At 39.8% G+C, this 68,899-nt stretch overlaps 9 protein-coding genes, 1 long non-coding RNA gene and 1 pseudogene across 16 annotated transcripts; 4 read left to right on the top strand and 7 right to left on the bottom strand.

Annotated features, from left to right (window-relative positions):
- Window positions 1-1,661: 1,661 nt before the first annotated feature.
- LOC115694278 (uncharacterized) lies at window positions 1,662-6,168 on the bottom strand. The gene is made up of 4 exons (XR_008818265.1): window positions 5,763-6,168; window positions 4,798-5,649; window positions 4,246-4,310; window positions 1,662-1,869 (listed from the first exon to the last, which is right to left on the bottom strand). It is a non-coding gene; the product is annotated as an uncharacterized LOC115694278 (long non-coding RNA).
- Window positions 6,169-6,419: 251 nt separating this feature from the next.
- Window positions 6,420-8,528, bottom strand: LOC115694283 (putative disease resistance protein At3g14460; annotated as a pseudogene).
- A 98-nt stretch (window positions 8,529-8,626) lies between these two features.
- Window positions 8,627-11,978, bottom strand: LOC130140276 (putative disease resistance RPP13-like protein 1). The gene is made up of 5 exons (XM_056319288.1): window positions 11,967-11,978; window positions 9,831-10,430; window positions 9,357-9,708; window positions 8,797-8,939; window positions 8,627-8,653 (listed from the first exon to the last, which is right to left on the bottom strand). Exons 1-5 carry the CDS (start codon window positions 11,976-11,978, stop codon window positions 8,627-8,629), a joined length of 1,134 nt encoding a protein of 377 aa, XP_056175263.1.
- A 9,372-nt stretch (window positions 11,979-21,350) lies between these two features.
- LOC115694285 (serine/threonine-protein kinase STY13-like) lies at window positions 21,351-25,139 on the top strand. 4 transcript variants are annotated; one of them, XM_056319359.1, is made up of 7 exons: window positions 21,351-21,713; window positions 22,336-22,770; window positions 23,372-23,493; window positions 23,692-23,900; window positions 24,062-24,236; window positions 24,344-24,478; window positions 24,697-25,139. In XM_056319359.1, exons 2-7 carry the CDS (start codon window positions 22,461-22,463, stop codon window positions 24,904-24,906), a joined length of 1,161 nt encoding a protein of 386 aa, XP_056175334.1. In that variant the 5' UTR covers window positions 21,351-21,713; window positions 22,336-22,460; the 3' UTR covers window positions 24,907-25,139. The 4 variants fall into 4 exon arrangements, with proteins under 4 accessions (XP_056175334.1, XP_056175335.1, XP_030477269.1 ...); XM_056319360.1 differs by having other exon boundaries at window positions 22,119-22,770; XM_030621409.2 differs by lacking the exon at window positions 21,351-21,713 and adding an exon at window positions 21,745-21,880.
- A 4,259-nt stretch (window positions 25,140-29,398) lies between these two features.
- On the top strand, window positions 29,399-32,980 carry LOC115669105 (pentatricopeptide repeat-containing protein At3g22690). The gene has a single exon (XM_030590418.2). The coding sequence runs from the start codon at window positions 29,671-29,673 to the stop codon at window positions 32,212-32,214; it is 2,544 nt and encodes an 847-aa protein (XP_030446278.2). The 5' UTR covers window positions 29,399-29,670; the 3' UTR covers window positions 32,215-32,980.
- A 987-nt stretch (window positions 32,981-33,967) lies between these two features.
- On the bottom strand, window positions 33,968-44,076 carry LOC115667133 (DExH-box ATP-dependent RNA helicase DExH16, mitochondrial). Of its 2 annotated transcripts, XM_056319374.1 has the most exons (16): window positions 43,774-44,076; window positions 42,593-42,764; window positions 42,101-42,222; window positions 41,436-41,626; window positions 40,939-41,079; window positions 40,250-40,372; window positions 40,046-40,123; window positions 38,774-38,942; window positions 37,610-37,722; window positions 37,358-37,438; window positions 36,300-36,365; window positions 36,119-36,183; window positions 35,788-35,833; window positions 35,574-35,690; window positions 34,525-34,616; window positions 33,968-34,441 (listed from the first exon to the last, which is right to left on the bottom strand). In XM_056319374.1, the coding sequence occupies exons 1-16, from the start codon at window positions 44,045-44,047 to the stop codon at window positions 34,348-34,350; spliced, it is 1,944 nt and encodes a 647-aa protein (XP_056175349.1). In that variant the 5' UTR covers window positions 44,048-44,076; the 3' UTR covers window positions 33,968-34,347. The 2 variants fall into 2 exon arrangements, 1 of the variants encoding a protein (XP_056175349.1); XR_008818314.1 differs by lacking the exons at window positions 33,968-34,441; window positions 34,525-34,616; window positions 35,574-35,690 and having other exon boundaries at window positions 35,804-35,833; window positions 36,266-36,365.
- Window positions 44,077-45,323: 1,247 nt separating this feature from the next.
- LOC130140314 (uncharacterized) lies at window positions 45,324-46,467 on the bottom strand. Its single transcript, XM_056319402.1, has 2 exons — window positions 45,968-46,467; window positions 45,324-45,631 (listed from the first exon to the last, which is right to left on the bottom strand). Exons 1-2 carry the CDS (start codon window positions 46,269-46,271, stop codon window positions 45,384-45,386), a joined length of 552 nt encoding a protein of 183 aa, XP_056175377.1. The 5' UTR covers window positions 46,272-46,467; the 3' UTR covers window positions 45,324-45,383.
- Window positions 46,468-46,910: 443 nt separating this feature from the next.
- On the bottom strand, window positions 46,911-48,497 carry LOC115661709 (non-specific lipid transfer protein GPI-anchored 20-like). 2 transcript variants are annotated; one of them, XM_030583921.2, is made up of 4 exons: window positions 48,056-48,497; window positions 47,904-47,930; window positions 47,414-47,473; window positions 46,911-47,323 (listed from the first exon to the last, which is right to left on the bottom strand). In XM_030583921.2, the coding sequence occupies exons 1-4, from the start codon at window positions 48,399-48,401 to the stop codon at window positions 47,103-47,105; spliced, it is 654 nt and encodes a 217-aa protein (XP_030439781.2). In that variant the 5' UTR covers window positions 48,402-48,497; the 3' UTR covers window positions 46,911-47,102. The 2 variants fall into 2 exon arrangements, with proteins under 2 accessions (XP_030439781.2, XP_030439782.2); XM_030583922.2 differs by having other exon boundaries at window positions 46,911-47,320.
- A 1,472-nt stretch (window positions 48,498-49,969) lies between these two features.
- LOC115661710 (non-specific lipid transfer protein GPI-anchored 5-like) lies at window positions 49,970-51,161 on the top strand. Of its 2 annotated transcripts, none has more exons than XM_056319018.1 (3): window positions 49,970-50,396; window positions 50,504-50,558; window positions 50,806-51,161. In XM_056319018.1, the coding sequence occupies exons 1-3, from the start codon at window positions 50,081-50,083 to the stop codon at window positions 50,945-50,947; spliced, it is 513 nt and encodes a 170-aa protein (XP_056174993.1). In that variant the 5' UTR covers window positions 49,970-50,080; the 3' UTR covers window positions 50,948-51,161. The 2 variants fall into 2 exon arrangements, with proteins under 2 accessions (XP_056174993.1, XP_030439783.2); XM_030583923.2 differs by having other exon boundaries at window positions 49,971-50,396; window positions 50,504-50,563; window positions 50,811-51,161.
- Window positions 51,162-51,706: 545 nt separating this feature from the next.
- LOC115661712 (uncharacterized) lies at window positions 51,707-52,651 on the bottom strand. Its single transcript, XM_056319017.1, has one exon. The coding sequence runs from the start codon at window positions 52,303-52,305 to the stop codon at window positions 51,898-51,900; it is 408 nt and encodes a 135-aa protein (XP_056174992.1). The 5' UTR covers window positions 52,306-52,651; the 3' UTR covers window positions 51,707-51,897.
- Window positions 52,652-60,776: 8,125 nt separating this feature from the next.
- LOC130140275 (uncharacterized mitochondrial protein AtMg00810-like) lies at window positions 60,777-61,745 on the top strand. The gene has a single exon (XM_056319287.1). The coding sequence runs from the start codon at window positions 60,777-60,779 to the stop codon at window positions 61,743-61,745; it is 969 nt and encodes a 322-aa protein (XP_056175262.1).
- Window positions 61,746-68,899: the final 7,154 nt, after the last annotated feature.

Genomic DNA, 68,899 nt, shown 5'->3' with positions numbered 1-68,899 from the left:
AAATAAATTTTTTTAAAAAAGTACAATTTAGTAAAAAGAGAAAAATGCCACAACAACAAAAAGGTCAATTAACAAAAATTGTATTCTCATTGTGAATTTTGAAATCATTAATCAATGCAAAAAATGATGGATCAGTAAAAATGAGATTATCCATTTTTTTACGGTAGCTATGGGTAAAAGAGAGAGATTTTCTTCTAAAAATGAGATTAAAATATACTTTTGCGCTTTACAAGTCATATGCATCGCACATGCTTATGAAAAAAAAATAACGTAAGATTAATGATTGTTAGAAAATGAAATTTCAAGGGTCATTACGAAACAACTGAAATTAGGGAAAACATGTGAGGGGATTTGGTATAATTTCATCTTAAATAAATAACTGAGCCAAATTTAGCAAGATGGAATAATCAAGATCTAACATTTACAAGAACAGGCTCTCCCCAAAAAAAACTATTCAATAAAAAAAAAGTTAATCTTGTGGCTCCTCTAGTGGGCTCAGTTAGGCATATTATGTATATATGCATACACACACAAGGAGTAGGAAAATTATCAAAAAAATCTTAAACATATTGCAATTGTGCCAATTCAATCCTAAACTTATTTTTTTTTGTCAATTGAATCTTAAAATTTTTGTATTTGTGCCAATTCAGTCTATCCGCCCAATTTTGGCCGACCGGCGCTAACTTGGCACGACCGGCGCTGACGTAAACAATTTTCAATAATATTTTAATATTTTTTTTCGAATTTTTAATTATTATTTTTCTTTTTTTCTTTTTCTTTCCTTTTTTTTTCTCTTACTTCTTCCTCCGGCCGGTCGTTGGACCGACCACCAAAGGCGAAAGCCGGCGAGGTCGACCTCGTCTGCTCGTGGCGAGGCTCTCCTCGCCGTCACTGGGTGAGCTCAGAGGTCAAGCCTCGCTAGGGGTGGGTAAGGCTCGCCCTTGCCGGCCCTCACCTTTGGCCGGTCGGTCCGACAACCAACCAGAGGAAGAAGGAAGAGAAAAAAAAATGAAAGAGGAAGAAAAAAATCAAAAAAATATAAAAATGTTATTGAAACATTAAAAGTCACTAACTTATGTTGACTAGCTGAAGATATGTGCTTTGAATAAATTCAAAAATTCTTAGAAATCGTTGAGAAAAGATTGCATATTAATTGCATGAATAGAGAAATAGATAAAAAAACAAAAAGAATAACGGTTTTTTTTTAATGTTAATCAGAGTTCATCTCACTAAGGCTTAAGATTTTTTTCTTCGATTCCATGTCCTTTGCCAATCGCGATATAATTTCCTTCGAATCACAGTCATTGTATTGAACTGTTCAAATTCAACCTAAAGATTGATATATGGCGAGAGAGATGAAAATGAGAATAATTAAAAAATCTGAAATGAGAATATCAGGTAACCCCCAGTAAATTATATACATACTCACTCTACTGCAACCAAAAAATGAACAAGACATACCAGGGTGCTTTCCATTCCAGATCTAAAAAAAAGGAGTGACCATTTTGATGATTTTGCTATTCCTAAATGGACCTCATGATCTTGTTAATGCATAAATATGGGGGACCACGGATCACTGGTGACGGTGGCCTAATGGTACAAACTGATTTTTTTACAAACGCGGGGTCACAATGATAATCCATTAGCGATGGTAGTGCCTATATCTTGCCTTGCCCATGACGGGAGCTTTGGCATATTGGTATTGGATGACGAGACTTGCCTACCCGAGATAACTGGGTTGCGACTGGCATTGGATGACGACCTTCTTGCAATCTTAAATCAAAATACTTCATGGCAGGCGTGAGAATTTTACAATTACTCAACAGAGTAACAGAGCATAGTCTTACTGATTGCTCCTCTCGGCCTTTCCTTTAGAACAAAGAAAAAAAAATGTTCTCTGAGATGGTGGGAATTTAAACATAAATAAGATGAATTGTGAACTTTGACAAGGAAGTCAGATTTAAATGGATCGTAATCTGCAGGGTTCATGCAAATTTAGTTGTCATATTCGCCAATTCGAAAACCCCTGTTTAAATTCTAATTTTCCATATCTACAGTAGCTGTAAGAAAGCTTCCTCGTTTGACTCTGAATATAGACCTCGATAATTGACATCATGATACGGATTAATCTTTTAAAGCATGTCACAAAAAAAAAAAAAAAAAGTTTAGAGCATATCAGTACACCTACGAAAATTAATAGCTTTTTTTGCTTTTATTTTGTCAAGTTGCAAAAGATGAACATAAGCACATCAGTTACTTACCAAAAAAAAAAACATAAGCACATCAGTTGCCTACATCAAAAGTGTTTACATCTGATCCTCCTGAGAGATTTTGCCAAATAAAGATGACAGTGGGATATTCTGCAAAACAAGCACAGTTGAGAGAATTCAGGTCACTGAGCTAGGGCATAAGAAAAAAATATTTGGAAGAGAAAATAAAACAAACGCTGAAATTGCAGAAAAATATCAATATAAGAGCAACAATTCTTCATGATTCTCATGCAAAGCATAACGCATTTCCATAAGTAGAATATTTGGGCATCAAACAAAGTTCAAGATATATTATCAATCCAGACAGGCACATCCACTCATCACAATTCCAGCACTGTGAGCAAGTCCATTTAAGTATTATATGTCTAGCTGGTTTGTAGCAAATTATGTGAAGCTTGTCCATGGAAAAACATGAACTTTCTAGCATCGAGTTGAGGATTCGTAATAAAAAAGGATCCTGAAGAAGCAGCAGTAGCTAAATGACAAGTGAGGAAGAAAGAAAGAAGTCCGAACCATTACCTGAAGAATTAAAATTGGACATGGTAGAGAAATCTTCTTATTGAATCCGAACTCAATCAACTGCCCATAGTCGCCATTGAGTTTTGAGCATTGATCTTTCAGAATTTCACATTGCATTATGCCGAATACTTGGAGGTGGCAGCGAAGCCATCCTCTGGCAAGTACCGGTAACCTCTAAAAGATAGCTGTTTGAGAGAGGAAAGATGGCTACGAAGACCATTTGATAATCTTTCCACGTTCCTCATATTTCTCATCCAAAGAGAAATTAGAGACGAAGGAAACAGAATATTCCATGCTTCTTGCATCCTCCACCGTTGATAGTCTTTCCACAGTCCTCATATTTCTCATCCAAAAGTCTGAAACAGGATAAGCAATTACTCGTGAATAAAAATTATCTTTCTTGCATGATAAACAACTAGAAGAGTGATCAGAACAAAATTATGCGCACACCTAATTGACTGCAACAAAAAATGAACCAGGATACACTGTTGATGATTTCTTTTTTGCTGGAAAACTATTATGATTATGTTAACTAACAAGTATGGGAGACCACTAATCACTGGTGATGGAGACGTATTGGTACAGGCTGATATTCTACAAATGTGAGGTCAGGAGATCGAATGACTTGGTACGGGCTGATAATGCTTAAGAATGTTTGCCTACACCTGTTGGTATATCTGGAACGCTCAAAATGCAATAACCTTTAAACATAAATCACTTGATCCTGAAACTGTCAATACACAGATTAGAAAAGCTCTTTTAGACTGTATTGCCTATAAAAAATTTAAGAGAACTAAGTCATGATTGGGTGGACGAAAGGCAGATTCTGTAGAGTAAACCTGAGCTAGGTTTTGTGAAGATTAACTGTGACGGGAGCTCTGGCAGCTTGGTGGGGATATAATGACGAGAATTGCCTAATCGAGTTAAGTGGGTTGCGAGTGGAATTGGATGACGACCTTCTTGCAATTTTAAATTAAAATACTTGTGGCAGACGTGAGAATTTTAGGATTACTCAACCGAGCAACAAAGCATAGTCTCCCTGATTGCTTTTCGCCGCCTTTCCTTTAGAACAAAGAAAAAGAAAATGTTCTCTGAGATGGTGTGAGAATATAAATAGAAGAAAGACGAATTGTGAACTTTAACAAGAAGGTCAGATTTGAATAGATTATAATCTGCAGGGTTTATTGAAATTTAGTTGTCATATTTGCCAACTTGAAAACCCGTTTTAGATCCTATTTTTGCATCTTTACAATAGATGCTATTGAAAGTAAGAAAGTTTCTTAATTTGGCTTTGAATATAGACATCGATAATCAACATCATGATACAGATTAATATTATTTAGAGCATGTCACCAAAACAAAAATTAGAGCATATCGGTGCAGCTACCAAAATTAATAGCTTTTTTTTTCTTTTGTCAAGTTGCAAAAGATGAACATAAGCACATCAGTTGCCTACCTCAACAGTGTTTGCATTTGATCCTCCCGAGAGATTTTGCCAAATACAGATGACAGTGGGATATTCTGCAAAACAAGCACAGTTGAGAGAATTCAGGTCAATGAGCTAGGGCATAAGAAATAGATATTTGGAAGAGAAAATACAGCAAATGCCGAAATTGCAGAACGATATCAATATAAGAGCAACAATTTTTCATGATTCTAACGCAAAGCATAGTGCATTTCTATTTACAAATTCTTCATGTGTCATCCAAGTGCAAAGATAAGCAATTTTTGGCCATCACTTGAAGTTCTAGATATATAATCACTTGCTGTACCACGTTAGCATTATAACCATTTCTTTGTGTACTTCCTTGGTAAACAAAACAGAGAAACCCAAATGTCAACGTTGGACCTTCAGCAGCTGGTTTGTGGACATTTATGCGAAGCATGTCCATGGAAAAACATAAACTTTTTAGCATTGAGTTGAGGAAGTGGAATGGAAATGGATCCTGGAGCAGCAGCAGAAGCTAAATGACAGGTGTAAAAGAAAGAAAGAAGTCCGAATCATTACCTGAAGAACAAAACTTTGACAGTGGAGAGATATCTTCTTGTTGGATCCAAATTAGATCAATCACGATGAGTGGGATTTCTTGGATGAGGTGCCAGTAGTCGCCGGCGAGAGAGGATCCATCCTTCGAAATCTCACATTGAATTATGCGGAATACTTTGAGGGAGGGAGGGAAGCCATCCTCTAGAAAGTACCCAAACTTCGAGCAACTTAAAAAATATAACTGTTTGAGAGAGGGGAGATGGCCGTGAAGACCACTTGATAGTCTTTCTACTCATATTTCTCATCCAGAGAGAGGTTAGAGAGGAAGGAAACAGAAGACTCCAAGCATCATACATCCTCCACCATTGATACTCTTTCCGCATTCCCCATAGTTCTCATCCAAAAATCTGGAAAGGACAATCAATTAGTCCTGAACAACAATTACCTTTCATGAGCAATGAACAACTATAAGAGTGATCAGACATAGATATTTATATGGATACCCACTCGACAACAACCAAAAATGAACAAACAAGACAAGAACAGGGATACTTTGCTTTCTTATTGTCAAGAATTAGTGACCCTTTTGATGGTTTTTCCTTTGGCTGAAAAACTCTTATGATTATGTTAACCCACACGTATGGGAGACCACTAATCACCGGTGATGTTGACTTATTGGTACCAGCTGATATTCTACAAATGTGAGGTCAGGAGATCGAAGGACTTGGTACGGGCTGATAATGCTTAAGAATGATTGCCTACACCTGTTGTTATATCTGGAACACTTGAAATGCAGTAAATTTTAACCATAAATCACCTGATCCTGAAACTGTCACCTTTACAGATTAGAAAAGCTCTTTTAGTCTATCTTGCCTGTAAAAATGCAAGAGAGCTAAGTCATGATTGGGTGGATGAAAGGCAGAGTGTGTAGACTGTAGAGTAATCCTGAGCTAGGTTTTGTGAAGATTAACCGTGATGGTTCTTACATTGAAGGAACCAAACATGCTGTTGTTAGGATTGTGGCCAGAAATGAAACAGGGGAGATGATTGCCTGCAGGGGTGTGGTGGTGCAAGCAAGATCTGCAAAGGAGGCTGAATTACTTGCTGTTTGAAAGAGCATTGCAGTAGCCAAAGAAAAAGCTGAACCAAGGTAGTGGTGGAGCTGGATGCAGCTGTTGTATTACAAGGATATCATCAACTTTCCCAAGCAGTGCAATTAAAGACTAAAGGACGCTCTTGCTGGGATTCAAGCAGCTAAAGATCATTTTGCAGCTACTGCATTTTAGTTGTATTTCACGAAAAGCAAATGTTTTGTGCCCATTGGGTAGCTTTGCCAAAATTGGGATCTACATCCGCATCCCCCCATCCTTCTTATCACATTTGCTTATTTCAACCGTGCTGGCCACCCCAAAAGAAGAAGAAGAAGAACAAGCCAGCCCAACGAGGAGGACACACGACACACCCAAAGGTCAGTCTCCGACCTTCAGTGGCTGGTCTCTGGAAATTCTATGCGAAACATCTCCACGGGAAAAAAATCAATCCGTATTAAGCATCGAATTGAAGAACATAATGGAAATCGATGCCTTCAAAACCGAAAACTTACCGGAACCCTGGAAAACTGACTTGTACATGGAAGAATCAATTCATAGGATATGAACGTCATCAATGAGGATGCTCGGGATCTCCTGGATGAGGGGCCAATAGTGGCCAGTGAGTTTTGAGCATCCATCTTTCAGACTCTCGCATCTTGCTATCCACAATTGTTGGAGGGAGGCAGGGAGGCCATCCTCTGGCAAGTACCTCAACTTCGGGCAATTAAAAATCCCTAAATGTGTGAGAGAGGGGAGATGGTTGTGAAGACCGCTCGATAATCTTTCCACCTTCCTCATATTGTTAATGTAAAGCCAGGTTAGAGAGGAAGGGAAGAGAAGACTCCAGGCATCCTCCTCGTCCTCCTTCTCTTCCGAAGGAAACCCCACCTTCTCTCCCTCCCCTCCCTTGCTCAAGTCAATGTTCAGTCTCTTGAGGGATGTGAGGAGGGGTAAGCCCCATCCTCTCAATGGCTGCTTCAGATTCTCGCACCCTCCAATTGTAAGGGACCGCAAATTGGGAGGGAAACCTCCTTTGGGGAAGCATTTGATATTTGGGCAATTGAAAATAATTAGCCACCGGAGGAATGTAAGATGATGCCACTGATTTGGTAGAGATTTTATCTTCGGACACTTAATGAGCCAGAATAATGACAAGGTGTTGGGAAGGGGAGGGAAGTCCTCTATCTCCAATACTGGACAATCTCTTATTTTCAATTGAGTGAGATGGGAGAGCATGTGAAAGCACTGTGGTAAGCTTCTCAGATTCTTACACCAGGCAATAGTCAAAGATTCTAGCGATTCTACGGCGATCTCTTCCAGCAATTTCACTCCCTCGCATTTTTCAATTATAAGTGTCTTCAGAGTAGCAAGTTGAGGCATCGGGTTATTGCTGGTGGGGTCATCTAGAGAAATGTTTAATCCCATGAGTTTTGGACACTTCTCAATTAACAAATTTCTAAGGGTGTGCATCTTGCTTGGAAGCTTTTCTACACTCATGCAATCCCTCAATTCCATCCTTTCGAGGTTACACGGCAGCTCTATCTCTCCTTCTCCTGCCACAAAAGATGTGAATTGAGAACAGCTTTCAATGACTACTCTTCGAAGGCAAGTAAGATTTCGCATTTCATTTCCATCCTGCCACAAGTATGTTAGCTTATCACACCGTTCTATGTGAAGCTCCTTTAACTCGACCAAGCAGCTCATAAACCCATGATCAAAGCAAACAAACCCTGCAAGATTCCCAATTCCAAGAACGATTAAAGAAGTTAGGTTCACCAAGATCTTTAAAATCTCTTTATTACAATCCTCAAGGTATAACTCACGGAGAGATGGAAGGCAAACCATATTGGTTGAGAGATTCAAATGTAGGCATGAACGGATTCCAAGCTTTATTAGATGATCAAGTTGACAAGGCAATGTCCCTACCAATAAAGGACAGCTCTGGACAACAAGATGCTGAAGACGGGAGAATGAGACTTCTTCTTCCAGGCTCCCGGCATAAGGAAACCAATCCTTCCATGCCAACATCTCTTTGAACTTCAAAGTTATTAAGGATGAGAAAGGTCTTTTACCTCCATAAAATTCAGAGCCTATCATTCTTACTACATGTAGACGTTCAAGAGATAATTCTTTAAGTAAAGGTAGTTGTCCAAGTGGGGGCAGTGATATAACATTAGGACAGCCCCGCAAGCACAAAGACACTAATTTAGAATAGGATGGACCATCAAACCACGATGGAAATGTTAAACCACCATAGTACGAGATAGTGAGATTTTCAAGATTAGTGTGAGGTTGCAGAGAGTGAAACACTTGTCCTTCACACTTATCATTCCGCAAATTTCCAAAATCTTTACCCCAATGCAAGAATAAGTTGCTAAGGCCATGCTTTCCAGACAAATTAGCATCAACTACATCCCTGACTTCTTCCACCTTTTGCAATTCCGTTATGAACAATTCTCCTTGAAGATGTGGCAAACTCTTTAAGTCCTTCAACTGGGACCCTTTTTCTGTTCCTATCACATACTTGGACTAGACAATTAGATTCTTCAAATTACTAATACTCAATTGCATCTCTTTTATACTCCATGTATCTCTAATGTCCAGAAACCGTAAGCTGACCAATTTTGTAATACCTGGAGGAAACATAGAAAACTTTTGACAACCTCTTAAGATCAAAGCTTGCAATTTGCACAATGCGCCGATTGACTCGGGTAGCGTTTCGATATCAGTGTAAGAGAAATTAAGATATGGAAGATGTTTTAACTCACCAATACAATTCGGTACCTCTATGATGGAACAATGACATAGTGAGAACACCCTCAAGTACTTCAATTTTGTTAGCAAGTCATACAACACCTTGTTGGCAATATAGAGTTTTTTTTAATTCCCGGCTAAATCCAACATGTAGTAGCATTAAGCTTCTTAGTACCTTCATTCCATCACATGCTCTCAAGCACCTTGATGTAACAAGATGTGGCAAGATCAATGATGCATAACGAGCTTTCTCCTTAAGAGAGGCATCGCCTTCATCACCCACTAGCTGAGATTCCCCAGAGGTAACGCACGTTGCACCTGCAATTGACTTTGCTAGGTCATTTAAAAGACCGTGCATCGAAAACTTCAATGTGTCAACACTTGATTGTTGAAGAAATTGTCTGGATACTAACTCATCGAAGTAATTCCGTCCTAATCTCAAGATATTCTCCTTTGCTTTTTGTCCATCTAAAAAGCCCTCCGCTATCCATAAGAGGACTAGCTCATCCCTCTCAATTTCATAATCATTGGGAAATACCGCACAATAAGCAAAACATCTCTTCAAATAAGAAGGAAGATGGACATAACTTAATCTCAAAACTGGGAGAATCTCATCATTTTTTCCTATCGGAAGATCCCATATTTCGTTATTTAAGATAGCTACCCATTCATTGAGATGCCCTTTATTTCGTAGGAGACGGCCTAATATCTTCGTTGCTCAAGGTAAATCTTTACATTTTTCAGCTATTTTTTGCCCTATTGTTTCAAGTTGTGGGTGCCCCTCAAGATTTGTGTCTCCAAGAGCATGAAAGCCTAATAAGCTTGTACAATTATCAAGGGACAACTCCTTCAAAGGATACGGTGAAGCTCTTGTTAGGGAAACAACAGAAATGTTGCGAGTTGTGACGATGATCTGGCTTCCCTTAGCCCCCGCTTCGAATGGCTTTAACAGGTCAGTCCATTCTCCATACTTCTCATTCCAGACATCGTCTAAAACCACAAGAAACTTCTTCCCGGACAGATTATCCTTCAACTTAACTTGAAGCCAGTTAAGATCTTTGCCCTCGCAGGACAACCCGGCAATTGTCTGTAAAATAGTCTTCGTTATGTCGAGAACATAAAAAACATCCGAAACACAAACCCATGCTCTCCTCTCAAAACATCTATTCACTCTAGGATCATCATACAGCCATTGGCCGTCTTTCCAACACTGCCCATCCCAACTATGGGGACTATGCTCAGCATGGTATCGCCATTTTCGACTTCACCGGTCAATAGTTCGAGCATCTGTGCTTCCTCTTTCTCTCTGCCAAAAAAGCAAGGCTCCGGCAGAGAAGTGCTGGGGCTCCTTTTGTTGCTGCAATCAGATTTGTACACAACATTCTCTTTTAAGCTTAGAAAAGCCTTCCTGGTGACAATCTCTTCCAACCTGTCATTGATCTCCTGTATCTCGTTTTGGGACACGAGCGAGCACAGGTTTGGATTCGATCTAGAGGATTTATATAGGCCAAAGAACGAGAACTTCCTTTTCACCTGACCTCTACTTGTGCTAGATTCCGCCTCCGACTTGGCCTGAGCAGCTTCGATCGCGAACTCATCGAGCAAGTCTTCCATGTCATAGGCCAAATCCCTAACATCATCCAACCACAGCTTCACTGGATGGTTACCACTCAGTTGCTTGTCCTCTGCATCATTTAGTACTGCATTGATTGTGTCTAGCATCCTCTTCCACTTATTGAGTAGGACGGTGTTGATTCCTTTCCTTTGTGCATAGTCCAATCCCAGAGAAACCAACTTGTTGAGCAAGACCTGAAAAAAAAGAACCCAAAACAATCTCCCCAATGGCCATAGTTGAATTAGTCACCTTGAAGAACAACAAGAGTTATGATGAAGCAAAGCGACAATGAGCCAATGGAGAGAGAAAAATATGAAGTGCTGAAAGACCTAGACTTTCACCTACCAAAGAGATTAAACGAAGACCAGGACTTTCGAGGATGCTTTCTGTCCACAAGTGCTTGTTTCGTTTTTTTTTTGCTTGTCCACAAGTGCTTGTTTCGTTATCTTTAGAGAATAGAGACTTTACTAGAACGCATGTGCTTTTTTGTCTGGAAAGTGAAGCAAAAGTGAAAAAGTGCTAACGGGAAAGAAACTTTAAGAGATTCCGGGAAGACCAAGATTTTGCAGGACGTAAATTGGAGTTGTTGCTTCACTTTTCACATCCCTCTTCTTCCATCCCTATGTGAATGTCTTTTTTTCTATTACCAATGGAACTTCCACTCGTTACGCGAGATCTAATTTGTTTTGTTTGATTGAAATATTATTTGTTCTCTTGCTGAAAATTAACAGTACTATAATTTTCATCCAACTCTTTTCACGTTTAGGGTGCATTCGTTTTACGGAAAATAAATGATTTGAAATTGTTTTTTGAAAAATGATTGCTTATATCGTTTAGAAAAATTAGTCAACAGCAAATATCTTCATCATCGATAATAATCTATGCCTAATTATTTCCGTGGACAATGAAAAAATTTTCCTTTCATTTATTTTTCTAAATGATATAAGCGATCATTTTTTGAAAAATATTTTTCAAATAACTTATTTTCCGTGAAACGAACGCACCCATGTGATTTTTCATTTATGTATCTCTATTGTATCTCTCTGTAACAATTATGTATAGATTTTTCATTAGAGCTGTCAAAATGGGTCACTAACCCATATTTTAACTCATATTTATTAAAGTGGGTTATAAATAGGTGAGCTCAATTTTGTTTTATGGTCCAAGATGAGTTTTGAAAAGAAAAGTCCAAAATAAATGGGTCTATTATGAATCCATGAAGGCCCGGTTAGCTCGAAGCTCCAAATCTTCAACACGTGAAATCAGGATTCAAAATTCATGTAGACAGTAATTATAAAACAGCATTCACTACTCCGTTTGGTTACTATGAATGGAATGTAATGTCTTTTGGTTTAAAAAAATGCACCTTTAGAATTTCAAAATATAATAATGATATATTTGAGAACTATGTCACTTTTTCAATAGTGTATATAGATGATATATTAATATTTGCAAAATCTTTAGAAGCATTTTGAGTATTTCACTATTTTTATATTATTATTAAGAATAATAGATTAGTATTTTTAGCAGCAAATATGAAATTATCGCAAACTACACGTCAGATTTTTAGGACTTGATATATGAACTATGTCACTTAGCATGCTAGTTACTCCACGACTTAATCACTTTGTTTTCCAATAGCTTCAAACTTGTAACTGTATTTTGATGTCCTCTATGTGTTCAACTTTCTCCTGACATCCCGATAATTTGCCAATCTTATTAATTAGTACCTTCGTCGACATCGTTAACCTTAAGTCATCGTATATCAACAACTAATCAATAGTAATCACCGATGTACGTCAATATTGATACCGATCCTTGTGGGCATCGACAATGGGTTAAGTACTTGATAATATTCGAACGCTTTAGTTATATATCTACCCCATATTGATAACCTGATCACTTTTTGGTGCAAACGTAAAGGGAAGTGATTGGGAGAGCAATCTGGATGTGAAGTGAAGAGCTTAATCTTTTTTAAAAAAGAAATGGCCAAAGAAGTGCACGATGCAGCGGAGAGATATGGACATATATTGTCAATATTTGCGGCTGAAGAGAAGACATTGGCACATCCGGCACATGATCATAAAGGACTATGTCTTCAGCAAGATTGCAGTGGGAGAAGGGGAGAGAAATTCAGAGCAAAGGCAGAAACAAGGGCTGTCACACTAAGAAGATTCAATCAAGATTGCAGCAACTCCCATCAAAGATCCTGATTTTTTCATTACCATAAAGTTCTCATCACCCATTGATTGTGAAGGTTTTTCGCTGGACCTCATCCGTTACACGCCATCATCTCTCATCCGCAGCTGGGGACGACCCCTCTCAATTTCACGCCCATCTCATCTTTCTATCTGAGCAAAATAAGGACACGCGAACGAGAGTGGAGCCTCCTGTGATAATGAACTCATTCAGTCCCCGAAAGCTTATCAGCGTGTCGTCGCCCACGACACCGAAATTGGAAAAGTACTAAAAAAGTCATAAACATATTACATTAATGTCAATTCAGTTCTTAACATTTCAATTGGACCAATTTAATTCTAAACCGTTTGCATTTGTGCCAATTGAGTCCGTCCAGCTAATTTTGACCGGAAGTCGCTGATGTGGACGTCAGCTATCCTACGTGGCTTGGGCGGCACTGACATAGACATTATTAATAATAATATTTTAATAAAATTTTGAATTTTTTATGATTGTTTTGTTTTATCTTTTTTTTTGGGGCGGCTGAGGACCGGCAAGGGTCACCAGTACTAGGCGAGTGCTCATTGTGGCCGGGATGGGCCTGGGCAAGGGCCACCATGCCCTCGCCAGCAATCATGAGGGCCGCAACACCTAGATCAGGAGAGGGTGTTGCGGCCCTCACTTGGAGCCGATGAGGGTTAGCTGGCGACCCTTACCGGCCCTCAGCCCCAAAAACAATAAAGAGAAGAAAAGAAAAAATACTATAAAAAATTCAAAATACTATTATAATATTATTTTAAAAATGTCCACGTCAGTGTCGATCGTGCCACATAGACGGCTGGCGTCCACGCCAATGATTTCTAGTCAAAATTGGCCGAATTGACTCAATTGGCACAAATGCACTAAATCGATTCAATTGAAAGGTTTAGGATTAAATTAAAACTAATGTTAGAATAATTAATTATTAAAACACGTTTTCATATAACAGCTTACACTTAGTCTGGTCTTTTTTTTGCCTAAAACTAAGCGCAGGCATATTTAATTAGGGAGGCAAATGTGATCCGAAAAGATTTGAACTCACAACTTCCAACTCTAATACTATGTGAGATTTAGTGTAAGCATTGCCAACAATTCTAAAAGCTTAAGCAATTAGATGAAAATATATTTTAATATTTAATTATTCTAACAGCTAATACAATAGGTTTGTGACTTTTTTTTTTACTTTCCCCGCACCGAAACACTCCATACTTGACCACCCGCCTAGGTGGCGCTGCTGGAGCGCGCACTCTTCCTCTCGCAAAAGGTTGAGTGTTCGAATCTCGGGCGCCGCAGGGTGACTTAACCGGTGGCACGTGTGTGGTGGCTAGCACGTGTCGCCCCCAGGGTTTACTCCCCGGCTGTCGGCCGTGCGAGGGTTCCCTGGGTTATCACAAAAAAAAAAAAAACACTCCATACTTGACGAAGGCCATAAGTGCATTCGTGGAGGAAGATTGAAGAAGAAGATTGACAATCTCGAGCGCGGTACTGATCGCTCACATTCCGAGATCTTCAAGGACGTCGAGACCTCTCACCATTGACGCACAGGTAAAAATAAAACTTTTGGTTAGATCATTACGTGTTCAGAAACCCGCCTCATGTCTTGGAGCCTTAATTATTCTCGGTGTCTACGTGCAAACTTCTGTTATCCATTGTCGCCAAATTTGTACTGCATACGCATAGTCTTTGCATGGTCCGGTAATATGTAGTACAAAGCAAGGTATTATGTGGGGAACCGTCTTGAAGTATACATGATATTGCGTGATGTCCCTGTTAGAGTGTTTGAATAAAACCCATGTTCGGTTCATATTGGGAGTAGTCGCTATTCTTGCATATTGCTCTTATTGCTATTTACTCGAGACTCCCTCCTAAAGCATAACCATTACTTGACGAATTTAAAAAAGAAAAATTAAAAACTAGGCCCACGTTGGGGCCTGGTACATGGGCCGACATGGCCCGTCATTGTCACAGGCGGTGCTGGCCGGAGCACGGGAATTCCCTTTGCCATGCTACGGGCCCATAAAAGTGCCGGGCCTTGTGGCAAATGTTGACAAATGTTGACACCTGATTTTTTGTTCATATTTCAAATTTATATAAAAATCACAAAATTAGGATTAGGAGCCTTGGCCATGCTTAAGAACCTATTTCTAAACCAAAAATAAATTTTTTAGAATTTTTCCTTATTTTATTTTGGCCAAAATGAGTGAAAATTCAAGAAAAATACCAAATAGAATTAAAAAAATTCCATAAAAATAACTATTAGTTTTATTTTAATTCCAATTTCATCACTAAAGTTTCAATTTTGGAAAATTTCAGTTATGGATATGTTTTTCCCAAAATTGGGTAATTTCATACCTCAATTGAGCCAAAAATTCAATTAAATCATTTTTAGTCATTTTTAGGTCATAGTGTCTTCACAAAAATTGATTCTGGGACCATGAATTGTATATTGGTCAGTCCAATTTCATAATTTAATGAAGGAATTGAAAAGCCCCAAAAAATTAATTGAAAATTAGGGATTTTAAGACCTAAATTGGGGATCTTATTCAATTTGAAATTTTCGATCGACACCCATACCTTCCCTAGGGTTAATTAGTCATGGGTAATTCAATTTTGGCTTCAATTTGACTCAATTAGACCATTTGAACACTGAATTGAACAAAAATCCTATTGATCCGAATCCAAATTTGGGAATTTTTTGGTCTAGTTGTGACAAAAATTGGTACAAATCTCATATCTTGTTGCAAAATGTACAAAGGAATCCAATTTTGGGGATAAAATTACAAAATTGGGATGAACTGAGGCTTAATTTGCAAAATTGTACTAACCCGGGTCTGCCGAGTCGGTCGGATCCGACCCGACCCGACCTTGGTTGGCCTTCTTCCTTACCCGATTCTGGGCATACACAAGGAATGCTAGAAAAATATCTTTTCAGGCCCGCCATTCACCGACCTTAATCCCATTACAAGCACGTGAGAAATGCAGATATGATAGTTGGAGAATCTCCAACTGTCATCAGTTATCCATTGTAACAAACTCGAAGGTCAGTTGGAGCGAAAAAAGGCGGGAAATCGAGCTAAAAATCTAGCTGGAAGGAAGCTGCTGGGCATAGAAGGTGCTCGACGAAAATCCTGAGAGGGAGAGAGAGAAAGATTAAGAGAGAAGGGAGTAGAAGTCCCCTTGATTGAGTGACCGGCGCCGACCGACGGAACGGCGCCGGCGAATCGATCGGTAAAGGAGGACCTCCTCCCCAGGTGATCAGCGCAAGGTTGGTCACGAAGACCTGAAATCGAGTCTCGTTCATACAATCTAGGACCTTCCCGACGAAGCGGAGGTCATCAGCTTTGAGAGCAGGTGTCAAGGAATCACTCTACGGTTGCCATTTGGTTCAGAATTTCAGAATCAAGCTCCGGCGAAGAAGGTTAAATTTGTTCACAATCACCTATAACATGTTTGACAAAAATCCAGAATAGGCACCCGAGTTCCATCATGTTTGATCATGTGATTTTCTTTATGGTTTTGAGATTATTGATGCTTAAAACATGTTTCTGACTATACGTTTCATTGTTTGTTGCATCTTGGATCAGATTATGCATAAACCGTGGGTCGGCCTTTGTAAACCCCTCCTTTGCCGAAATATCCAACCTCACCGGAGCCCTTTTCCATGGCCAATGGCCATTCAAGTTAGTGTTTCTGATCTTCTTTGATCATTATGATCGTTGTTTGATCGACAAAAACGGCTAGGACGTTTAGTTAGATAAACTGAATGCTTGAAATGCTTGTTAGAATAGTTTCAATGTTAGGTTTTTAGGTTCGGTTTTCGCCGGTCGGCGTTTGTCTGGCGGTAGTTTGGTGAAGCTAGGTGGTTAGAGGGAGTGTGATAGTTGATCTAGGAACTGAGGAAGTGGCCGGAAAGCTATTGGAAGGTCGTCGGAAAACGATTCAAAGTTACGGCCTTGAGAACTTGAGAATGAGTATCATGCACACCATATGTTCGTAAAAATGTCCCAAAGAGAAAGAGGGAAACGGCGCCGTTTTTGGCATCGTTCCCGCCAAAGCATCGGCCGACGCCAGCCAAGCCGGTACAACTTGATCGGACCGGTCAGAACCGGTTCAGTCCGGTTCGTCCTCCGGCAGGAAAATAAAAAAATTAAAATAAAAAATCATAAAAAATTAGAAATAAAAAATTTCAGAAAATCATAAAAAAAATTCGAAAAAATTCGAAAATTCATAAAAAAAATAGAAAATTCAGATAAATCCTAAAAAATCAGAAAAATTAGGAAAAATCATAAAAAAAGAAAATTCAGAAAATTTCTAAAAAATAGAAAAAATCATAAAAATTTCAGAAAATTCATAAAAAATTTGAAAATTCTAGAAAATCCATAAAAATTGAAAAATAAAAAATTCAAAAAAAATTTCCAGAAGATAAAAAATCTGTTTTCGGGAAAGCAAAAATTCTTAGAAAAACTTTTTTCAAAAACAAAATTCAAAAATTTCAAAAATTTCAAAAATTCACAAAATGGATTAGAATGCCTATGGCCACCCATTTTGAGTGAAATTTATATTTTTTGAGATGCCCAAGTAGTATTTTTAAAGACTCCTTGTTTTAGGGATTAAAAGGGGTTTTAACCCCTAAAAAACCCTAAAAGGGGTTTAACCTCCAAAATGGGTCTTTATCCCTAAAAAACCCTAAGACAACACAATTCATTGAATGAACAAGCATTTAGGGCTTTACTAGGGTTTGGGTGATTTGATTAATTTTCATTTTAGAGATCATTTTAGGATTGTTGTGTTTGATTGAAATTGATTGCGCATTTCCTTATTGATTGTCTGATTTCTCCCGATTAGAATGGCTAGAATTAGTGGATAGACCTTACGAACTCGCATAACATGTTTAGACACATTGGATCGTTTTAGGTACCGAAAGAGTGTTAGAGATATCAATTTGGGATCATAAGCGTAACCAAGTCCCCTTACCCATGTAATCTCTGGTTTGCAGAAATCGTGGTATTTCTCTCATACCTCGATTAGGTTTCTCCCATACCTCGTTCGTCTAGTGATGGGATGTGAGATGTTTGGGCGAAATATCCATTTTGGACCCTAGTAGCTCATTCGGGGATAGTTTCCTCATTCATGACAAACGAAAATACCTCCTTAGCGTGCGAAAGCGTGGCGTGACAGGCAGGCCCGTGGCCATTACTAATTACGACACTTCTTAAGCAAGACATTTCTTTTATTTTTGGTGGGTGCAATGAAAAGTGGGCACATAATGGGTTCGACCAAACATGCCTGTAAGGATGCTGAGATCCTGCACGTCTTCAACTTGTGAAGGAGGTTGGTTCACAGGAAGGGAAGATTCAAGGTATAAAATACATATGTTGATTGGATGGGCAGATGCTGAGAATTTGTGGCATTTGTGGCTCTTCTTCTTCAACAACAAGAAATCCAGTGTATCTAATTCTATTTTGACCAAAAAAGTAATAATAGAAAAACATCGTATCTAATGGCATCATGAACTGGCTTCGCAAGGACTCACAAAGAGACATTTCTTTTTTTGTTTTCTTTTTCATTACTCAATTATTTAAATCAAAGGCCCAAAAGAATTCTCCTTACAATGAATCTACCTTTAATTTTCCGTACAAACGTTTGCTTCTCGGAAATTTCGCTTCGTTCACTTTAAATTTCGGTCAATCAGTATCTTTTTATGAGTTGAGGGTACCATTTTCCCTTTGGGTTAATACTACAAGAATCTCAAACTGATACACTTATGACAAATTTACCTCAAATTAATAATTTGACCACAAAAAACCGAAACGGTATACATGTCAAAAATTTACACCCAACTAATTTTTTGACTACCAAAAACTATAAACTAGTACATTTATGATAAATTTACCATCCGTTAAATTAAATTAATTTCACGAAAATTCACAAACTAGTACACATGTGACGAACGGAGGGTAAAACCCCAAACTAGTACACCCGTCAACTATCACGTGTCATCCAACTTAGAATTTTGACCGTAAAATTTAACGGAAACTAACGGAGGGTAAAATTATCACATGTGTACCGATTTGAGATTTTTGGTGGTCAAAAAATTAATTTTTGGTAAATTTATTATATGTGTACCAGTTTGGGGTTTTTTATAGTATTAACCCTTTCCTTTACAACTCTTTTCGGATATTTTTCTTAATCGATTTCATCACGTGATTAAGCATTTAGATGATAAACCAAAATTTGTCATTTCACCTTTTTGTTATTGAGATGTTTCACTTTTTATTTAATTTGTGACTTTTCCATATCATTTTTTGATAGAGATCTCTCATTTACTCTTGACTTTTATAAAAAAAATGAAAATTATAAAGAACGTGGAGTAAAATAAATTAACTAAAATAAAACTATTAGAAAAATGTATACCAATAATATTGTTTTATTAAAAATTATTAATATGTGAAAATATTAATAGAACTAATAACATATTTTAAGAAAAAGAGCTACGATTTAGTAAAAAGGAAAATGCCTTGACAATAAAAAGGTCAAATGACAAAAATTTGGATACTCATAGTGTACTTTTAGATCGTTAATTAATGCGAAAAATGACTTGATCACTAGAAAATATTTAGAAAATCACTTATTGGTTAATCATTTCCTTTCATGAGCTGAGGTTATCATGTTCTTTTATAGCTTTTCTTTTTAAATTGTTTTGTCAATCAAGTTTAGTTACATCAATCAACTCCATGAATTTGCACAATGACTAAACAAATCTAGTCGTTTTACCTTTTTTTTCTATTAAGGCCTTATAATATTTTTAAAATATCTTTTTAAATTAATTAATGGTGCTATAATCAGATTTTGTTTCATATAATTATCGATATTTGTTTTTCTATAATTAGTATTTAGTTAATTTATTTTCCTTCATTTTCTGTATTTTTCAATTGTATAGCATTAGATGTAATTGAGAGATTTCCTTCCAAATATTAGATGAAAAATATACTTGTACACCTTACAAGTCATGTGCATTGACATACTAACAAAAATAAAATAACGCAGGGTTAAGGACAGTAATAGAATGAAATTCTAGGGTATTGTTTAACAATTGAAAGTTTGGGGGTTAAACGTGTACTACCCTCAAAATTCAGGAAGAGTTTGTGTAATTTCTCCTTAAAAAACACAACTAAACACCAAATTTAGCGGGATGGAATAATATTTATGTAGTATTCTTGCCCTTCAAAGAGGTATGCACTACAAAAACATCAGGCTCTAGCCCAAATTTAGCTTGATGGAATAATGATTATGTAGTATTCTTGCCCTTCAAATAGGTATGCATGCACTACATCAGGCTCTACCCCATAAAATTATTCAATGAAGACAATTCAACATTGTGGCTCATACATGCACACATACACAAGGAGTTGATAGACATTATCCAGCTATTGTCATTGAACTAAGCAAGAAAGTTTGCTAGATGGAATAATAAGTTACATTCTGGCACTTCCATCGATATGCACTATAAACACATCAGGCTCTACCAAAAAGTTTATTAAATAAAAGAACATTAAACCTAGTGACTCATCTACGGGCATAATGAGGTATATATATGCATGTTTAAACGTATTTACATACGTATGTTTCTGGTATACCAGGGAATTGAAAGACATTATCCAGCTATTATACCCATTTTATATTAGTGGTTGATGGATGATTCCCATAGGTTCAAGGATTGGCCAGAGAACTTTTTGTGGAGCTCTTTCGGCTTTTTGGATTTGACACATAAGTATGCCACCAAATTGGACAAGTGTAGACATTTCCATGTCCCTAAATCTTTCTAATCTCTAAAAGTGACAAAAAAGCACAACGGGTGATGCACCTTCCCCTTGTCCTGTTGAAATCCACTAATCGATGTGTGACCACCATAATTGATGAGGCCACATTCACATTGTTAATTTGTATATGAAATTAGAAAGGAGCCATCAAATTAATTCGATCCACAAGAACCATATCGCTTTCGATATGTTTTTGTTTTCGACATGCGACAACACCGATGCAATGAAATCAATTCCGCTGGATTCTTTACTCTATATGGAGTTCTCTTTTGGACTCATTGGGGAATAAAACGAACTCCGATGATTCCAGATTCCATGTATGCCGAAATGTCTTCTTATGTTTCTCTAAATTGGAAATCGCGAGTCCTTACTTTGTATGGACGAATAATAAAAGGAAAATGACATAAACAATCCATGAACTTTGGCCCAATATGCATTACGGTCTCTGAACTTTAAATTTGATCAATGCGGTCCCTGGACTTTAACTCAATGTGCAATGTAATTCCTGAACTTTTAATTTGTTCAACATCATCCCTGAACTTTCGGTACATGTTTAATTTAGTTCCTGAACTATATGAAAATGCTCACCGTGGTTCCTGAACTTGAATTAATGGAATAATACATTAAACATTTTTATATAGTTCGAAGATTATATTGAATATGTTCCGAAAGTTCATGAACCATATTAAACAAAGTAAAAGTTCGGGAACTACACTGAACATCAGGTTAAAGTTCAAGGACTATATTGAACAAATAAAAAATCTAAGGACCGCGTTGCAAATTGAGCTAAAGTTCGGAAATTGTTGGTGTCATTGGTTTGGGTGATGGCCAAATGTGGAAAAGAAGCTCCAATTATCTGCCAGCAATGGTGAGTTAGTGAGCGAGCCAGCCGCTCGTGGGCTGCAAAAGGCAGGTAATTTCGTTAGGGAGGCAGGACAGCCGGAGCTAACGTTGTCCTGGCCTCCCTCCCCCAACCTTCTCTCTCTCGATCTTTTTCCTTTTCTTGGATTCTTTCGCCATCATTATATTCCCCGAAAACCAGTGAATTAATAAAGAAAATAAACCGAAAACCACCTTGTTCTAGGAGACCAATCTCTCTCTCTCTCTGCTGTGTCTTTTCTGTTCTCCTCTATCGTTCGTCTGTTTAAATTTGGGCAGTGTTTCATCCACAAATCTCTCCCCCCTTCTCTCTCTCTCGTCCGCCTTGAAATTTTCCCTTCCCTTTTGGCCTCCGTCTCGTTCATTCATTCATTCATTCTTCTTCTTCTGGTGTTTCTTCATCTGGGTCTGGGGGGTTTGGTTCAAGAGCTGACGAGAAATGAGGTCATGGCGTGAATGGGTCTGGTCCTCCGTCGTGGCTTCTAACTCTCGAAAGCTTCTCTTTTGACGCCCGCCCAACGACCCTTCCGCCTTTCTGACTTCTCCTCCTGCCGCAGACAGGTTCAAAGTCAACTTTTCCGTCTCTCTCTCTCTCTCTCTCTCTCTCTCTCTCTCTCTCTCTCGCGCGCGCGCTCGTTGGACTGTTCATTCCCGGTCGTGCTTATGATGGGTCTCGCATGCGTGTCTGTTCAGGCTTCGATCTCGGCGGCCTTCGGTCGCGTTTAAAGGTTGAATTTTTTAATTATTCTATCGTCTTTGGGGAATAATTCTGGTTCCTTGGTCTCAATCGCGTGAGGGTTGGATCATGGGTCTCTTTCGACGTGTTTACTTTTATTTTCTGCTGGTTGTTTTTTTTATAATTACTATTCAAATTCGATGAAATTCTAGTCCGTGAAAAACTAGTGACGATCCGAGGTTCGGAGCTGCGGAAAAGTCTATTGTATTTGTTTTCTTACGGTCCTGCAGGGGGGGAATTCTGAAGAATGTTATTTTGGACCATTGCATTGTCAATTTTGGAGGGTGTTTGATTTAAAAATGAAGAATCAAGAATCAGAATCAGCATACGAATAGGAATGCAATTAGGACTTGAATTTTCTGTTTTTCTGCTATAAGTTGCCGTCTCGTTTCGTCCCAGTTCTTTACTCTTTTGAACTCTAGTAATTTTATCTCTGTGTTGGTATAGATCGTTGGATTTTTGGAGGATCTTGATCTCGGAATTCGATCTTAATAAAAGGGTTTCGACAGTTTTGGGTTGAAATTCGTTTCTGGGTTAGAGCTTTTGTTGGGTATCGGCTGGCTCAGTTGTCGATGGATTCGGCGAAAACGGCTGATTCGGGTGGAGCAAGAACCCCGGAGTCGGCGGGTTCAAAGATTAAGGGCTCGGGGAATTTGAGCAGCAAGGACATGTTTTTGAGGGCTGACAAGTTTGATCTGAGGAGTCTGGACATTCAATTGGAGAAGCATCTGAGCAGGGTCTGGTCAAGAAGCGTCATGGAGAACCAGAGGCCTAAGGAAGAGTGGGAGATCGATTTGGCCAAATTGAATATCAGATATGTTGTGGCTCAGGGGACTTACGGCACTGTGTACAGGGGCACTTATGATGATCAAGATGTTGCAGGTACATCATCATCATCATAATCAGTTCTTCATCTGTCCATCACCTTCTTTCACTAATTAAGCATTGCTTTGATGCACCTATTTCGTGGCCACAAATTTTTCCGGCTATTTAGGACGTGAGACCGACTTGTCGACTTTGTTGCTGTTTGTTTGTGTTGAGTCTTGTTTCGGCATGGGTTTTGCATGATTTACAAGTTGCGAATGACATGAATATAAGTGTGTAATTTGCTATTTGCAGTGTCTGTCGTCTATTATGATTTGTGACATTGAACAGTTTCTTGCATTTGGTTTTATGTAACTGTTCTTCCACATGCCATCTTGATATGGTATCATCATGTTATCAATTGATGATCTCGTTCCGGGTCTATATTAAAAGATTGACAAGACAATAAAACTTGATTGATAAGTACCATGTCACCACCTAACGTGTTTGTAATGATTAAAATATAGACCTTCCTATGTTTGAGCTGCTTTCTATACTTTGATGCCTCTTGTGTGTTGTGCTGGAGTTTTGCGTTATTTTGGGCTATGGTACTCGATTTTAGTACTATTGATCATGTGAGTCCTTTTCCCTTACCACCATGCCGTTTTGGGTGTCGTAGTGAAGTTGTTGGACTGGGGCGAGGATGGTCTTAACACGGCAGCTGAAACTGCTGCCTTGCGGGCATCGTTTCAGCAAGAGGTTGCTGTTTGGCACAAGCTTGACCATCCTAATGTCACAAAAGTACATAACTCTTAGCCTTTACCTTGTATCTTTCATTTTACAAAGTAATTCTGGTGACATCAGACTGAATGAACAGATGATGTTGCAAAAGCCTAAATTTCAGATACCTGTTTACCATGATACATTTGAAAATCTAATCTGTAGCATAGAAGCATCTGTTGCTTTAAATGATTGTAATAATTACCCCATTGGATGCAGTTTGTTGGAGCTTCAATGGGAACTGCGAATCTTAAAATTCCTGCAAAGACCGCTTCTGGTGAGGCTTCTGAATCTCATCCAACTAGAGCATGTTGTGTTGTTGTGGAGTATCTCCAAGGAGGGACTCTAAAACAATACCTGATACGGAATAGCCGCAAGAAACTTGCCTTCAAGGTTGTCATCCAGCTGGCATTAGATCTCTCAAGAGGGTGAGTGTTGGCATTCTTTTTCCATCCTTCATGCTTCAAAAATATCGAAATAGAGATCTCTCCAGGGGGCGACTTATATCATTCTTTCCCATCAAACCTTGCTTAGACTATCTTTAAAAAAGACTCTTGAGAAATGAGTATATAAAAATGTTGGTTTGCAGTCTGAGCTATCTTCATTCGAAGAAGATCGTGCATCGAGATGTCAAGACGGAAAACATGTTGCTAGATTCTAGCAGGAGTCTAAAAATCGCCGATTTTGGAGTCGCACGTGTCGAAGCTCAAAATCCAAGAGATATGACCGGTGAAACTGGAACCCTTGGTTATATGGCTCCGGAGGTATTTACTTCATCAAATTTTGTTGAAACTTTACGAGACCACTAGCATAGCACTTGGCATTGCCGATATAAAATTTATTGATGAGTGAGATATTATACCTGATGTAGGTTCTTGATGGCAAGCCTTATAATCGAAGTTGCGATGTCTACAGCTTCGGCATTTGTTTATGGGAAATTTATTGTTGTGATATGCCATATCCAAATCTAAGTTTTGCCGATGTCTCATCCGCAGTAGTTTTGCAGGTTGGTTCTCTAAAATTTCGACATTTGCACTCTTGCATGTTCAATAAAAATATATGTTGACTTGTGAAATCCCTTGGATAAGCTGTTTAGCTGTCATTTTTTGTTGTTGTTTGAACCCACCAGCATTGTAGATAAAATGGCAAGTCTTTTAGTTTCTGTGCATTTTAATTCAATCCACAACATTCGACTAAAATTGCTTTCGGTTTTGTGTTCAATAGAACCTGCGACCGGATATTCCTCGATGTTGCCCTAGCGCTCTGGCAAATATCATGCGCAGATGTTGGGACACAAACCCAGACAAACGTCCGGAGATGGATGAGGTGGTTCGTTTGTTGGAGGCGATCGACACCAGCAAAGGCGGAGGGATGATTCCCGAAGACCAGGCTCACGGTGGCTGCTTCTGTTTCCGTCCGGTTCGTGGTCCTTGATTTTTTTTTCCCCCTCAATTTTAGAGAATCAAAAAGGCGGAATTGTGAAGATCCCATTCTCATTTTGTGTTAAATTAGGTTATCACTCCTTTAACCATTTGTAGTTCAGTTGAATTAGGTCGAAAGGGGGGCTTGATGAGTAGTTGTGCTTTTTAGAGAGCTAAAACCGTGCAAGCTATATTACTCTGTCCTATTTAGATTTTATTTAAACGAGCGAATCATTCTTACCACAACTTTCTCCTTTACGGTTCTCTTCTCGCTTAGATTCTAAGCTAAACAACAAAGCTGCCCTTGTTCGTTTTGTGTCAATCTTATGTTGTTGTGTAAAGATAGCTTGTTGAATAATATAGAGGACCTTTTGCTCGAGGTTCGGTCGGTAACATCTTGCCGCGAAGGGGGCTACAATCCTGCAGGAGCGATACCGATAAGCAGAACGGAGTTCAAGCGGGCGTGAGCGGAGGAGCGGGCGATTCTATCGGGTTCGAATATAAGTGGTGTGTAGTGGACGGAGGGCTTGTTTAGGCAGTACGAAAATGATTCGATGGAATACGTAGAGTGAGACGTGAGTGGTCAAATCTGCGGTTGATAGGTTGGGTGCGTTTAGTTCGGCTTTTGGGGAAAGCTTTTGAGGGAAATGCAAGGCCTTCAGACTAAAGGGGTCTTACGAGGACACTAGTATCATATGCCGTGAAGACATAGGTAAATGTGGGCTACTCTTTGTCGATGAAAAGGTTAGGAGAGGAGGGTCCGACCTTCCCTAACGAGCACCAAAGCATAGCTCTTTTTCGACGTCCGGTGAGACCGGAACGACCCGGATCCGACACCGATTCCGAGTTAACTCGTCCGATGTAGCGATCCTCCCTAAACGAATCCCTCGGCACGGACATCCGTTAGTAAGCTTAAATTGGCCTAACTGCGTACGTACAAATTTACAATCTCATTGAAATCAAAGCGTGCTGTTCGTCCTGTTTGGAGAAATTCTGAAGCGTGCAGAATTGTTCTGCCTCATCAAACTCCGTAGTTTGCGAAGAAAGTCAGGGGGAGTATATGTCTCATTGAATACTAGTTTCCTCTTGAGATCCCCCTTCATTTAGGAGCACTTCTCGGTCATTTATTTTTTCCTGCAAGTACCCTTAATTAGCAATTATACAAAGATTGTGTTAATTGACGAAAATTCGTGAGTTCGTGATTTTTATCTTAACTCTCGTATTTTTGCGGATTAATATCACGAAAAATCTCATACTGATACACCTGTGACAAATTTACCACAAACTAATTTTTTGGCTATCAAAAACCCCAAATTGGTATACTTGTGACAAATTTACCCTCCGTTAGTTTCCGTTAAATTTTACCGTCAAATTACTGAGTTGGACGACGCGTGGCAGTTGACGATGTGTACCGGTTTAGGGTTTTAACCTCCATTTGTCACGGGTGTACCGGTTTGTGATTTTTCGTGGTATTAATCTAATTTAACGGAAACTAACGGATGATAAATTGATCACAAATCTACCAGTTTAGGGTAAATTTATCACAGCTCTACCGATTTGGAGTTTTTCATGATATTAACTCTACTTTTTAATACTAAAATTTGGATATCTTCTGTCACGTAACAATATCTCTAAAAAGATCTCAAATCTCAGAATATTTTCTATTTCCGCACATATAATTTTCTTCGTATCGTGCACTTTTATCAATAATAATTGTTTTTGATTATTTGAATATTTATATCTATGAAACAAAGTGATTTTGCTTGTTCTTTAAAATATAAAATTCTTGCGCGCACTCAACGCATATCGTGAAGAAAATGAACCAACAATTCCCATTAGCGGTGAAGAGCTATTCTTACGGGCTTAATTTTTCGTGTTTCTTGAAAAGCAAACAATAACGCTATGCTTTCTTGTTAAATTTAAGAAAAAGTTATTTAACTTCAAAAAAATTACGAAAATAATAATCAACGAATCCACCCGTCAACAAACATATCATGAAAGCTTCGGATATTTCGCGTCATAAAAAAATGTCAAAATGTATCTGATGTGACATTTAAATAGAAAAGTAAAACGTAAAAATCTATCCATATATATCCTTAATAAAAAAATGGTTATTCCTTAAGAATGTCCAATGAATAATCTATGCAATCAGAATTAGGTTCATTCCCTTGGACCATCTCTAGTGATGGGTTTTGCTATTGAGGACATAATGATATCATTATAGTCAGATTAATAGAGTTTTGATAAGGAAAGGAAATCTAAATTAGTTTTTAAGCGTATTTAAAAAACGGCAATAGCAACCGATGCAAGAGCCAGCGCGCTTGGGAACGCACTGTAGCCTTCGGGTCAACTTGGAATTTGCCGGCTCCTCCGCTTAATTTGGCTTCGTTGCGCCCTGAATCAATCAAAGTCGATCCTCTCGAGGTAGGGCGAAGACCAGGAGAGCCGGAAAACCCAACGGGAAGTGTGATGGAATATTCGATTTTCTTTTTATATCTTGAGACTCAATTTCTTCTATCGTGCTTATTTCTTTTTGTTTTCCACAAAAATAAAATCTTTAAAATGAGTACTTTAACTCCTTTTTTTTTTCTATTCCGCTTCTATCGCTTGTTTGGGTTTATAACCAATTGAAACAATCAAATAATACGTCATCATCAGATGATTGTATTGTATCCTGCTAACAATAGAAAGAGAGCTACCGTGTTCAAATTAGTCCATCTATTTTTTTCTTCACAAAGCCGCTACACCATGCCGTCGCCGCGTCTCTTCAGCTCATCTCTCTTGGTTGCACGCCATCCATCAACGAGGGGAGGCGCCACAGCTCTTGCCATTGGTCGAGAGTTTGGTGCGACCATCTCCGGCCATCGAGTGTGGTGGTTCGGCATGAAAATTCAAAAGCATCCCTGCATTAGGGTCCGAAATCTCCGACCGCGGTGGCGGCAAGTTCACTTTTCTCCTTATCATCTAAGCTCATGCTTCTACTACTGTTCTATTCTTCGAGAGAAACAATAAGAAAGGGAAAATCAGGTAAATTTTAAGGGTGGCGCATGATTTAATACGGCTCTTTAACCTTGTCTATTTATCAATTTGCATGCATCTAGTGATTTTTTTTTATTGTAAAAAGTGTAGTTCTTCTTTGTAACTTTAGTCAAATCACTCTTTTGCCCATAAATATGCAAAAAATTTAAAATAATAAAATAAACATAGAAAAATGACAAGAATGGTGCTGATCCTTACAAAGTATCAGGACATGATGCTGATGTTGATGATGATGAGTGCAGAAAAACTAAGCATAGATATGCATATTCTGGCATATAAAAATAATATATTGATAACAACAAAATAAATCCTTTTTATTAAAATAGTTGTCTTCGTTTTTTCAAATTTTTTTTTATTTGATTACCAGTTTTCTATTATGAAACTATTTATCTTGTTTTTGTATTACCCTAATTAAGAAACCGCTCCTAGCGAAGTTGGTACTATTCGCCATAGCCATAAAAGTTGTTCCATTTATTCGCGTCACGGAAATTATTTGTCTCTAATTGAAAGACGGCTCAATTTGATTCCCCCCCTATTTTTCTAGCATTCTAAGATTCTCTTTAATCAGTCTTTCTTTCCTTTTTTTTCTTTTCTTTTTTCTTTCGTTTGCATAATCTTGTTGGGTTGTGCCGAAAAAACAATCGCGCGTACTTATTCAATGATCCATTTAAACTGCTAACTACTAGTTGAAATATGGAGAATAAATTAATTTCTTTTTTATATTTCTATGATTATTTTAATTGCTTGGGATAATAAAATTGAAATGTTTTTAGCAAGTCAACCATATCATCGTTACTGACCTAAAAAAAAGCCATATCATTGTTGATTATATTATATTATTGCTATTTCTTTTATTATTATGATTATGCCAAGGTCAATGCATTATTTCTGTTTTTATTTTATGAATTTAGTTTGTTTTATCCTATTGGGGAATAAAAGAATGAATCGACTTAAATAATGAAATAAAATTATACTCTAAACTTCGAAAAATCAAAATTTTAGGTCAACATAAAAAGGATTAATACCAAAAAAACCCTACTACACATGTGACAATTTTACCCCAACCAAAAACCCAAAATCGGTATACTTATGATAAATTTACTTAAAACTAATTTTTTGACCATAAAAAATTCCAGACTGATACGTTTGTGATAAATTTTTCCTCCGTTAAATTCTGTAAGTACCATGAAAAATCACAAATTGATAAATTTGTGACAAAGGGGAAGATAAAACCCCAAACTGGTATACTCTGTCAACTGTTTCGTGTCATCAAACTCAGTAATTTGATGGTAAAATTTAACGAAAACTAACGGAAAGTAAATTTGTTTGTGACATAAGTATACTAATTTGGAATTTTTTATGGTATTTTTTTTTTGGTCTTAGAATTTTTTATGGTATTAACTCAAATAAAAATGCTGCAAAAGTTTTTGTGTTAGAGCTGCATATATAATAAATTCACGAGGATACTCGTACTTTTCCCTCCCAAGTTTTCAGACTCTGCTCATCGTCCTCGCCGGCCGCAGCCTCAGCTGCTCGCTCGAAGCAGCACCGAAGGAGATAAAGGCCAGCTCGAGAGAGACAGAGAGAGTCGCGGCGGCGGCAGCGGCGGCGAAGTTCGGCGGCGGGCCGGAGCACGGAACGACCCACCCCGGCAAATTCCCGGCCGCGCCTCCCATGACCTTCAAGTTCGCGCCTTTAGACGGTCGTTAGCCGCCGCCGCTTCCTGCATCAACCGGCCATGGCGCTCTCGAGCCTCGCCGCTCTCTGCTCATCTCCTCCCCCCGTGTCGGCGCTCCCGGACTCGCCGGCCATCTCCAGCCTCAATGGGCTCTCGCCCATCGCGGACGACGCGGCTGCCCCGAACGCCTCCCTCCGGAGCTGCGCGAACCTGCACGAGATCAGGCAATTGCACTGCCGCGTCGCCAAGAAGGGCCCGACCCACGGTAACGAGCTCATCGCCAAGTGCGCCGAGATGGGCACGCTCCAGAGCATAGACTACGCGCTCAAGGTGTTCGAAGGGTGGAAGGAAGGCGAGTGCGTCGCCGGGTCTTTGTTCGTGTGCAATTCTTTGATTAGAGCCTGCTCTGCCGCCGGGCTTGGCGACAGAGCCGTCTTGGTGTTTGTTCGGATGCTGGAGATGGGCGTGGCGCCGGACAAGTACACGTTCCCGTTCCTGCTGAGCGCTTGCACGAGGGCTTCGTGGATCCGCGAAGGGGTTCAGGTTCACGGGGCGATAGTGAAGATGGGATTCGCGGAGGATGTTTTCGTGGCTAACACTTTGGTTCATTTTCACTTCGAATGCGGGGATGTCGTGGATGGACGCAGGGTGTTTGATAAAATGCCTGAGAGGAATGTCGTTTCCTGGACCAGTTTGATTTGCGGTTACTCCCGGAGGGATTGTCCTGAGGAGGCTGTTTCCTTGTTCTTTGATATGGTGGAGGCCGGGGCCGAACCCAACTCGGTTACTATGGTGTGCGCGATTTCCGCATGTGCTAAGTTGCAGGATCTTAAATTGGGCGAGCGGGTTCATTCTTATATCGGCCATTTAGATATTGAGCCTAATGGTCATATGGTGAGTGCCCTTGTTGACATGTACACGAAATGTGGAGCTTTTGTTACTGCAAAGCACATTTTTGACAATTGTGTCGAGAGGAATTTGGTCTTGTATAACACATTCATGTCGCATTATGTCAAAAGAGGAATGGCAAGAGAAGCATTAGTTGTCCTGGGTGAAATGCTGGAACAGGGACCACAACCAGATAGGGTAACAATGTTGTCTGCAATCTCAGCAAGTGCCACTTTAAATGAACTCTGCTTTGGGAAGTCTTGCCACGGTTACATTTTGAGAAATGGATTACAAGAACAAGACGATAACATTAACAACGCAATGATCGACATGTACATGAAGTGTGGCGAATCAGGACTAGCCTGCACGATTTTCAATTCTATGTCGAATAAAACTGTTGTCTCGTGGAATTCACTACTTGCAGGTTATGTTAGAAACGGCGATGTGAGATCAGCTAGGGAGATGTTTGATGAGATGCCTGAAAAAGATCTGTTTTCTTGGAACATCATGATTGGTGCTCTAGTTCAGGAGAGTTTATTCGAGGAAGCAATTAAGTTCTTCCGGATGATGCAGAGGGAGGGAATAAAAGCAGATAAAGTGACAATGGTCAGTGTTGCATCTGCATGTGGAAATTTAGGTTCGCTAGGTCTTGCAAAGTGGATTTATCATTACACAGAAGAAAATGCTATTGAACGTGATATGCTCCTTGACACAGCCTTGGTAGACATGTTTGGTCGGTGCGGTGATCCAAGGATTGCAATGCAAATATTTGAGAAGATGGAGAAAAGGGACGTCTCATCTTGGACTGCAATAATCTGTGCGATGGCCACAGAAGGAAACGGCAAACAAGCGTTAGAGCTGTTCAAGGAGATGCTTTGTCAAGGAGTTGAACCTGATGACGTAATATTTGTCGGACTCCTTACAGCGTGCAGCCACAGCGGATCAGTTAAACAAGGCCGCCAACTTTTCCAGTCCATGGAGGAGATATATGGGATTTCACCTCAGGTGGTTCATTATGGATGCATGGTTGATTTGCTCGGCCGAGCTGGACTGTTGGAGGAAGCATTAGATTTCATAAAGAGCATGCCAATCGAACCCAATGACATCATCTGGGGTTCACTTCTATCTTCATGTTGGACCCACAAGAATGTGGAGATGGCGGCTTATGCTGCCAACAGAATTCCCGAATTAACATCAGATAGGACTGGGATCCCGGTGATTTTGTCAAACATATATGCGTCCGAGGGAAAATGGTCAGAAGTAGCGAAAGTGAGGCTACAAATGAAAGAGAGAGGGATGCACAAGGTTCCAGGGTCGAGCTCTACAGAGGTAAATGGAACTGTTCATGAGTTCTCCTCAGGAGATGAATCTCACCTGGAAATGAGCCGCATCGCCCAGATGCTGGATGAAATAAATTGCAAGCTACGGGATGCAGGCCATGTTCCCGATCTGAGAAATGTTCTTCTTGATGTGGATGAGCATGAGAAGAAGTTCTTGCTGAGTCGGCACAGCGAGAAGCTGGCTATAGCTTACGCACTTATTAGCACAGGTCACAAGATGCCGGTGCAGGTTGTGAAGAATCTGAGGACATGCTCTGATTGCCACACATTTGCCAAACTAGTTTCAAAAGTATATGATCGGGAAATCACAATAAGAGATAATAACCGGTTTCACTTTTTCAAAGACGGGTTTTGTTCATGCGGTGATTTTTGGTAGGCCGAGAATGAGCACAATTTTTCAACCACCAAGGCAATCTTAGAGAATTTGGTCCTGGATAATCGAGTCAGCAGGAATCCACCAAATGAATTAGCACAGGACGTGAAACGGATTGCACTCTACATGATGAGAAGGATATGGTCTAAAGAAAGACATGGAGCGCTGTGAGAATTTCAGCTTTATCAACGTGATTTGAGATGAGTGGTGTGCTGTTGGACTACCCTGGTAAGCCGACGATGGGCTACAGTTTTGTGAAGATATATTCTGATGGTGAATGATTTTGCTCCGTCAACGCCCTTTTCTACAGCTTGTTAAACTTAATGTGACACAAATAAGGCAGCTTTAAATGCGATGATTTATATGAAACGCGCATGGCCATTGCCAAAATTGGTATCACTGATCTGTGTTTTCTGTAATTTATTGGCTAGAGTCTAGATATATGCAGATCGGCAACAAGAACCACTATAAATCAATCTGCTTGTTGACAGACCCAACCAACTTCTGGTAATACTTGTATCATGCTGTTACAGTCCATGGATCGATATTATTCTTTCCTGATATCGCGTCTCTTATTCTCAACCTTTTTGAGGGTTGTACGGATCGAAATGCAGATTGAGGGCTAGTTCAGTTGACATCAGTGCTTAGCAGATGTTCTTTAGTATTTTGCTTTCTTTGATGCTTTCTGTTCTTTCTGCCTATAACTGCTTTTCTGTTGTCTGTAACCCATTACTTGTATTCATGCATTCATTGCCTTGGATCGGACTAATTCTGCTGTTAAGTAAAGAGATATGTTAGCATTTATCAGGTATAGTTTGATGCATTCCTTTGTACATGCCAAAACAAGATAAAACAGCTTCAAACTTCATTTTACCTTACAACATAGGAGTGGAAAAAACTAATTATTTTCCTATCCTTGTGTGTTACGCGCCTCCATCAATGAAGGGCCGTCAATTGGGTCTAATGAGGGTAATCTTCTGACTACTAGGTAGAAGCTATTTTGTTAGGCCCCGTTTGGTTCAGCATTCCCAATGCTCATTTGGCCTCTAAAGTCCCTTGGCCAAATGCAAATAGCGTTTGGCAATTTTTTTTACTCACCTTGGGGAAATGCAATTACATTTGGAATGCTGGCTAAGGGACCTTTGGCCAATGCACCTCTGAAGGTGCTTTGGGAAGTTGCATTTTCGGAATGCAACTTGCACTATTCATCAACACTGTTCATCTTCTCCAAACCGACGTCCGGCGGCCGGCGGAGGGCTAGCCCGACTCCGGGTCGGCGGTTGGCCGGCGACCAGATCTGGCCGGAGGCGGTGGCCGGCCGTGTAGCTCCACTGGAGTTTTTAAAAAAAATAAAAATAAAATAGCAAAAGTCCTTTAGCCCAAGTTGATTTTATAAAACACTTACCAAACACTACTTGCATTTCGGAAAACACCTTTAGCCCAAAAGTATTTGCATTCCCCCAAATGCATTCTCCCAAAGCCGAACCAAACGGGCCCTTAGTCCTGCCAAGTATTTTCTTAACACGATCATTCACACGCATGTGAGTGCCCACAAAGTCACCTGCGACTTACGCTTGCAGATGCCCACATGCAGGCTTGCACACCCGCCAATGCAAGCGTGCCTACACCGCTTTGACACAGCCACACCAGACGCCTCTGTGCAGACATGAACAGGCACACATGGAGTTTCTGCGCATGCAAATAATTCAAGAACATTTTTCTGACAAAGAATATCGTTGTTGACCGAAAAAGCCCATTATCAGCAGTAATGTACAATTTAACTCAACAATTAAGGAATGACACACTGGAAGGCAAGAAGAGTTGCCAAGGAAACAACTATAGAAACACATTGTTGGACCGTATGTTATGTCGAGTGTACAGTGTAATGTTTGATTGCACTATGGTCCTAATCTAATCTGTGGGGGGGGGGGGGGGGGGGTGGGGTGGTTGAGAGATTTCCAAGGTTCTTTTCATTTTTCTTCGGTCCTTGGCGGGTTTACTCGTTGAAACTCTACCAGGCTGGTGGGATGGGATAAAGGCATCTTACAGGACACGCCGATCTTTTCCCAGTATCCATCAGGTGTGTAAGCCCAAGGCTTGAGCTAACTGTGGCAATCCAGTATACAATATGTCGTCTTACTGGAGTATAGAACTAGAGCTCTTGCGCAACGGCAACTTTTTTCCCCTCAGCATCTGCGACCCGTATCTCTCCAGGAACTCCTCGATCAGCCTACATTTCAAATGGACAATAATGGTAAACAAAGTCTAGCCAAAGCCAAAACCATAAGCCACTTGAAGCCCAGGTCTACTTACTGGCCACAGATAGCCTTCTGGGAAGCCGCCACCTCAGAGTCAGGGAATGAATCCTCCAGTCGGAAACTCAACCAAACATACAGCTCCAAAACCTTTCATTCGTTTCCAAGAAAGGAAGATGAAGCTTTTAGCTAAAAATGAATAGGTTCTAGGCAGGGTCTGAAGAATCAAGCAGCTTCAAATATCATGGTTCTTCACATAGTTCAATTATGACCGCCTTCTTTTGTTTGATGCTTTCACATAAGCAGTGGGAGTAGTGAAACATATATACCTAATTAGCTGACCTAAAAGCAAATATCCTTGGTTCCATCTTGGATAAATTAGAGATCCTTAAGTAATTTGTCTTATTTCTGCTTAGCTCATTTTCTCTAAACATCACAGCTACATCACATTGTCCTTTCTTAGTCATCTATCGTCAAAATTCACCCACAACCTCCTTCCCTTATCTGATCAGCAAGCCTCTGGAATTGCGTAAGCACAAGCACTAAGCAGCTTGTTTTCTAGATACTCATTGAAGCAAATGATACACAGGTACAATTTTGACTCATCTGGCTTTTTTGTTGCGAAATTCTGATCGCACATTTTCCTGAAGCTGCTGATAATCAACAGCTAATCCCTGCAGGCGCAAAATTCTAGAAGGGAATTTTTTTTTACACTAGTTCCAAAGCTTGATTTAAATTGATAACTTGGCAATCTAGACCTCCCCTTTTGGCGTGCCTTGAGTCTCTATATGCACTCACTCTGTCACTCAAGCCTATGAGTCGGTCTTACTGACTTTCTAGGATTTATTCCTAATTTATCACTTATAAAAAAATAAAAAATGGACAATTAAATTGATAACCACACATTGACAGTCTCAAATGAATGTCGTTGCAAGTTCGCACCAACAGAATTCTCCTATGAGGCTCTATTCTTATTTCAGACCCTTCACAAATTTTGATCTATCTAAACAAGCTAGAATAGACCTCTTTCCAATCTAAAAGAGAAACATCTTAACCAGCAGAAACGCATGTCGTATAACACTCAGATGGGCGTGCGAATATTCTAACCTTGTGAATTGATTCAAGTTCCTTCATTGCTGTATGTGTTTTTGGTACCTGAAGTGTCCCCGGAGTAAATATTTCTCGAAGGTGAACAATGCCTCTCTTCGCATAGTTCTGTGCAAACTGGTTTACCAAAAAAGTACGAGCATCTTAGTTCTCCGATTTGGAATAGCCATAAGTATTCCCGAAAGATCACCAGGATTTTAACCGTTCATCTAACCTGAATAAGACCTTGGGTTGAGATGTCATCATTCACATCAACTGGACTGCAAAATACATGTGTTAATGAATTCAAACCTCATGAATCAGCATCATTGAACTACCGCAATACAATAACATGCCAATTGCCAAAATATCATGCAAACAAGTTTTTACTGGTAGGTAAATGAAACTTTGAAAGAGTAGGTTTTCCCTTTTAATCGTGTACAATTGTGTGCTTGCATACATACATCGGCAATAAGGGGGAGGAAGCATCTTATTATAGGCAACTCCATTATGACAAAATAGGTCAAAAGATGACTAAAAGCAACTCTACTGGTGAACGGTATTACCTGAGACAAAAAAGGTACTTGTCATGCAAAGCGAGGGGCATCTCATCAACAATAGCGGCTACTTTCTGATATGTATTGAAACAAGGTCAATTACGATGACTATCTTAACTGGCCAAAAGAACAAACCTATCCTGCCACACCACCTACTTTCTTATAGATGAAGGAACAAGAGAAAACATACCAACATATCTTCGCAGTTAGCAATGAAGTAGTTTTCAGATAGCTTGGCATTCTCCAGAAAATGCTCCTGTTGAGGATGTTCGAAGAAAAATTTAAAAGTTGAAAAGGAATAGAAAAGAAAAGGAATGAAAAAGATTCACACACCAAAGATTGCCATGTTAAAGACAAAACAGAAAGGTCACAGGGTGTTGACAGTTTGTCTAATGATTGACCTTGTACCTTTTTTCTTTTTGATAAGATTGACTTCATCATCATAGCATAAACTGTTCCAAGCCCCGGACCACAGGCTATAACAGGACTAGACAACTCGTACTAATCATGTGTGCCCGTATTTCGCCACATCTAAGTTAATTTGTTGGAAGCTACAATTTGTATCTACCCACTGCACAATTAACACAATGAAGGGTGAAGTAATTTGTTAATATTCGCCATGATGCTCACTGGTACCACTTGTCTTTTTCTCCGCTCTCTTGATACTTTGGTGTCACGCAGTCAAGAAAATAAGAGATGATTTATTTCAACTTGTGAGCTTAATCATTCTTTCTTCAATTGAGGAATAATTTCAGGCAATTTTTTTATTGCAATGTATAAGCAGTCCCTGAAGCATTCTATCATTTTGGCTAGTAATGCATTTCATTTTCCTAGTTTGTGTGCCAGAACAATCATTAGTATCGTTATCCAATCAACCATCAACGATTTCAGTTCATCAGGAAAGGACATCATGAAATGTAGCTATAGATTAGTTTAGCCCCATGTAAATCACCTGATTCTCTTGCCCTTTATGGGTGTCCATACAGCTAAAAATGGACATGGGAGACCAAAACAAAATAAAGGATAAAGGGCTCTCGAGGACCCAAGTAGCCTTAAATTAGCTACAACTAGACAGGAGTAGGTTATTCATTGTTTTGGCTTGCCTTTAACCATCCCAAGAGCCAGAACCATGAGTACAAAAGGTTAAGATGAGAAACTTGACATCAGTACCAAAGGAAGGCAATAGAGGGATTTAATTAACTAGCAAGCAGAACATCTAGAATCGAACCTAGAGAAAAATCAACCTACCAATATCTGCCGAAAACCATATTGTGGGTTTAAACGCGAGTACATCAGTAAAAGATCGAAGGTAGGGAATAATCCTGCATGCTGCAAAATAGAACATGTGGGAAAGTAAGTACGTTAGGAATATCTATGATTTTTATTTTTGGTAACGAATATCCATGAATTTTGGTGGGACTATAATTGGCCTTAAAAACCACATGAAGCACAGGCACATAGGTATTGTCGCTATGATCTCTCCAAGCATGAAAAGGTCACCTCTAGAGTAGGAGATGGGGCATTCAGAGCTGCATGAAGCAACGGTAAATCCTCTTCATCAACACAAGTCACTTCACCGACAGGATATTTTGATCCATACCTGCCGGCCCTCCCTACATTAAAGCCAATTTACAGATGGTTTTATATAGAGCATCACTCCCAAAATGTTCCACGCAATTAGTAATCAATAACAAAATCACATTAGAGTTTGGGCGATGTACAGACATGACATACAAAGCATGCATCTAACAACTAGCTGTCACCAGGAGAATATACTACAGTTTTATAGCTTTTACAGTATTATTCCCCCAATTCTCATGAATAAGTTGACTATTTTAAACTTATAAAGTACTCACTCTTTGTAACCAATTTCACAAGTAAACTATATGTAGTGAACTTTAAGCAAGAACCTGAGCAAAGGGGATATAAATACAAGATGGCTTTTGGCGCACTACCCATAGGTCTAAAAATTCCAATGACATATTTCCAAAGCCTATTTACCATGGTGGACAACAATATGGCCAAAAAGAAGCAGCACAAGCAACATATAAACTAACAGTTTGTGACAATATTAGGCTCATCTGTACGTGGTGAGCCTCACTTTCAAAACTGATCAACCAAAAAACTCCAACTAGCTCATTATAAACTATATGCTGCATGAATCCAATAACATGTTTCTACCTAAGCTATTGAAGCATCAGAATTCCATTAGATCTAACATATTTATCTATTTTTAATGACATTTTTTATAAAACCCTCAAGCAAATAATGTTACGTTGATGGGTACTGACAGCTTTGTGCTTTGTTGATGAACTTTTGCTTATTGGTTAAAAAGAAAGCATCAGCAACACACAAGCATTTTCAGTGAACTTATCAAACATCTAGCTGTGGCTTGGGCGTTGGGGCATATTTTCCCAGTGAAAATAATGTTCAACCATCACAACCCATCTAAATAGCAACATATCAAGACCTGATCATTGAAAATCGAGTCATAAATAGACTTCATACATGAGAAAAAAGTAGAAACAAAATAAAGTAAGCAGAATTTTGGCCCACAATAAGGGTAAAAAAAAATTACACATATATAAGCCCTCAAGTAGATGCAAAGTATACTAAGGGTAACAGATGATGTCTTTATTTTGCCGACATGAAAAACGTATTTACCTGCAATTTGCTTGATCTCTGGAACAGTTAGCTCACGAAACTCGAGACCATCGAATTTTGTCATCGATGAAAATATGAGCCTGGAAATTTGCAGATTGAGACCCATTCCAATGGCATCACTAGCAACAAGAACATCGAATTCGCTATTTGCATCATTGAACATGGTTGCCTGCAGTCCTAAAGAACATGCATCAGAACATCTTAATTATCCAATGCTTTCAAAACACATGAATATGCATTCTCTATGAGAGAGAGAAAGAGAGAGAGAGAGAGAGGAACAGAAATCAGAATTTTAAAGCCACAAAGTGCGACTATCATTCAGGAGAAGAGATATAGAATCCACAATGCATGAGCACATCTAGAATTCCAGAAAGTGCACAAGCCAGGAGGTCTCATTTAAAGCTCTGGCAAAACAAAAAGAAAAGAGAAAAGATTTTCATGTAGATAATGGAAAAGGAACATGCTATACAAAATACAAAAAGACGTCTTACATAAATCACTCAGACCATTCTTATGCAGGTTATATATCTCTAACAAAACATTAGTTACATTTACTGGCAAAAAAATTTCAGGAACAGTCCTCAGGGAATATTAATACAAGGCCTCATTATAGCCATTTCTGACAATGCTGCAATTGACAAAATGCATCAAATGCTACATGGTGCATTTATTTCATCATCTTCTTGTTTGTGGCTTTTGGAATTACATGCTCCTGAACCTCAATACGTGAACCTCTACAAAAGCATGAGCTTGAACTTTAAATTGAAACCCCCAATAGTTCCACTAGTAGAAAAAGCTGATCGATATATTAATTCGACTGATCATGAAATTTGACGAGAGATTTTGTGGTGAGGAAAACCTTCACAAAGATTTTGTGGTAAGGAAAACTTCAGTTTCACGTTAGTTAATCTCCATCAATAGGAAATGTCAAAGAGTGCCTCTAGGGCACTCGTTAAGAGTCACTAATAGTGCTTTGAAAACGAAAATATTTCTGTTTGAAATACATGACTATTTTGAAATGTGTTATTACTCAATTACCAAAGTGATCAATAAATATATAGGTATTAGAATAGCAAAATCAGCATTTCAATAAAATATCAATGAAAGCTCAATTAAAGCATAACGAAAAGGAATACATAACTAGGACTACCGATCATTCAACCAGCTCAAGTGACAAATAAGCTTTTCTTTTCATTTTAATGTTTAATGGACTCCAGTTGCCTAGTTGCGCCTCTTCAAAGCAGGCAAAAGTTCACAGGAGTGAAATACTACCTGTCTTGTTCGAGTCTGAGGTGGCAATGAACCATAAACAACGGCACAACGACGCTCTCCCCCTCTTTCAATTTGCTTCTACATTGCAAAAGAAATGCTTACACTTTAAAGGTGGGTTACTAGAATGAATTGATATTCAGTTTAATGAAAATTACAGCCAGATGAACAGGAGTTGAAAACATATAAGGGGAAGAGATTCAAAACCTTTAATCGGTAAATTCCAGGACGGGAAAAGGTGACCATGCAATCGCCTTTTTGTATTTCAGAAAAAGATCCCAGAGGGACTTTCAGTGGGACCAGAGGAGAAAGTCTCTCATAATAGTGAATCTAACAGACAGCAGAAAGCAGAAAAGGTAATAAGCAATATGCTCAAAGCAGGCCAAAGCAAGAAGACATCAACATATTGGTAGGTAATATATTGCAACAAGTGGAGATTTAAGTTTACCAGGACATTTATTTGCATAAGAAAATATTTGAAAGCCAAAGTCATTGAGACATGCGATTTCTAGTCTATAGCCAGTACCAGCTACATGGAGTGGCCAAGGCATCATTTCCTGAGCTACCAAGGTAATTGTGTTTCTTGGAATCATAAGATAATACATCTCTCACAGAAGGATGAAATTCCAAGAGATGTCATGCACAAAATCTCATTAATTAGTACATCCAATTAAGTGTACATGGCATATGTTAGTTAGGGAATTGAAAGTATAGGAAAAGGCAAGTCAGATTTTCTTGAAGCCATTGACACTGAGAATTAATTGCTACAAAGTCTTCCATTCTTCATACTGACTACAAAATTTCGCGTCATTAGTACAATATATCTTTCTTGAGTTGCCACTAAAAGCTATAGCAGAAAAAATCCCATCTAAATACAAAAGAAAAGATGTCAGTACCTCAAGATCATCGCCTGTCACTTTCACTATATCTTCAACAAGAGCAACTGCCGCTGCATCTCCGCAAAGATGGAGCTCATCAGCAGCAAGTCCCAGTAGTGCTCGTGTAAACGAATATCCCCTCGTCTTACATCCCACCATCTGAAAATGAGTTCCTACAGTTAGAATTCTAAACAAAAGCTCATAAGATGAAGAAAAAGCAAAGCCTACATATCTGTGAATTTGGTATGAATTTATACTGAGGCAAAAGGTGAAAAGATCGATAGATATTTGGCCGCAAATCGCATGATGTTTCCAATGTGTGCTCATATTTGTATCCTAAATTAGCTTTCTTAAGTTATTGATAGCAACAGGTATGAGATATTTAATCGATTTTATGTACTATCCATTAAATCAACATTCCACCATGTTCATGATCTATTGCACTTTTAGTGAATTTAATTCAGGAGTTATATGTTTCACAGCAAAACTGTCTCACGAACCAGTCAACAACATGCCTGGATTTCATCAATGACGGCACAGTGATAGTCTGACGTAACATCAGCCATCTCAACTGTCATAGACTTGTGCTTTGCGCCTTCAACTTCCTCCCTCTCTTGTCCCGTAATCAAATCACAAGGAACTTTTGCCTTATTCATTTGTGTAGCCACTTCCCAGGCCAACAACCTCAAGGGACCGCAGTATACACCTAAAGTTTGTAAAGTTATTCAGAAAAACAATAAATCTTGGGCAAAATTGCAAGTAATGCATACATATTAATCACGTGAATCGACAAATTCCCTACCTACAGAGAGGGCCATAAACACATTGTCTACGTAAAACTAAGAATATTAATTGAAAAGCCTCCCTCAACTCCTTGCATACAAGTCAACTACCACATTTCCTATTCCAACAAAACAAAGTTTCACATGCTTTAGACGTAGACCGGCTATCCACACATGCGTACTTGCAGTAAATGGCTTTTGCATGAGAACCACATGATAATCTCTGTTAAAATTGGCTGAAAGTGTGACACTTCTTACTATATATAAAGTTGTGACAACTTGTTTTAACATTCTGAAAGTTAGGCAGGTACTTTGAAAATCTGCCTTTCTATACATGGGCAGGTGATATGTGATTTTTCCACTAATCAAAGTACTCCGAAACATAAAGAAAAGCTTGCCTGACAAACTCAGCTCCAGTTGCTTCAGTGCAGAATGTGTTTTGCCACTGTTAGTCGGGCCTACATGGAGAATGACCATGCGCCTTTTCTTCCGCGCCACGGGGTACCATGTATGAGGACGACTGGAAAATTGCACTTCTTCATAATGATGGAAATTAAAAGATTGCGGATGCATATTGAGGGTATGAGTTGAAAAACAAAGTTGAAGAGATAAACTTTTCAGTCAACGTTGCTTGACATACCATATGCATATAAATGGACCAAGTACTAGATACATCGGTAAACATAATTTTTCATTGCCCAAAAGAGCCATCGATCAAAAAATGATTTATCCCACTACAAAAGTAGCTTCCTCACATATTAAAATATATTCTAGAACAAAAGGAAGACAGTGATGCTTGGCACTGACAAAAAGAAAGGCAACATGAAACAAAGCACTTTAAACCAATAAGGAAAATGAACTCGTGGAGAAACAAGCAGATGATATCGTACGTTAGGTCTGTGAGATCCAACTTCTTGGAAATGCTGCAACTTCCATCTTTCAGGTCTGTGAAATCAAACTTTCTGGTGCTGCTACAGCTTCCATAGTGCCTTCTCGTCTTAATTACCCCCGTTTCACATCCGCCCTTCAATTCCAGCCACAGCCAAAACGACTCCACATTATCTATCAACAGAAAACACCATACCAAAAGGTGCAACGATACAATCAAATCATAGTGCCTCCATAAAGTTTGATGCAAGGACAACGTTTTCTTTTACTGGAAACGAACACACAACAAAATCTACAATGTATCGATGTTGAAAAAGCCAGCGTATGGTCTCCTGTTGTACAGTGCTCACATGACCTCATTAAGTAGGAAGTTGCACTAGAATACCTTGCAATTCTTGCGTTTCGATCATATCCATGCAAAACAAAGGTTATTCGCAATCATCAACAAGTAATGTTGTCTACGCAAATTGCGATCTAACACCATTTTGATCCGCAAATATCTACTTGCGAATGTGACAATCAGTAATATAGACATATTTTACAGACAATACAGACATATACTTCAGTTATATTGAATAGCAAAAATTTCTGTCAATGGAGTTTCGGAAGGAGCGAGGATATAGCCTATACCAGCAAACTAAAATTGGTGAAACAGGATATTGGCAATGTCAAGACATTGACCAAAGTGCCTGACTTCGTAGACCAGTCTACCCAATTATAAGAACTGCATAGATTTTGGTGGATATCCATACGCATTTGAAATTGGTTACCTCTCCTGTCCCAAGACCAAAAAGAAAAGTACTTTCGGCAGACAAGATCCTACTTCTCACATTACACCTCGAGTTACAGAAAAGCTAGAAATCCAGCATAGAATCAACACATTAGCTATTTCTTGACAGATGACTGAACAATTCAATACCATATCAATAAAACAGAAACTCACTACTCCAAAAAAAGAAGAAAGAAAACAAAAACGGTCCCCTGGTTGAAGTCTCCTACCTCAATAGATGTATTCTCAGGTCAGCTAACCCAAACCAGAAAATGCCCAGAAAGAAAAAGGCAAAGAAAAAACAAGAGAAAGCAAAAGCATTTTAATCTGAGCTACAATCCATTAAAGCAATGAAGCAACAACAGAGATACAGAGCCATCAAGAATTGGGCAGAACACGAGTTCAAGGTCGGACCTTTGAGAATGGGAGGGACACCCAGAGCCGAGACTCGCCGCCGGAGCAACAGAGCAGCCATGAGAGGTCGCGGGAACCGCTGTTGGTGGCGATACAATTCGTGGGTTTGAGAGTTTATGTCACGGACGAGACGTCGCCGAAACGAAACGGGTGTCACCGATTCTTGAGGCTTGACCGTAATCTCGGAGATGGAGAATATGTTGGAAGAACCAAGGAAGCGACAGACGGAAGACGTCCGCTTCACGTTCGCCGAAATCAGCGTCCGCCCAAGCATGTGGGGGTTCGCCGGACGACCAGCCGATTCGGTCGTGTATAATAAAGCCATCGAATATGCCCGAACTTCTTTTTATTTATACGATGTCGTTCTTACGCTTTCACAAATAGTCCCTGAACTTTAGCCCAATATGTAATATGGTCCCTGAACTTTTAATTTATTTAATGGGATCACTAAAATTTAACTCAGTGTGCAATGTGGTCCATGAACTTTAAATTTATTCAATGTAGTCTTTAGACTTTTGGTACATGTTAAGTTGGTTTCTAGATTATATGAAATTGTTCAATGTTGTCATTTTATTAATTCAAGTTCATGAATTAAATTGAACATTTTTATATAATCCGGAGATTAGATTGAACATGTACAAAAAGTTCAAGGACCACATTGCACATTAGGCTAAAGTTCGAGGATCACATTGAACAAATTAAAAGTTCACGAACCACGTCACAAATTGAGCTAAAATTCATGAACTATTCGTGTCATCTTCTTTTTTGTTTTTTAATGCTCTTTGAATTATGGATTCGTTTATTCGTATTAATCATATCATTAACTTGTAAATATTAGATGACGTGGTTGTTAAATGGTCGTTAAATACCACGTTAGCACCTAAATGGTAGCCTCGTGAAGCTTATGTTTAAAGAATTTGTATATTTTAAAAAAACAGAGCTATTTTCTGGAAAGAAATTAGGAAAACAAAATCTTAAAATTCATCGTTCCAAGCCTCTGGCGGAGCATAGGCCGAGCCACGACCAGCCGGCGCAAGGGTCATTCTCCATGGAGAAGAGAAGGCGCAATGTCTTCTATTAGCTCGGGTCAATTTTTTGGCCAAATTTTATTTTTGTCTCATAAAACGGCACAAAATTTCCCTCTGACTCAAATTCTTTTTTGCCTCGTAAGTAGGAGCCCGATTTGGGTACCGACTGAAAGTGGTGATTTTTTACGAGACAAAATAAAGCTTTGGCTAGTTTTTAGACCTAAGTTAAAGTCGGTGCTTTCTTCACGACATAAAAGAAAATTAGGGCCGAAATCACCAACCGAGCTAAAGTTGGTGGTTTTTAATAAGACACATAAAAAAAGTTTGGGTTGAAAATTGAGATCCGCATTAAAGTTGGTAAGGTAATTATGCTCATTTCTCTCTTACGAGGCCCCATGATTCCTTTCCGGTGGCAGCGGCGCCATCAAACAAGGACCTCATTTCATCATAATATCGAAATCCGACATATCGAAATTGTCCTGCTTCTGATTTTTCCTGATAAGAAAGTATAATTATCAAATATTCAAGATGAACATAGTTGATATTAGCATGGACGGAGCAGAAACATGTACTGGGATGTTGTCAATAGCATAACACCTTGAATAACAAGAACAGACACAGAACATTGTACAGCAGCTCTGTGGGCTTATCTTCTCCATCTGATGTCTCATCACTTGGATCTCCGAACGCATCCAATTTCTCGGCACCGTTTTGATTGGCGGTTGAATCTCGGTGCAGTGTGACATTTGCGGAGTTGGCTCCTCCTAGAGCAGAAGCTAGCTCGCCGTCGTTTGGCATGATCGGTGGAAACACTACCGCCGGAGCGCCATCTGCGATTGCGAGGAAAAATGAGAGAAATTTTCGCAGCCTTGCTTAAAAGAAGTGAAGAAATTAGATATTTCCTTTGTTTCTATAAAATTGTAGTTTATTGAGTAAGGTATATTGTTTTTTTGGAGATCAGAAAGATTTCAAAGCAAGAACACTGCTCTTGCATCGCTAGCAATTCTCTTTCTTGACTGGTTCGATTCAATCCATGGTGTCGCATTGCCAGCTTTTTACAAGTATCATATCATATACAAACGTTACATCAGTTTTGGGCAGTTTAGGTTTTCTCAAAAACCAGACTTTTGACAACCGTGACTAGGGCTTAGCGTGCAAAAGTTTACCTTGACAAAGGGCCAGAGGAGGTATTGATAGATAGCAGTTCGACGATAGCAACGAGAATCCATTTCCGGGCAGCGGTTCGGAAGATGTGAACAGGGAGCAGAAGCAGTCAAATCCTTCTCGAATCACCGCATTAAGGGCGATGCAGCATGTTTCTATAGAGCCCTCATCTTGCTTTGAGCACTGCTTGAGGCCTATTTTCTCCACATGACAGCCTTGAGATGGTGCTTGCGTCGAATACAGTATAAGAGCTAGACAAAAAGGCAACTTGAAGAAACTTAGGCAGCTCGAAACCATGATGTTCATCTTTTTCTTCTATTCAAGTTGCTGTAAAAATTCATGACCTTCACAAGTTTATGAACATATGCAATGCAAGTTCTCTGATCAGGAGGGACGATTCGCATGCTCGGGCAGGCGCTTGTGTTATTCCCAGAATGCCCCGGTCATATTCACAACGACATGATCTAAATGGAACAGTTAATGTCGACTTCTTAGTTTATAATTGTCGAACACTATCTTAAAGGGCGGGGTGGGAAAATCGGCATATAACACAATGATCTCACAATAGTCAGAGCGTGAAAACTTTCTCCCTCAACTACTAGGGAGGTTGAGATTTGTGATAGGAGCATGTTGCATGCGTGAAAGCGTGAATCTCAAATGGCTTCAAAGCTCTCAGCTGTTTCGCACTTAGAGAGCTCATCCTTCTAACTGAAAACAGGTCTGGACCGCAGACCGGACTCTTTTTTCTGCTAACACGGAGTGACAAGATGCATTCTCGAGATATCTTTGCAAGTTTGGAACGAATTTTATGAATGTATTCTTTGTACTACTCCATTTGTAATTTCTAGCAATCAGATTCAGGCCAGTGCTTTTTGGCAGGACCAACATTGGCTTTGATTCTATGATAAATATCCTCCAGCTCAAGCCTGAGTTCTTCAAACTGTATAAAAGAAACTACATTTTTATTCCCACTCTCATCACTGCATTACAAAACAAATATGATCTTATTCTATAAATAACCAAATGAGACTCTGTCACACGGTATCCTGAAAAGCTCACAACCCCAAAGAATCACCACAGAAAATTCAGAAAAAAAGAAAGATTAATACAAAATCAAGTAGACAATCCCATCATAAATCAGCAGTACTTCAAGAAAGCGGATGCCAATCCAACTAGCAGTAGAGCCGGTGAGAAAACATTGGAGGGCCCAGCGGCTGACGGGTTTACATTGGAGCGGCTCCCAGTGTTTGGCGTCGGATTCACCGAAGTGACTGTCGGAGATGGCGGAGCCATGAGTGGCGGCGTTTCAGATTCTGGGGCCAGAGCTGGCGAGTCGGGTTGAGGATCTGTGGACCCTGCTGCACAAAATCAAGAAAACTTAAACATGCACCTGATAAAGCATTTGTTCATTGATTTTCAGACGTGTGGCTGGTTTGAATATCAGTTACCTAGAGGACTGCTTGCTGGAGAGGATGATGGAGAAAGAATCGGTCCAAGCGTGGCAGGACCTGAAAATTGATGACAAGAGTTCATTAATCAATGATTCAATTGATTGATTTAGCAAATTCTCTTCTCTGTGATGATTGATGACAGATTCTTAAAAGTGTTTGTTTTTGGCTTCCTTAAATTTGATCTACTATCCTACGTCGCTTGTACGGAGTTTATATGCTCCTTATATGCATGTCGTCTCCTTCCACCTATTCGCTTAAACTTTCTGTTGGACATTCTAACATGTATAATAACATTTCTCCATTCCTCAAATATCTCGTGGTAACATCCCTGTGAAATGGTTTTGTAAGGCGGCTGAGATGAGGCAGCAATCCATAGTCGAAAGAAACAGCGAAATATCATAGTAAGTTCACGCTTTATGATTGATTCAATCTATTAACGATGCTGATAACTGCAGAAGCACAACAATTAAAGGCGAAAGGGCGGTACCTGGAGCAGGAAGAGGCGCACCCGTAGCTGCAAGTAACAATGAAATGGAGAACGTTAAATTAAGTCTAGTACAACACTAAGGAAGATATATGATCATATGAGTAGAGAATAAATAAGTGCAAGTGACCCCGAAATTAGTAGGACTAGCATACCTTTGCACTGGAGGGGCACACCAGGCATGTTGCAGGCGCGGGGGAGCGAGATGGCAAGGGTCCGGTTGATGGGCATCTGGAACGGAATGCCACCAGCCACGATGAGGCACATGCAGCCCATCCCGTTGCTAGTGAGCGACTTGAGCGAGTCGCAGCACTGCGAGGTCGGCGACGTGCTGTTAAGGCTGCTGTTGGTGACGAAGTTCAGGCACGGCGTGAAGCTCGAGATCATGGAGGGAGTGCACGGCGTGGTGATCTGGCTGCGCACCGGGATGGTGGTGATCGAGAGCGCGATGGCCACGGCAAGGAGCAGAAGAGAGAGTGAGAGAGGCCTGAAATGCTTCATTTTTGCCTAGTGTTGAAGATGAGTGAGTGTAGGGAAACTGTGCTTGTTGGAGAAGAAAACTGAGAAAATTTTATAGGAATTGAGAATGAATTGTTACTTGGTGATGAGGGAAGGGAAAGATGGTGATGGAATTTATAGGTATTGAGAAGTGGAGGGAAGTATGAGAGGAATTCAAGAGATTCTTATTATTTTTTTATTTTTTTGGGGGCGAATTTTTTGGGATAATGAAGTTGGTGTTGGAGTTAAACTACCTTAACTAACTTTGAGCTTTCAAGGAACAGAGGTGTTGAGGACTTGTGACAAGATGGTTGGATTGGCATGTTTGCCTGTGGACCCCAGTTTGACCTATCTTTTTGGTGGTAAGAGAGGGGCCCTTGCATGCGTGTCGCTTGGTCATTGGTTGCCTTTCAAGGATTAGAGGATTGTAGTTGTGCTAACAAGGGACCATGGGATGGTGTTGACCTAGTGTTACCGTCCTTAACGAACTTGATGTAAGAAAAAAAAAGAATTTAAGGATTGAAGTTTTGAATGATCAAGAGCATATAGAGGGTCTTGTGCACGATACTCTTGAAGATTATTGGATGAGCGGGATTCATTTAAATCAATATGTTGCGGCCCTTATGTCGCATAGACTTCACACGTATGGCTCATCCAATTCAATAATTTCAAGGTCTAAATATATGGCTCTAAGAAGAAGCGTACAGAAAATCTTCAATCGAGATTGGGCAAAACCTTATGTTAGGACTGTAGAGCATGATGAACTAATTTTGCATGATAATTCAAACGGATAAATAGTTTTAGCAGGAAATTTAATTTATTTATTTTTATCATGGATGGGCTTTTTAGGGCTAGGATTTTTAAGCCCAATACCTAATCAACTCGACCCGTCCATTGATCAAACCTAATGAGTGACCGAGACTTTGCTTGTGACTCGTAATCTCTCTTGGGCAAAAAGACTACTTGAAATGGCAATCAAATTAGTTGTGATAAACAAAATTAGTTCTTTCTCCAGCGTTTCAGCAACAGTATTTGCATATCATTCTCTTGCTTGCATAAACCATCCTCCAATATGTCACAGCTTACCAAACACAAGTTCCTGGTCATCTGGAGAGATAGATCAAAGCATGGTGGCAATACACAAGTCCATATCTGAACGATTAATTCTGTTAAAATAATTTCATCACTAGACCACACAGGTCCAACTCATCATGCTCATTACTTCCTGATGCAAGTTTCCTCAGCTTTGAACTCATTTTTATTACAAATAAAACGTATGCCAAATCAGTTGGAACCAACAGTTGGGAGTTGGCCACCTGAAGAACCAAACAGATTTCGTTCACAAAAAGAACCAAACGCATGGACTTGTTCCTGGGTATGCCCAATAAACATGGTCCTGTCCCTAACATCTATGTTTATTACCAGAACCATGAAAATCAAACAAATTTCTGATAACCAGAAAAGATCCTATGGAAGTAGTAGGAGCAGTTGGTGACCCAAATCAACATTTCCTGCAACTCTTCCCTCTCTCTCAGAGATTTCCCCTACATAAAGCCAGACCAGTTGCTCTCTTTCTCTTCACACCACTGAACTAAACTCACAATCCGGGACTTGCAAGTTATCTCCATATACACACATCTTTTGGCATCAGCGCGAAATTGGAGGCAGGAAAGATCATCCAAATGGCACAGACTAAGATGAGAATTGTGGCTCTGATCTTGGCCATGGTGGCTGTAGGAGCGGCGGCTCAGTCGTCAAGCTGTACGAACGCGCTGATCAGCATGTCGCCGTGCCTTAACTACATCACGGGCAACTCCTCGTCCCCGTCCTCGAGCTGCTGCTCGCAGCTCGCCAACGTGGTCCGCTCAGAGCCGCAGTGCCTGTGCCAGGTCCTCAACGGGGGCAGCTCTTCCCTTGGTCTCAGCATCAACCAGAGCCGGGCCCTGTCCGTCCCCAGCGAGTGCAACATTCAGACTCAACCGACAAGCCGTTGCAACGGTGAGTGTGTGCGCACATGGAAAACATCGAAACTGATATTTCTCATTTCCGTCTCCAAATCATTCGATCTAGCTCTTACTTTTTGTACTAATCGACATTCTTTGCAGCTGCTTCGCCCTCCGGATCCCCTGCTGGAACTCCTGATACCCCCAATGCAGTTCCCTCAGGTACACTCTCCATTCTTTATTGTTAGCAACAATTTATCAATTCAAGTATTTCGGTTAGTTAGGCACAACTTTAGTACACAAGCAATAGCATTTAGTGTTGGTACGTTACGAAGAAATGGATAATAAAATCTTAATTCACTTGCTAATCACCCTTACCCTCATGATTTTCTATCTTATCAATTTCGATCACAATTTTGCTGTGAATGCTCATCTTGTTGATTAGAGACATTCCCATTTATTTTTGCAGATTCTGGAGCAAACGACACACCGTCGACCGAACAAAACATACCATTGACCAAACAAGATGGCTCATCAGCAGGAAGCATTGCCGAGTTGTCGATTCCGCTTCTCTTCGTCCTTCTCTTCGCAGCATCATATGCCTGAGCAAATACCTGAAAACTAATTACACTCTTTCATGGCCACCACCACCATTTCCACATTTCTTTTATCATCAGAGTCTACTCATCCATCTTTGTTTTTCTCATTTAGCTCGAGTGGCACATGTATTACATAATTCTTTATGATCTTAGAGGTATATAGTGTGTATTTATGTGGTAGATTTTTTTTATCTAATAACAGGAGTCCTTAAGATTACAAATGGGGCTGTTGGCATGATTTTCAGTTTCAGAGGACGACTTGTTTTATCTGAGTGAAAACTCTACTTTTAAACAGATCGATCAGAAGAACATTCAATACCAAGTGGAGATGGAAATTGAGATTAATTTGTTTTTCGACCAAATTATTTGGTATAAACTTGAGTATTGAATAAAGGTTAAAAAAAAAGGTGATTCTTGGTACAACGATTAGTTGTGACAAAAAAATTTCGTCCATTTTGGACAATTTAGTATCAACCAAGTCCAACAAAAGAACTTGGAACACCTTATCCTTGTGGATACAGATATATTTCCCTTAGACCAAGTCCATGCAAATCGAATTGAATCGAATCGAATCGAGATTTTGGCCCAACAATGGTGATGCTTGACTCTTACTCCCAGCATGCAGCTGCTTTCGACAGATGAATTAACAGTAAAAAGGCGGTTCTTCTATCGTAATTGCAACTATATCTCCTGTCACGAGCTAATCCTGACAATTCATGGACAGAGTGGTTGGTTCAAGGCTATATGCAATTGCGGATTACCTAATCGGCATCTGCCGCTACACTCATATTCTCAAATTGAATTGGTAAATTAAATCTCTTAAAGACAAACTAGAATCAATCTATGCAGATTTGGTAAAACTTAAAATGTTCTAACAGAAGAGCGAATACAATGAAAATGCTCTGAACAAGAGACATACTAACTTTGGAAGAGAGAAGGCTAAACATCACCATGTCTCTAGCTCTTCCCTTCACCATGTCTCAGAACACCCTCCCTCCTAAACCCAGCCTCCAACGCCCTAATTGACCCCACATTCTCAACATCAACAAGAGCCTGAAGCCTCAACAGCTCCGACCACTCTCGGAAAACTGCCGCTGCCGCCATCTTCACCGCCCGCGTCATGATTCCCCGTCCCCAGTATGCCGAGGCAAGGCCATAGCCGATCTGAGATGTCGACCGGTGGTCCCTAATCAATGCCACCGGCCTCACCGAAATGCCGCCGACCAGACGATCATGAAGGCAGATGGCTCTATACCAAGGGTGAGGGAGGACAACGTTCGTGATGTAGCTGATTCCTTCTTCTTTGCTGGTGAAAGTGTCCCAAGTGGAAAATCGGCTCACTCTGTCATCGGTTGCCCTCACCATGAAGTCGTCGATGTTCTAAAGGCCCATCGGCCGAAGAGCGATGTCAGAGAATTCGTTGACGGCCATGGACAATGTAAGGATTAAGGAGGGGTGACCCTTTTACTAAAATTGGATGGTGAGAGCTTTTAATGGAATGAAACTCCTAAGAAAGAAACTGCTGAATTGGTTATGGTACTTGCTCTGGCGCAAGTATTATATACTTATGCCAAGTGATCTTACTGCAACATTACTTGGGAAACACTTTCTTCCTTTTCTCAAAAGATTTGATGTTTAAGGTCAACGGTTCATTGCTAGGAAATGTACGTGCTTGCACAGAAGTCATATGCGACAATGCTGATTGTGGCCACCTTGGTTGACTCCTCTCTAATGAATCCAGATTCAAAGAATCTTCCAGTAGATTATTAAGGGCAAAAGGACACTATAAGTGCCATAAGTTATGTACGGAGATCACTTTAGTGCTATAACTTTTTTTCGGATCACTTTGTTGCCAACTTTTTTTAAAAACGATCACTTTAGTGACAATGCTGATATGGCCGCCGGAAATCTGACGTGGCTCTTTTTTTATTAATTTCCGATGCTAATATGGCTTGCCGAAAATCTGACGTGGCTCGTCGGAAATCCAACGTGGCTTTTTTTTTTGGCCGAAGTCACTAAAGTGATCTCTTTTCCTCCGACTTGGCACCAAAGTGATTCGAAAAAAAGTTATGGCATCAAAGTGATCTCCGTACATAACTTATGGCACTTATAGTGTCCTTTTGCCGATTATTAAGAAACACTACAATTTTTGTCCTATAATTTTTGTCTTAAGTATATTTTTTTGTTTTTCGGTTTCCATACCTCTAGCATTGTTCTTTTTCCCGTGACTCAATAAATACGTTGGACACCCACGTTGGGCGATAAAATTGTCCAAAAAGTCCTAGAATTATTGCCAATTCAGTCTTAAACCTTTTAATTGTATCAATTGAGTCATAAACATTTTTACATTTTGCCAATTGAGTCTATTCGGCCAATTTTGGCCGGAAATCATTGACGTGGATATTAACTGTTCTACATGGCACGATCGACGCTGAAGTAGACATTTTTTAACAATATTTTAATAATTTTTTGAATTTTTTATGATTTTTTCCTTCTTGTTACTTTTTTTGAGTTTTTGGAGTGAGGGCTGGCGACCCTCACTGGTACTGGGGTACATTGATTGGGGCACATCCACAAAAGTGGCTTTTGAACATGACCTACCACCGGCTTAGGTGCAACTGTAACTCAAATGGTGTGTATCTGTAACGGGCTTTCGATCTCTAAAAGGATCTGGTATAGCTACTCAATCTCGATCAAATGATTCTGGATCTTTCTCTACATCTTGAGTATCCATAGCAGGATATAGAACTCAATATCGATCCATTTTGAACTTGAAAGGGTGCTCCATAACTTCAACAAATACTACTTCTAACCAACATCAGCTATTGATCACACCCATCATCATAAGGACCTCTTGGTATGGGCTTGGAGCATTGGGCCCTGGTATTGCTCCCCGACCAACCTAGCAAGGGAACTGGAGGGGATGCTATTGGTGCTAGATTTGGTGCATTCTGGTCCGGTTGGATATGCCAGACTTTTACTAGGCACGAGATCTAGCCTTAAGGGCTAGAGGAGGCCGGACATAGATGTTTTTGGGCCCAAGAAACAGAAGATAGTTTTGATTTTGTTTGGACCCATTGAATCTAAACACATAGCTAGACAAATTTACAGGTAATCTTTTGTTCATAATATATATACACACACGATATTTGTTACTTATACACTTCTGATACACTGATTAACTTTTGTGGACAAGAAATTGTATTGCCACACCTGAAAATCAAATCTCTCGTAGGGATTTGAGAAAAGTCAACTCTTGGTGGCTATTAAATTTGCTGCCAAAGTCAAGTCCTCGTCAAATGATTTTAGTTTATTTTCATGCGTACGAAATGAATCTAGTTGATGAAAGAAATGAATGAATCCTTGTAAGAATTAGGACAAAGGTGTTGATCTATTTGACCGTAGTTGCAATGTAACCTTGACGATGTAAGGATGACAAAGTTAGCGACCGGAGAGTGGCTGTTACTACATCCCCCTCCATTCCCCTAGTGAGTATCTGTAACCAAAGGATTGCACCAATTCAACAAATTGTGGGCTTGATGCCTTGTCATTTGATGGAAACCGTCGGGACATACTTTTCATTCGAGTCGCAAACACTTTTGTTTCCATTAAGAGTCAGTCTTGGGTGATCGTGGTGCATGTGAGCCCAAATCAAATACATCATTGGACAATATCGGTCTCATATGGGGGCAATCTCACACAGCGTTGAAGGAGGGAGGGCAAGTCATAAACTTATTAAAATTTCAAAGCTAAGACAAATCACAATGGAGCTTTTGGTTCTTTGCATATAATCTATTGCAAGCACTTAATTCATCTTGATAAACCCCTAGGGTTAGCGCAATTAGTTGGGGTATTGGAGGATTTTCAGCTCCAGAATTAGAGTCATCCATTCAAATCCCACCAACTACGTACAAATTACTTTTAATTAAGGTCACTTGCATAGGCCAACAGTTTGGACTTAATCTATTCATAAGACTAATAGGCTACGTTTGGTCGTCCGGATTTCTAAACAGGATAGGACCGGATAGGATAGGATAAGAAATCCTGGGATTTCTTCATATCCTGTCCACTGTTTGGTGGACTACGGATTTAAAGTCGGATAGAATAATTTTTTTTTTTTTGCTATTCACGGGTCCGGAGGAGTCGGTGAAGGAAAAAAAATCGAGAAATTTTTTTGGTGAAAGCGCACAAGGTGTGGGGATGAAGATGACGGCGAGTGGAGCGTAGGGTTTCTGGAAAAATAGGCATTAGAAATCCTATCCGGGTCTATCCCATCCCCCCTCGGATTTTTTTATCCGGGTTATATCCGGTCTATATCCGACCTTATACTATCCTGGACCACCACCAAACACAGGATAGGATAAAACATATGATATCCTGACTTTTATCCGGTCGACCAAACGCAGCCATAGGGTCTTTCATGGACCTCCAGGTAGCAGGATTTCCACGCTCATTTCCCTGAATTATAAAATAAATTAAATAGAGAATAGTCATCAGATGGTAAATCTCACAATCAAGTACTTGCTAGGGGAAATAGAAACTTTCTAAGTGGACGATGTTTTTGTTCTTTAAGAGCTAGCTAATCTTTGCACATAATGGAAACCATAAAATCCATATTTGCCTCCCACCGATCCCTCACTTTTTTGCCCTAGATTGCACCTCCGCTATCTTCTGTTCTCAATCCAAGTAAAAACCTTCCTGACTCTATTTCGACCCACTTTACGTCGGTATAAACAGAAGGCCTTTTGATTCGACCCCTTCGAGTCCCTTTCAAGTTATTATGGTGAAAGGAATCTACCCATGTTTTTCCATCAAAATCTTTATTCGCTCCTCCACTATCTTTTTGACAAATTTTGGCATCTTCACCACAAAAAATGTTAAGAAAAAGAAATCGTACTTTGCTATTTTCCCACTTAGTGACGTTCAAAAAGCATAATAAAGACAGGCTTGAAATTTATAAAAAGTGTGTCTATCCTATTATACCTTTATGACATGTGTCATGGAATAGCAACATCCACTACGAGCTGGAGGCATTGTCAAAAGGTTTTCCCGTCAATTTTCTTAACCGTCCGTCTTGTTCCAAGTGCGGTGTTAGCAATTCATTGGACAATGTATGGGAGTACACTTGAAAAAGCAATACATTAATCAATGCTCATTTTTAAATTGACTCTTCAATGTTAAGAAATGAAGTTTAAGGAGAGCAAGGATTCTGTCCGTCTCACCTGGGCCAAGCCAACTCTAAATAACCATAAGTGGTAAATAATTGAGGATGCATCTACTTAGGTATAGCATCACAATTCATCAACTATCTGATGGGAGATTTGAGATGTAACAAACTTTCCAACTTAAACCAATGACACCCTTATCAAAGTTGGCCATATCGGCCAGCAACACTCCCCATATTCGATGTGTGGTTGATATATACTTACCCCCTCCACCATGTTAATAGCTCGCGAGCAGCCACACTTTGTCCAAATGAGGGGTTAGAGCCCCTATCTACAGCCAAATTTGTGTATCAAATGGGATTGTTTGAAAGCATATCCTGTTGGAGAAAGGATTTGATTTGATCCTTTGACTCCACTAATTGATTCAGACAATCGGCACAATCGGCATTAAGGAATATTGATGGAATATTCAGAAGATTAAATAGGAAAATGACATCATGTTTATTTATTTCCTGATTGCTTATTGTACTATAAATACAGCCATGTACATGTACAAATACATATTGAGAAATACAAATTTTATATTACTCCTCTTCAATTTCTGTCATGGTATCGGAGCAGTACTTCCTGGTCTAACTTTCGCTACCTTAGAATTGCCTCCGGTTGGTTTCTGACTTGTTGTTGCGATCCCAATTCTGCAAAACAAATCAGCACCCGAGTAGGAATTCAATTTTTTTTTATATCATACCGAATACCGACAATTCTTCAATGGAGGAAACCCCTAACTCGACTCAACATCAAGATTCAGATCTGGTTGATCCGAATGAAGAGGAGCGGTCTTCTGCGCAGCACTCTGCCGGATCTGCTCCTGCTCCTGTTCAATCTGCTCCTGTTCCAGTTCAGATTCCTAGTTCAACCCAGTGGCCTCCAGTTCATTGGTATCCTATTCAAGGACAATGGGCCATCGGGCCAAGTCAGACAAGGGCACAACATGGTCCACTTGGAGAGGATGGCATTCCAGACCGTGGAACTCCCCTTCCGCAGGAGACCAATTCGAATGGAGGACCGGGTTGGACAGCCCCGAATCACGGACCCGGATCCTTTACACCGGGTTTAGGGACGAATCCCTACCCGGCTTTCCAACCCGGATTTCTGCCCTACTCGTTTCCAGTCAGCAGCGGCCGCCCCGAGCCCGGCGACACCCTCTATACGTCACCGGCCGACGAACCAGAGCTGCGGCTCATCAACCTACAGCTCACCGGACCGGACAACTACAACACTTGGGCTCGGGACTTCCGACGAGCTCTTGTTACGAAAGACAAGGACGGCTTCCTCGACGGAGCCATCACTTTTCCGACCGAAGAACGACTCCAACGGCATTGGCGGAAGTGCAATCAGTTGGTTCGCACTTGGATCGGAAATTGCCTCGCTTCCGACGTCGCGGCCGGACTCCCACCAACCGAGGATTCGAAGGTAATGTGGGAGAACATCCGTGAAATGTATGGGCGCCTTGACCGAGCGAAGCTATTTACAATCACTCAAGCCTTGTCGGAATTGAAGCAAGGGAACCTTTCGGTCACTGCTTGCTTCAACCGACTCTCGGCTCTGTGGAACGAGCTCGAGGCGGCCGAGGAACAGTTGGAGGGACCCGAGGCTACACTCCGACAATATCGAGCAATGAAGGACAGGGAGAAAGTAACACGATTCTTACTCATTCTGAATGAAACATACTCACATTTTAGGTCGCAGATATTGGCGATGGAGCCAATGCCACCGCTCGGCCGGATCTATCAACTGGCCGTCCAAGAGGAGAGCCAGCGACTGGCCACAGCTGAGCACGGACGAGTTGAGAGCATCACTCTCACAGCACCATCGGAACCACCATATCGGAGCGTTACAAGCATCGTCGGAAGCCATGGGAGTGTTCCACCTTTGGGGCTTCATCAAGCGGCGTGGAGTAGAAAAGAAGAGGAGAACCCTAGAAGTTCTTTTCGAACGGACGGTCAAGATCAAAAGGTTGGATCCAACGGCCATCATTTGATCAGTCACTTGAGCGAATCGAATGGCTATTATCAGGCCACGTCAGCCCCTGCTTTCAAGCTATCTCATGGCCCACGAAGTGCCACATCATCACAAAGAGGAAGTGGACCAAATTCCAAAAATAAAGGTAAATACTGTGAATATTGCAAGCGCTCATATCACACTATTGATACGTGCTGGAAATTGCATGGAAAACCAAATGACAAAGAAAAAAAGGAGAAAGATTTTTCAGCTTACCAAGTTTTGGCACAAGGGACTGAAAGGGCAAATCAGACCATTACTCATGATCAGTATCAACATATTATGAGGACTCGAATCAATTAAAGAATACCGACAAAAGTGCAAGTTTTTCGGTATTTCTTTCTGCAATAACAATGTTGTTTCGGTTGATGCATGGATAATTGATTCAGGCGCTAGTGACCATATAATCTGTGATGAACACATTTTTTCTGATGTTCACAAGAAAATTCATTCTTCTGTGACTGTTCGTCTTCCCAATGGTACCATCACTCATGTTACCAAAATTGGAACCGTCCATCTTAGTCCAAACATTATCCTAAAAATGTCCTCTACATTCCTGAATTTGAATTCAATCTCATATCTGTTTCTAAGATTTGTGAAGACAACTCTTGTCGCGTCATATTCAATTCAGAAAATTGCTTCTTTCAGGACCATTCGACTGGCAAACTGATGGGCTTGGGTAGTGTTGCGCAAGGACTATATTTTTGGATAAGCTTTCGAAAGGATTTTGATTTATCAAAAGGCATTTCATGTAATGCTACCACTAGCAATAAAAATTTTCTTTCTCATCGGCGTTTGGGTCATAGTGCTCGTTTTCCTTATCCAAACTGTACAATCTGCCCTTTGGCAAAGCAATCACGAGCACCGTTTCCAAAAAGCACATCTCGAGCTACTAGTATTTTTTCTCCAATTCATGTAGACATCTGGGGTCCCTATCACATTCCACATCATGATGGGTCTTGGTATTTTCTAACAATTGTCGATGATTATACTCGCGCTACTTGGGTGTTCCTCATGCAATCCAAGAACCAAACCTTTTCCAATCTGTCGAATTTCTTTTCCTTGATCAAGAATCAATTCCATAAATCCATTCAAAGAATTCGCACAGACAATGGGCGTGAATTTTTCACTACAGAGTGCAAATCTTTTCTTGCTTCTCATGGGATACTTCACGAAAGCTCTTGCACATACACTCCCCAACAAAATGGGATTGTAGAACGTAAACATCGCCATCTCTTAGAAGTAGCTCGAGCACTTAAATACCAAGCCTCCATTCCTGAAACCTTTTGGGGAGATTGTGTGGTTACAGCGGCCTATTTGATCAATCGCATGCCAACTCGAATTCTTGAAGGACGAACTCCTTTTGAGATGCTCTTTGGGAAACAACCAGAGATTGGACATCTAAGAGTATTTGGCTGTTTATGTTATGCGACGACTGTGGGCCCTCGGGACAAAATGGATCCTTGTGCCCTCCGATGTGTTTTCATGGGATATCCTCCTCTACAGAAAGGATACAGGGTTATGGAGATATCTACAGGTCGCTTCTTTGTTAGCCGAGATGTTGTTTTTTATGAAGATATATTTCCGTTCGAGGATTTGACATCTTCATCTCATACGTTTATATCGGAGCCAAATCATCGTCAGTTCTTATCAGAAGAAGATTTATCTGCAACCCCACAATACATCTTCGTTCCACCGATTCAGATGTCAACAATTCCTGAATCATCAAACCAAGCAGTCGATTCCCCAGTAGCTTTACATGAGGAGGACACTTCATCTGCTCCGCTTGCACAGCCACATATTGAATCTTCTTTATCACCCCTGGAACGATCGATTGCCGAGCAACCCCGACGCTCGAGACGTCCTGTTCGTCCACCTACATGGACTAAAGACTATATATGCCCTACATTGGAGTCTCAAGGTACACATTATCCTGTTTCTTCATACGTCTCTTTTAGTCGACTGTCACCAGAGCACATGTGCTGTATTAGTCGCATATCTGAAGAGCAGGAACCAACTTCTTATGAAGAAGCGGCACGTGACCTACGCTGGCAACAGGCTATGAAGGTCGAACTAGATGCCCTTATTAAAAATCATACTTGGGACATAGTTCCATTGCCTTCACATAGGAAATCAATTGGCTGCAAATGGGTATATAAAATCAAATACAAGGCAGATGGTTCAGTTGAACGCTACAAGGCTCAACTAGTTGCGAAAGGATTCACACAACGGGAAGGTTTTGACTATCATGAAACATTTTCTCCCGTTGCCAAAGAGGTGACTGTGCGTTCTTTTCTATCCATTGCTGCATTTCGTAATTGGCAGTTGCATCAAATGGACGTTCATAATGCTTTCCTTCATGGTGATCTAGACGAAGAAATCTACATGGAACTTCCACAGGGTTTACGACGACAGGGGGAGTCTCGGGTATGTCGTCTTCGTAAATCCCTATATGGACTTAAGCAGGCTTCTCGACAGTGGTATGCAAAATTCACCAATGCACTCATGCATGCGGGCTTTAAGCACTCCAAGCATGACTATGCTTTATTCACATGGACCAAAGGTGCTTCATCAATTTATTTGTTAATATATGTTGATGACATACTCATTATGGGAAATGATGATTCTGCCATTAGAAATTTCGAGGATTATCTGCATTCTACTTTCCATATCAAAGATTTGGGACCTCCCAAATATTTCCTTGGTATTGAGATAGCTCGATCGGACAAAGGAATATCACTCAGTCAGCGGAAATTCGTTTTGGAAATCATATCAGAAGCAGGATTATCAGGATGTAGGCCGGCTGTCATTCCTATTGAACAGAATGTCAAGCTTACAACGCTTGAATATGATACGAGTTTATCATCGTCTAATGAGGATCCATTGCTTAAAGACCCATCAGGATATCAGCGACTTGTGGGAAAATTAATATATCTCACCATGACTAGACCTGATATATGTTATGCAGTGCAGATACTCAGCCAATTCATGCATAGTCCGAAGCAGTCCCATATGACAGCAGCATTGAAGGTTGTAAAGTATTTGAAGGGATGCCCAGGACTTGGAATTCTCTTATCTTGTGATTGCAACATGAAGATGACAGCTTATTGTGATACGGATTACGCTACTTGCCCGATGACCAGAAGATCTATCACAGGCTTTTGCATTAAATTGGGAAGATCCTTGATTTCATGGAAGACAAAGAAGCAATCAACCGTCTCATTGTCATCAGCCGAATCTGAATATCGAGCTATGGCAAAAACTGTTTGTGAAATAGTTTGGATACGGGGTTTGCTTTCGGACCTTGGGGTACAAATTGATGGAGCAAGCAAACTATTTTGTGACAATGATGCTGCACTTAAACTAGTAGCAAATCCAATCTTTCATGAAAGGACGAAACATATAGAAGTTGATTGCCACTTCACTCGTGAAAAAATTCAAGAAGGAACTATCATAACTCGAGGAATTGGAACTGCGGAACAACCTGCAGATATTTTCACTAAGCCGTTATGCCAAAGACAACATGCATATCTGTTGAGCAAGCTTGGCGTCTTCGACATATATAAGCCGTCGGCTTGAGGGGGAGTGTTGGAAAAAGGATTTGATTTGATCCTTTGACTCCACTAATTGATTCAGACAATCGGCACAATCGGCATTAAGGAATATTTATGGAATATTCAAAAGATTAAATAGGAAAATGACATCATGTTTATTTATTTCCTGATTGCTTATTGTACTATAAATACAGCCATGTACATGTACAAATACATATTGAGAAATACAAATTTTATATTCCTCCTCTTCAATTTCTGTCATATCCCTAATGATGTAAAGCAAAGGAAAATTATGCGAAGGATAAGAATAATGATGGAAATTGAAAATACAACACCGAGAATCGCAATATGGGCCTAGAACTACACAAACTAGGCTTGTGCTTGGCCCGATGCTATGAAGGCCCACGTTGAATAGGGCGACCCAGTGCCTATGGCTCAATCACGCAGTGGGCACATGCAGCCTAGCCCATGGCCATGCCTTAGTTGGACGACCGTTGTGACTACCATGTGGCAATCGCCCATTAGCAGTGTCACCACTATCAACCATCAATAATTTGTCTTCAATAGAACTAAAGAATATATTTTTTTTTTAAAATCGAACCCAACTTTGATCTCTCATAATTGTTTTGTTTGATTTCTAATTGACCTCATTTTTCGCATCCATTCGTGGCATGAACTTTGTGAAAATGAAGTTTGATCTTTGAAAAGTTATATCAAGAATGTGAATTTTTCAAAAATCTAGCCAAATGGATGGTCGAGATAATGTGATGCTTAATTATGAAAACTTAGATAATCATACCTGGGAGGCACTTACATTATGCTAATCATTATACTTTGAATGATTTTTAAAGCAATAAATAATTATGTATATGTATCATTCCATCAATCATTTACTTATAATTCAATATTCTATTTATTAAGCATATAATATGTGGTTGTTTCCAAGTAATTATGATCGGGGTATCATTATATAATTAATATAAGCAAATTAAGTTACATTTGATATAAATTTGAAGTATATTCAATGTAATATAATATTTTTAGAGTGAGTGCGAAGAAAGAGACGTGAGACTTATCTAATCTATTACAGCTGTAACAAAAGATGACACTATAACAGTTGTTACTGGAAGCAAACATTAGAACATATAGTAAAGGAAAGGATCATTTCCTCGAGCTTAGATGATTTAACATATAGTAGTCCCTAACATTTTTCAAAATACGGGCGCCGCAGGGTGACTTAACCGATGCACGTGTGTGGTGGCTAGCATGTGTCGCCCCCAGGGTTTACCTCCCAGCTGTCGGTCGTGCGGGGGTTCCCTGGGTTACCAAAAAAAAAAAAACATTTTTCAAAATAAATAAAAATCAATCCTCCTGTAGTTTCATCGAACCTTTTCCCAATGGACACCTGTCAAACGTCTCCCATCACCAAGCTATCCTCACCAGCGGTGACGTGGACACGACCAAAGTGCCAAGTCGCTGTGGGCCCCACAGCTTTGAGTGATTAGGATGTCAGCCATGCTCTATCATTCATTCATTCATTCATTCGTTGGGTGGATGTGTGTATCTGGATTCACCGCTACCAAAATGATCTATTACGGCCCCATACATTGCTCAACAGGGATGATGACGTGGACAGAAGCAAGTGCCAAGTCAATGTGGGGCCCAGCTGCGGGCCCCACGGCGGGATTGAATGATTAACATGCCATCAGGGTCAATTCCTTTGGATGGATTGGATTCACCACCATACTCCCTATTAATGGAGTGCCAACATGGAGACCCCACCACCTACAAGCAAAAAAGGAGAAAAATCGGAGTTGTTTTGTCAATTTTCGGAGTAGGCTTGCCCTCAACATGAGCTGTATAGGGTGTATCACGGGCTGTCTTTGTCCTAATAATGCGTGCTTACGTCAAGACAAAACCCTAAGCTAGAGATCACACCCTACCCTAATGTAGGAAATTATGCGCAGATTATTCTTGTTCTCGAAATTTTTTACTTTACTTCGAGTCACTTCACTCCATTTATATATATCAAAATTACGATTTGATTGAAAATGTACTATTAAATTGAAAATTTTTAAGTAAAAAGTCAAGTTCTAGATGAGTGGCGTGTGGCCGAAGTTAAATGATAGACGGACCATGGAAAAAAAAGGTCATCGATGCATTGGCTTGTAGAATGAAAAGAAATCAATCAAATTGATAGCACAATCACAATTTGTGAATATAGTCATGGTTATTTACATGAAATTATAAAGAACCAAGTGGATGACTATGGATATAGCTTTCCTAGGCTATAGAGATCAGCTGATAGGAACTTCATAAAACATCAAGATAGATAAATTTATGGAAACTTGGGTCATTATGATATAAGGCACGGTTTAAAGACCTGCGTCATCGCCCTCTTTTTTAGCTAGATTCCAATAACACTGCAGGTAACCCCAAGATTAGCACAGTTGATTGTGGCGTTGGGAATTTTCAATTTCGTAATCGAAGGCCATATGACAAATCCAACCAACTGCGTGTGAATTGCTCTATGTCATAGCCACTTGCAAAAGATAAAGGCATAGACTTAATCGGCTTATAGGACTGGCATGGTGTCTCTTGGAGATTTCAGTTAGCCAAGTCTCTCCGAACGAGTCTTTGGATTATAAAAGAAGAACATTAATACAGCAACAATTTCTAGACTTTTTCGTTGGGAGTTAGCCTTCTCCTAACTTGAAAACCCGCCTTGTCCTGGAAGCCACGGATCTTATATTGCATCACCATCAAATGAGTCAAAAAGGCTAATTAGTATAATCGCTTGAATTACCATAGGAGCCTTCATCTAGAGAATTATCTTTTAGATGAATTGAATTTTCTGCAAATAATAGAGCATGACAAAAGTTATAAATAAAAACCCCTCTAAGTGTGTGTGTGTGTCTCTCTCTCTCTCTCTCTATATATATATATATATATATGTTTCCTTTTAACTTTGTTTTATTATAACTATTATTGTTAGACGTTGTAATGAATTAATATCCTCACTGTTTAGTAATATGTTACAAGACATTGTTAATCGTTTCTTTAAATGATTATATTTTTGAGAAAAATAGTTTGTCTAACATGATAGCAGGGAAGAAGCAAGTACGAAAAAAGTATGAAGAAAAGTGCTCCCCCTATACTCCATGAAAACGAAATGCTGAAAGTATCCCTATGGAGCTCCCAGTCTCCTGAGATGACTACTCCTCCAAAAAGTTTGAAAATGGTGGAAGATAAAACTGCAATGGAGGGAACAGTTTTGCAATCTAACCTAAGGCACTGTTTATTTCGTGAAAAATGAATTATTTACAAAATATTTTCTTAAAAATGATCGCTTATATGAATTACAATAATGATTCAACGAAAGACTCGTGGCATGTCAAGCTATGATAAGGTTCTTCACTTTGCATCGAATTAAACCACATGCTCCACCGCTTGTGCGGGCTCCCATCAATTCCTTTGAGTTTCATCCTTGCAAATGTACTCCCGAAGTGGGATACTTAACGCGATAACTTTAAAATGAGTCTAATCTCACTTTTTAGACTTTTCGTAATTATACCTTCGATAAAATAATAAAAGATCAAAAATAGCATATTAGCACATCTCACTGAACTTCGGTTTGATCCACTTTCCTTGTGTTACCCTGAAATCATCCATTTCTTCTATTAATAACCACCTCACTTCGTGCGCGCACAGCTATAAAAATTTACTCAGTTGCCCTTCAAATTTTTACAATGTCTAACACTCGATCATTTAGAAGTGGGGGCAATAATGGAAGCAAAAAAGCGAGAGACCAACTTCCACACTTCTCTCTTAATATTAGAAGGTATAGATAAGAGATACAAGGAGGAACAAATGGAGCCACGAAAGAGTAAAGAGGCCCTTGCCATACTAATTACCTAGTTTTCATAAAATTGAGGGGGAAAAAAAGACAAATTGGATGTGATAGGTTAGGCTACTCAACATTAGTAAGCCAATTTTTGAAAACTAGTCTCACGATTTATTTTATGTAAAACATAAAATTACATACTGATTTGAGCATTGAGTTTTAGTTTTGAATGTTTTTTATTATCTTCATTGACATTTAATTGAGTTTGGCCTAAAAAATTTTTATTTGAATTATCCGACGACACCTGTATCGATCAATATTGTTGACACCTAAATTTTGGCGTATCATTTAGTGTAATTTGCATAGAAAATTAGGGATTAAATTTTTAACCCCTAAACAAAAATATTTAAATTATATAAACATATAGTTTAGGTCCATTTAATTTAATTGCATTTTGCATCGGACCGGCGGTGACGAACGAGCTTAAATTTCATCGAATGGGACTCGGCTCGCTCGGAAGGCAAGGGCCGGGAATTACAAGTCAAACGGGCTCGGTTGTTTTAATTTGAGCTTAATTCAGCCCATTATCCTTAATTAATTTAGCCCATTTAAATTAAATTAAAATCTAAGCCCAAGCCTAAGCCCATTAGGACTAGAGAGCCCATCTAATTGACCTAGATTAGTGTTATATATACATCATTAGGTCAGGATTTTGTGGAGCTCTCATAATTTTCAGAACACAATCCCTGAGGCACCCAATTCATACACACGGAGAGAGAGAAGCAGAGGAGTCGTGTGGCCATTAGAGAGAAATCGTGAGGGAGGCCACACGTATTGAAAGACAACCACAAAGGAAGTAGAGAGTGAGAGAAGCGCCAGCGCCATCAATTCCAGAGAGCTTGGCAATGTTCAGCAACTCTTGTTGCTGTCCAACACTTGCATGGTCCTTGCCTGGACGAGTGGCAATTCTATTTTGACTCCCTAATTCTCCTGTCAGAAACAGCCACTTGCCTTAGTCCTTGCAGCAAATTCAGAATTTCTAGCACCGAGCCAGCAATCAACTAGTGATTGTCGACGCACTTATCGGATCATATCAGCATCTTGTCGGTGTCGCGCTTGGAGTACCCTCGGTCACGTCCAGCTCGCAGCATTGACGTCAAGCACCTCGCGCCTCAGGCCTGACACCAACGTTGTCGAGCCACATCCTCGTAGCAGACCCACGACGCTCCTCACTCATCACTAGCAGCCTCCCTTGCTCAACACCACAGCAATTCACAGGCGGTTTGTTTAGAATTTTGCAGGTTCCGTAGCATTCTCAGCAAGCCCCGGCCTTTTCCAAGAGTGCTACCGATCGTCAAGACTCTTTGCTCGCAATCTTTGTGCCTCACCGTTACCGAATCGAGCAACCCCGCTGCCACGTTCGATCCTTATCGCAGCTGAGAGTTCCTCCTTGGTCAATCCACAGCATCACCGCAAGCACCACCGTGAGCCGCCCTACCGTGCCGAGCACCACCGCGAGCGCCATCATCGCCACCGCCGCCGCCGGCCCATCCTCCGTCGCCCGTCGTCCGAGTCCGATCCTGATCCGCAAACTCGATCCCGAGTCGATTTGAATTTGGGAATTATCTGCAAATTAGGTAATTCAACATTATCCGATATTTTCAGAATATTTAATTTCCTAATATGGGTGTTTGAATATTTCATGAATATCATGTGGATATTTAGATATCTTAGGATAATGTTCGATATATCCGCAATATTTTTAAATATTCAAAATTAGGAATTTTGCCTAATTTAGCAACGTATCTGGACGACTATCCGACCTTATCCCTAAGGTTCGATACGCGGCGATACGGAAAATTATTATCCTATCCATAACCACTTGGGTACGATAATGATTTTTATCCGCTTTCCAAATTTGAATAATCGGCTTTCCGTCGATATCTATAACCCTATAGATATGACCGATAGTTTGATTTTTGTGCCTAATCCGAGTTTGAAACAAATATGGCGGATCGCGTGGACGTTTTGAATGTGGTTGCTATCCTTGTTTATTTAATTGCTTTCCTTTTTCAAATAAACAGAAAATTCAAAAAAAATATTAATTAGATTTGAATTAGAGTTTTTGCATGTCTAGGAATCCTAAATATATCTAGAAGATAGAGTAGTTATTTAATTTAAATTAGGACTTGAGATGATCTATTTCCTAGTTTAAATTAAGTAATATTCTAATCTTAATAGATTATTCAGGTTATTTTATTATTTCGAATTTTAACAAAAATCCTAAAAAGAAATCATGCTAGGGTAGATTAAGTCATCATAGTTTGCATGTTAATTTAGGCATTTTTATTATTCCGAATTTAAATTGAGAAAATACCAAAAATAATCATTCGTCCTGTCATTAGAAATAGGTCACGTCGTCGCACGACATGTAGTTTGCATGCTAGGTTGCATTAATCGCATGTCATTTTCGCATGTCATTGCATATAGGCTAGATTTCATTTAAATAAGTGAAAATCCAAAAAAAAGAAATTGAGTGAATTGCTTGTTAATTAGAAATCATATTAGGGTGTCAATGTGATTTTCTAGCTAACAATGCAGATGCTTACGTTGCTTCCAGGTAAGTAATTCTTCCAAACTTGCAATTTATTTAATGCTTTCTGGGTGTTAAATTGGTGGTTTGCGCACTCGCATGAACACCTCACATGTTAGTAACTAAGTTGAAATGGATCCAAACTGCCTGCCAAAACATTTTTGAAAAGAAAAGGTACCGAAAGGGCGTTAGACTAGATCTAGCGTAATTAAGTCCCCGGGCTTAGAATCTCTGGTTCGTAGGAATAAAACATATCTCCCTATGTTTTATTTAGGTTTCTAATCAACCTACCATAAATTGATTAGTGGCGACTCCGAGCATAAAAACTTTTGCATGTTAAAAACTTAAACCCTAAGTTGCGAATTGATAGGGCTTGGGAGGGTTCGAGTTAGGCTTAGTCTTAACAATCCATTAGCCTGAGAGAAATTTTAGGTCGCGACAAATATCACTCAAAGGACGTGGTTTGGATGAACTAGCTGCTTAGCCTGAGGCAACGAAAGGCGGAATGGGGAAGGCCTGAGACCACATGAGGGGGAAGCTGTCTACAGATCTTTTCCCCTTGACGCAAAAGCACATAGCTAACTTAAATGCACCAACGCTAGAAATCAGACATTTTTTTTATGCGGCCAATTTCTGAAGACACTAAAAATAAACTTAAGTAATTTGCGCATCATCGATGACGAATTCATCACCGAGCACAATGATCGAGGCTGATCCACGAAATTGGCTTTCGAACAAGACC

Source organism: Syzygium oleosum, unplaced genomic scaffold (genome assembly GCF_021117445.2).
Source record: "Syzygium oleosum isolate NSW1041296 unplaced genomic scaffold, Sole_v2.1 Sole_v2.17, whole genome shotgun sequence".
In the NCBI taxonomy this organism is placed as follows: Eukaryota; Viridiplantae; Streptophyta; class Magnoliopsida; order Myrtales; family Myrtaceae; genus Syzygium; species Syzygium oleosum.
The sequence above is the reverse complement of the archived record's forward strand: the minus strand, read 5'-3'. Positions and strand labels throughout refer to the sequence as shown.

Coding starts and splice junctions, on each gene's coding strand:
- LOC130140276 (XM_056319288.1), bottom strand. Junction 8,940..9,356: donor GCAAAAAATAGCTGAAAAAT/GTAAAGATTTAC, acceptor AGTCAATTGCAG/GTGCAACGTGCGTTACCTCT. Junction 8,654..8,796: donor GAGCATGTGATGGAATGAAG/GTACTAAGAAGC, acceptor GTTCCATCATAG/AGGTACCGAATTGTATTGGT.
- LOC115694285 (XM_056319359.1), top strand. CDS start 22,461: ATGGATTCGGCGAAAACGGCTGATTCGGGTGGAGCAAGAACCCCGGAG. Junction 22,771..23,371: donor TGATGATCAAGATGTTGCAG/GTACATCATCAT, acceptor TGGGTGTCGTAG/TGAAGTTGTTGGACTGGGGC. Junction 24,479..24,696: donor CATCCGCAGTAGTTTTGCAG/GTTGGTTCTCTA, acceptor TGTGTTCAATAG/AACCTGCGACCGGATATTCC.
- LOC115669105 (XM_030590418.2), top strand. CDS start 29,671: ATGGCGCTCTCGAGCCTCGCCGCTCTCTGCTCATCTCCTCCCCCCGTG.
- LOC115667133 (XM_056319374.1), bottom strand. CDS start 44,047: ATGCTTGGGCGGACGCTGATTTCGGCGAACGTGAAGCGGACGTCTTCC. Junction 41,627..42,100: donor ACTGGAGCTGAGTTTGTCAG/GCAAGCTTTTCT, acceptor TACAAACTTTAG/GTGTATACTGCGGTCCCTTG. Junction 40,124..40,249: donor CTGGAATTTACCGATTAAAG/GTTTTGAATCTC, acceptor TTTGCAATGTAG/AAGCAAATTGAAAGAGGGGG.
- LOC130140314 (XM_056319402.1), bottom strand. CDS start 46,271: ATGAACATCATGGTTTCGAGCTGCCTAAGTTTCTTCAAGTTGCCTTTT. Junction 45,632..45,967: donor TCCTCTGGCCCTTTGTCAAG/GTAAACTTTTGC, acceptor TCGCAATCGCAG/ATGGCGCTCCGGCGGTAGTG.
- LOC115661709 (XM_030583921.2), bottom strand. CDS start 48,401: ATGAAGCATTTCAGGCCTCTCTCACTCTCTCTTCTGCTCCTTGCCGTG. Junction 47,474..47,903: donor TGCGCCTCTTCCTGCTCCAG/GTACCGCCCTTT, acceptor ATCAATTTTCAG/GTCCTGCCACGCTTGGACCG. Junction 47,324..47,413: donor TCCAGCAAGCAGTCCTCTAG/GTAACTGATATT, acceptor GATTTTGTGCAG/CAGGGTCCACAGATCCTCAA.
- LOC115661710 (XM_056319018.1), top strand. CDS start 50,081: ATGGCACAGACTAAGATGAGAATTGTGGCTCTGATCTTGGCCATGGTG. Junction 50,397..50,503: donor ACCGACAAGCCGTTGCAACG/GTGAGTGTGTGC, acceptor CATTCTTTGCAG/CTGCTTCGCCCTCCGGATCC. Junction 50,559..50,805: donor GATACCCCCAATGCAGTTCC/CTCAGGTACACT, acceptor CCCATTTATTTT/TGCAGATTCTGGAGCAAACG.
- LOC115661712 (XM_056319017.1), bottom strand. CDS start 52,305: ATGGTGAGGGCAACCGATGACAGAGTGAGCCGATTTTCCACTTGGGAC.
- LOC130140275 (XM_056319287.1), top strand. CDS start 60,777: ATGGGAAATGATGATTCTGCCATTAGAAATTTCGAGGATTATCTGCAT.